The sequence below is a fragment of the Eubalaena glacialis genome, chromosome 18 (genome assembly GCF_028564815.1).
Source record: "Eubalaena glacialis isolate mEubGla1 chromosome 18, mEubGla1.1.hap2.+ XY, whole genome shotgun sequence".
Classification (NCBI taxonomy): Eukaryota; Metazoa; Chordata; class Mammalia; order Artiodactyla; family Balaenidae; genus Eubalaena; species Eubalaena glacialis.
In genome coordinates this window covers 63,699,980-63,769,243 of record NC_083733.1, presented here as the reverse complement: position 1 = coordinate 63,769,243, position 69,264 = coordinate 63,699,980, and the positions used below count along the sequence as shown (strand labels likewise).

The 69,264-nt window shown below is 56.2% G+C and overlaps 3 protein-coding genes across 3 annotated transcripts in view; 1 reads left to right on the top strand and 2 right to left on the bottom strand.

Annotated features, from left to right (window-relative positions):
- Positions 1–6,361: 6,361 nt before the first annotated feature.
- CLEC11A (C-type lectin domain containing 11A) lies at positions 6,362–8,680 on the bottom strand. Its single transcript, XM_061173885.1, has 4 exons — positions 8,368–8,680; positions 7,925–8,114; positions 7,414–7,605; positions 6,362–7,033 (listed from the first exon to the last, which is right to left on the bottom strand). The coding sequence occupies exons 1-4, from the start codon at positions 8,512–8,514 to the stop codon at positions 6,588–6,590; spliced, it is 975 nt and encodes a 324-aa protein (XP_061029868.1). The 5' UTR covers positions 8,515–8,680; the 3' UTR covers positions 6,362–6,587.
- A 6,488-nt stretch (positions 8,681–15,168) lies between these two features.
- On the top strand, positions 15,169–58,127 carry SHANK1 (SH3 and multiple ankyrin repeat domains 1). Its single transcript, XM_061173732.1, is given in 24 exon segments — positions 15,169–15,423; positions 15,620–15,823; positions 16,313–16,384; positions 17,469–17,577; positions 17,675–17,826; positions 19,529–19,696; positions 20,134–20,250; positions 25,275–25,352; positions 25,595–25,661; positions 25,933–26,263; positions 27,164–27,357; positions 31,161–31,274; positions 31,452–31,527; positions 31,993–32,019; positions 39,549–39,631; positions 39,842–39,966; positions 40,542–40,677; positions 40,958–41,038; positions 41,829–41,897; positions 42,351–42,469; positions 50,598–50,694; positions 52,363–52,690; positions 52,692–55,454; positions 57,410–58,127. Coding segments are annotated over 24 exon segments (6,483 nt in total).
- A 2,771-nt stretch (positions 58,128–60,898) lies between these two features.
- C18H19orf81 (chromosome 18 C19orf81 homolog) overlaps positions 60,899–69,264 on the bottom strand; it is an 8,750-nt gene continuing 384 nt past the window's right edge. The window contains exons 2-5 of the mRNA XM_061173955.1: positions 63,526–63,598; positions 63,302–63,422; positions 61,963–62,102; positions 60,899–61,094 (exon numbers count right to left, since the gene is read on the bottom strand). Of these exons, the coding sequence (XP_061029938.1) occupies positions 60,899–61,094; positions 61,963–62,102; positions 63,302–63,422; positions 63,526–63,598 (530 nt within the window). The remainder of the gene's footprint in view (positions 61,095–61,962; positions 62,103–63,301; positions 63,423–63,525; positions 63,599–69,264) is intronic.

The window sequence follows — 69,264 nt, the reverse complement described above, 5'->3', positions numbered from 1 at the left end:
TATATAATTATATCATGTTCAAATAATGACAGCTTTCTCTATTCCCTTTTAGTCTTTACACCTTTCTTTTTCTATTTGACTATAACTTCGTATACTTCAGTACTTATTGGTTTACTCAAGTTCTCTATTTTTGTGTAATTTTTAGCATTTTATATTTTTCTAGTAATTTAACCGTTTCACCTAGATTTTAAATGTTAGCCCATTGTTAGCCATAATCACTATTTTGTTCTTTTTTATATCTCTGCCTTGGTCAATATTATTTCCTCTTTTACAGTTTGTATTTTATCTGCAGCCTATCTCTTTTTTTCTTATTTGATTTTGCTAAAAGTCAGTTTATCTTAGTAACTTTTTCAAAAATTAAACTAGTTTTTGGTTTTGTTAATCTTCTTTTCTTCCCCCATTCATTTCATTGATTTCTGCCCATATTTTTAAAATCGTTTCTTTTGCATTTGTTTCTGTGGTTTTGCTTTATTGCTTATTTTCCCACTATTTGAGTTAGATGCTTAACCCATTGCAGAAAAATATATCTGTTGAATAAAATTTTTATCAAATGCTTTTTCTCCATCTATGAAGATTGTCATCTGTCCATTAATCTGTCAAAGTGGTGAATTAATTAATTAATAGATTTTTCTAATGCTAAACAACCTTGCACATCTGGTATAACCTCATCAAATATCACATTTTTAATACATTGATGAAATCAAATGGTAATATTTTTATTTAGGATTTTTTTGATTCATGTGAGAAATAGAAATAGATTTTCCTTATTCATGCTGTTCTTGACTTTTTTGTATTAACACTGTATCACCTTGGGGCAGGGAAGGATTTTTTAAATGATCCCCCCAAAGTACCAAGTGAAGGCACTTGGAAATTTGACTACATTAAAACTAAGAACTTCTAATCAATAGACGACACTATCAAGAAAGTAAAAGAACAGAACAAGTCACAGATTTTTGATTACAGGAGGCTAGGTAAGAGAATAGCTCTATTCTTAAGAAATACACACTGAAGTATTTAAAGGTAAAGGGCCATGATGTGTGTAACTAACCCTTACATGCTTTAGGAAAAAAAAAAAAAATATATATATATATATATATATATATATATATATATATATATACGGGGCTTCCCTAGTGGCGCAGCGGTTGAGAATCTGCCTGCTAATGCAGGGGACACGGGTTCGAGCCCTGCTCTGGGAAGATCCCACATGCCGCGGAGCAACTAGGCCCGTGAGCCACAACTACTGAGCCTGCGCGTCTGGAGCCTGTGCTCCGCAACAAGAGAGGCCACGATAGTGAGAGACCCGCGCGCACCGCGATGAAGAGTGGCCCCGGCTTGCCACAGCTAGAGGAAGCCCTCGCACAGAAACGAAGACCCAACACAGCCCTAAATAAATAAATAAATAATAATTTTTTTAAAAAAAAGAAAATATATGTATATTGAGAAATGAAAACCAGCTGGGATTAAAACTCTGCCCCACCATCCATCTATGGACACAGATAAAGCCAGCTGTAAAGTTAACAGGAAACATCTCTCCCAGGGATATGCTGCAGCTGTAGTGTTCTAATAACTCCCTTTATGGGTGACTAGGGCTATTTTACTCACTGAGAAGCTTAGTTCTCAAAAATCACAGGCTTTTGGAAACTTCGCTATTTGAAATTATATCCATAAGAATTCAACAGGGAATTCCCTGGCGGTCCAGTGGTTAGGACTTGGTGCTTTCATTGCCATGTCCTGGGTTCAATCCCTGGTTGGGGAACTAAGATCCTGAAAGCCAGTGCCACATGGCCCAAAAAAAAAAAAAATTAAACATCCTACTCTTGCCTGTAAGATGTAAGTCACTTTGACACAGACAAGAAGCCTGCATTTCCAGCCCTAATACAGAGCTTTAGATAGAGTTTCTAGACACAACATGCCACATTTGTCTTAACTTTGTAGTTTCCAAGGAAACAGGACCCTGAGTCCACTGTGCAGTCCAGACCTGATGTTGACTCATTTATACAAATCCCTGCTGTGCTCCCAAGCTATTAAAACACAGCTTCACTTAAATTTCATTCAAATTCCTCTCCTCCCCCAAATTCTATAGCTCGATCCAGCTCCTTTTTGGGGACGTGGTCTCTTTCATTGCAGTGAGTCAATAAACCTGACTTTGGTTTGTCCCTGGTGATTGGGTTAGGATGGAGCGGTGGGTGATGAGTGGATGGATGGATGGTTGAATGGATAGATAGATAGATAGAGTGAAAATAGAGGAAAACTTCATTTAAAATGAATTCAGAAAGCCCAGAAGAGAGAGCTCTCATGCATATACCACACATTGCAGCCTGCATAACCAGAAGGAAGAAGGAAGATAAAAATTATTTTAACAAGGTCTGCTCATATAGAATTCTTTGTACAAAATTCTCTTGGTCTCAACTTCTTATGCATGATGATAAGAATGTTACTTTTTTCCTTCTGGGACAGGAGAGTACATTTTTTCACATGGGAACTTCATCTCCTGGTTTTAAGAAAATGGAGGAGGATTCCTCCCTGCCCCAGCAAGAATCACTAACCACTGATTGCAGTCAACAAGAAATCGCCACAGGGACTTCCCTGGCAGTCCAGTGGTTAAGACTGTGCTTTCAATGCAGGGGGCGTGGGTTCGATCCTGGCTGGGGGACTAAGATCCCACATGCCCTGTGGCAGAGCCAAAAAAAGAAAAGAAAGAAACCACCACAACCTCAAAGTATTGTTCTTCTCCAATAAACTCTTATTCAAAACAACCCTCCCCAATTTCCTCCTGAAACCTAATAAAAGCTGACATGCTGTCCACCTCTTTGGACTTGCCTGTGGTTCACCACAGCTTTCTCCGCTCGAAATGTAATTCTTCTGCTATTCCTGAATAAATTCATTTTGCTGGTAAAATAACTTGCTACTTTATTTTTTCAGGTTGACAATAGATTGAGGATGATAAAGCTAAAGCAATGGGGTGAACTGTTAACAATAAATAAATCTGGGTAAAGGGCATATACAAAATATTATTTTTATTTGTGCAGGTTATTTGTAAGTTTGAAATTATTTCCAAATAAAAAGTTTTGGTTCTTTTAAAAGAGGCTAAATTGGTTTGGACTAGTTTTTAGCAAATCTTTTGCAGGCCAAGGAAGAATTTTTTTTTTAAAGTAATTTATTTATTTTATTTTTGGCTGCGTTGGGTCTTCGTTGCTGCGCGCGAGCTTTCTCTAGTTGCGGCGAGCGGGGTCTGCTCTTCGTTGTGGTGCATGGGCTTCTCATTGCAATGGCTTCTCTTGTTGCAGAGCACGGGCTCTAGACGCACAGGCGTCGTGGCGTGCGGGCTCAGTAGTTGTGGCTCGCGGGCTCTAGAGCGCAGGCGCAGTAGTTGTGGCACACGGGCTTAGTTGTCCGCGGCATGTGGGATCTTCCTGGACCAGGGCTCAAACCTGTGTCCCCTGAGTTGGCAGGTGGATTCTTAACCACTGCGCCACCAGGGAATCCCCCAAAGGAAGAATTTTTATGTTGTGTTTTATATTGTAATTCAGTACATACTCAAGAACTCAAATTATGAGAACTATTTCTTTCCACTTTTTCTTCATTCTGATATTTTCTATGATTTCACTTTTTAAAAAATGCTTATGATACACCCGTGGAAATTCACCCATATTTTGAAACACTCTCGTAGTAAGATCTGAGCACCCATTACACTCTAAGCCTAATGGAATGTTAGACTCCGCTGATTCATGTTTTCTCTCCTTTGACTCGGGACCGGACTACATTTCCCAAAGTACCTCGGGGTGAGACCTGGTGGGTGGGGAGCCAGGGTCTGAGCTCTGATTGGAGACTGGGTGTGGTCCTCCAATTTGCAGGGAAATATAGGCGATCCCCACGTGGGAAGAGGGGGCGGGGCTTGAGAGAGGCTCTGTATGGAGCCCCCGATGGCTGCTGGGAAATGTTGTTCTGGGCAGGAGGTGGAGGGCCTGCCGCTCAGCCTCCTGGGATTTGTAGTCCTGGCAGGCCGGTGGAGCCCTGGTTCTTTATCTTCCCGCTGGGTCATTTCAGGCTTTGCGCCCTTCCTCCATCACTTCCCTGGGATCCCTCAACTCATCGATCCCGACCAACTGCCGAGGCCTTCTCCGGTCCGCGGCTCGGAGCTCTCAAACGGCAGGTGCTCCACAGAGAGCCAAAGAGGTGGCATTGGCAAACGCTGGCCCTTGAGAGGCCTGGGAGGGCTTCTTGGAGAAGGCAGCAGGGTTCCCATATGCAGACCGGAATCAGCCCAGAAAGCAGCGTACAGGCGAGCTGATCTGATGCGTTAACAGTCCTTGCAAATGCCCTCCACTCCCCACCCCGGACGTCTCTGTGTCCACAACTCTTTGTCCCTGGGCTGGTATGACAGACACTGACCAAACAGTGGCACCTAGAGTGATGGAAGGCTTGATGAGGAAAGCCCCCGACCCAGTGGGAGCCCAGGTGAGTCGCCCGACTGAGGCCTGGGGGACGCCAGGGAGGAAGAGAAGCAGTTAGAAATCCAATTCATCTCAGGGTTCCCAACATGGCCCCACACAGGCATCTTCCTTCATTCAAAGAACTCCCACATGCCAGGGGATGCTGGCAACACGGAGTTGGTCATACCCAGCCCTGCCCCACAAGGGTCCTCAGTCTGGCTGATCAGGGTTAGCTAGGTCATGAGAGGAGTCAGGGGTTCTGGAGCACCAAAGGCAGCACCTAACCCTGCTGTGGGAGCTAGCGGGTAGGCAGGTTGTTCAGGGTGCCACATTAGCCAATTCTTGGAAGGACTTTTGCATATGCAAACACAGTGTCTGGAGAGAGCAAGCAGAGGTGAAGGTGAGGTTAAAATAGCCGAGTAAGGATCAGAGCTGATGTTACAGAGGCCCCTCTGTGTCTGGCACTATTCTAGGAGGCAGATGTTATCACCCCCATTATACAGATGGGGACACTGAGGAACAGCAAAGTTATGTCTCCCTCAAGTTGCACAGTAGGTTAAGTGGCTGAGGTAGGATTAGAACCTGGGCCATCTGGCTCCAGAATCTAGGCAGGTAACCACTGAACTGCTCCCATCCACTGACTTCCCAGAATGTCAGGTCTGTGAGGGTGGACCTCTCAATAGCAGATATTCATCAATGTCTGCCTAATCTGCCCTTTGATTTTCTATAAGACATCCTGCTGCCCCACTGCAACCCCGGGAAACAAGCTTAGAGGGGGGATGAATTTTGAGCAAAGTCTTCAGTCCCCTGATCGAAGCCTTCCTGACCAGAGGCCACCCCCCTCTTCTGTACCTCCTATGGGGCCTGTGGGGCTGAGAAATGACTCCTAAAGGGAGTGGGTGGCTTGTGCTCCCCCCTTCTGGAGATGACAGAGTGGCTCATTCCTCCCACTGGAAGATCCAATGGTGACACTTTAGGTGGGTGGTGCCATGGCTGATGAAGGGGAAGGGACAGAGATGTAAGGACAGACAGGGTCACACTCCGATTCCTGGGCTCTATGAGGATATCAGGGTCCCGACCCTGATGCCAGTATGTGGGGAGACACTGGGTGTTTGCAAAAGAGCTCTTCCCCCAGAGTGCTGTCCGCAGTGCTGAGCCCAAGATGGGTCTGGGTGTCCTCACTGCCCCAGGGGATTAAGGTATGAAGAATGGTGAGGAAGGAAATGTAGCGTGTGGCTTATGCTCCACCATTTCCCAAATGCTCACTTTCCTGGGCTCATGTGAACATCCCAAGAGCCATACAAGGTAGGGGTAATGTGCCCATGTTCAGATGAGGAAACGGAGCCTCAGAGGGAGGGAGGGACTGGCTCATGGCCTCACAGGCAGGGAGTGGAGGACGGATCAGGAGGGAGCCTAAGCTTCCAGGCTAGGTCGGTCCTCATGTTTGTGTCTAAACACATGCTCTGGAGTTGGGGGAAGGGGAAGGGAGTAGTCATGACCATAATGTCATGACTTTACATGACATTATGGTACCATCTGGTGAAACAAGTTTGAGACACACTAAAAAAAATTAAATGGGGGTCTTTCCTGCAGAACTTGTCAGAGCCTTTAGCTCCTTTGTGCCTCCCAGATCTCTTTGATCAGGACCAAGGCCAAGGCCTGGGACCATGACTGACAGGCCCCGTGTCCCAAAGGCCTTGAGTGGGGCACGATGGGGGTGGAGGCGTCAGCAGCGTGTGCACTCGTGTAGTCCAAACATGTGTGTGCAGTAGCGGACGATCGTGTGTACATATGCACGTGTTGTCCATCACTCTGATCTGGGGCTCAAATAATACCTGTAAAAGGGGGACGGGACCTTGCCCTTCCTGGCTTGCCCCGCAGAGAGATAAAGGCCAAAAGTGCCTCTACTGCCTGCTCAAGTCAGATTCCACAAGGCTTTATTGGCGCCGGACCTAGCCTGGTGCCCACCGCTTCCAGGAAAGACAGACAAGGAAGGGGTCCCCGCCCCGCAGGAGCCCCCCAGGGATCGGCCAGCCAGGGAGAACACACTTTCATCCGCGGGCAAGGAGAGAAGGGCGTCTTTGCGGGGTGCACAGCCCAGGCAAAGGGCGGGTGGTGGGATGGAGTGGAGAGGCGGGGGGCCGGGCCCGCTTAAAAGGGGAACTCGCAGACATAGTAGAGGCGCCGCTCGCAGTCGTGGTCCCACCAGGAGCCGTCGTCCGAGGCCTGCGCCACGCAGTTCTCGAGCGTGCCGCCGTTAGGCTGGTTGGGGCTGAGCGGGTGCGGCGCGGCGCTGGGCCCGGCGCCGGGCTCGGGGCTGGGGGCGCGGTGCCAGGCGAAGAAGGACACGCGCTGGCCGTTCTCGAAGAGGTAGAGGCCCTCGGCGCGCCGGTCGTGCACACCCAGCCACACGGGCCAGTTGTAGGGGGCAAGCGCCGCGCGCAGATAGCGAGTGAGCACTTCCATCTGCTGACGATCCGCCGGCTGCGCCAGGCTTCCGCCCCGCGCCACGCACCGCGCCTGCGCCGCTGCCTGAGCCTCGAAGTCGCGCGAGAGCAGGAAGCACTTGTGGCCAAGGCGCACCCCCTTCAGGCAGCCTGCGGGCGGGGCGGAGCGGAGGCGGGATTAGCGTCTCAGGGGCGGAGCGGAGGCGGGCTCAGAACAGCCAGGGGCTGGGAGATGGCGTCAGGGCCGCCAGGGGCGGGGCCAGACTGTTGGGGCGGGACTGTAGGGGGCGTGGTGCGGCCAGAGTAGTTTCGGCTCAACAGCACCGTGGGGAGCGTTTTTCCCCACAGCCCGTCTGCTCCCCGCATTCACCCTCCCCATCAGCCAACACACCCCAAATCTGCAAGAACCCCCTCGCCCCTGGCACCCAGGGTCCTCACGTCTGCTCAGACTTTTCCGGACCCCTTTTGCCACCAGTCCCCCACCTGACCCGGATCGTCCCTCTTTCCCCGCCCCGCACGGTGCGACTCACCCTCTAAGCGGCCATGCTCGCGTTCGGAGCGGCTCTGCGCCTCCTTCAGGGCTTGCAAGGTGTCGCGGTTGTCACCCGCCACCTCCCGCAGCTGCCGCAGCCCCCGGCTCAGCTCGGCCACGCGGGTGTCCAACGCGTGCAGACGGACGTGCACCTGGTGCAGGCCTGCGTCCAGGCCGGCCAGGCGACCCACTGCGTATGGACAGGGCGCACGCTGGACCGCGACCCTGGGGGCGGAGCCAGGGGACCAGAGGACCTGGGGCGACCGGGACCTAGGGCTTCTGGGGCGGAGTTGGGGGGGGGGGGGGTGTACTCAGGACCCCTGAAAGGTAGGGGCCGGTGGCTCCGGGCTCTTGGGAGGCAAGGCCGGGGACCCGGAGCTCCTGGGGGTATAGCGGCTCCGAGCTGGGCAGTGGGCAACTGAAAGACCCCGGGGCAGTGAAAGGACGGTTCGTTTTTGTGAAAATGACCACGGAGGCCTGGGAGCAGGGCGGAGCTAATGATTACTCACGGATATAAGTGAAGGTGTCTTCAGAGGTGGGAGAGGGGCTGGGGCTGAAGTAGGGAGTTGTGGTTGGTTCCTCCTCGCCTTCCTCCCGCTGACCGTCCTTCTCAGTCGCCCAGGCCCCTTTGCCTTCAGGGTTTCCCTCGGGATTTTCGTCCGCACTCCTAGCAGGCAGTCCCAGGGCTTCCTGTAAATGCTGAGGCAGGGGAGGGATGGTCAGGGCCAGCCTGGCAGCTGCATTCTGACCCCCCAGACACTCCAGCCACCCCTCTCCAGCTGTAAGCTGGCTCTCTGCCCCGAGCCCCTACTCTGAACCCATCACCCTCATCCTCTGAGCCTAACCCATCCCTCCCGTTGCCCATTTCCCTGGCCCTCAAATACGCCCCTCCCAAGCCCACAGTCACCCAGCCGGGTCCCCCCACTAGAGTCCCAGCACTCCCCTAACTCACCTTCAGCATCAGGGCCTCCCTCTCCCGCTCCTCCTCCTGGGAGCCACCCCACGCCCCCTCCCACTCCCTCTCGGCTCCCCAAGCTCCATGACTGAAGCCCAGGAGCTGGGGTACCACCAGAGCCCCAAGGAGCCAGGCTGCCTGCATCAGGCTGGGCTCGGAGCACCAAAGGCTGCAGAAGGATGTCTCTGAGGAGAGGGATGTTTCTGGGGACCGGAGTGTGTGCAGATCACCAGCCCCCTGGTCCGTGCCTCTCCCAGCTTCTCTCTGGTCCCTCTCCTCCCAACTCCCAGCTCCTGTCTCGGCCGTGGTCTGTTGGTCTCTGCTCCTCTGTGTGTGTCTCTCCCCGCCTCTCTTGGCTCCCCCGAGGCCCTGCCTCTGTGGCCGGAAACCTCCAACGTTCCAAAGCTTGGATCCCGCCTGCCTTGGGTCTCCACACACACCCTCCTCTTCCCACTTTCCAGAGCTTGCTTCCGTCCTGTCCTGCTCTTTCCTTCTGCCACAGCCAAAGCTCCAGAAGGTCAGGAAGAGGATGGAGCCGGCTCCCCAAGGGATCCTGGGGCAGAGCCTCTGCCCAGGGACCTCCTCAGGGAGTTGTCAGGGCTGGGCCCTGCTCCCCTCTCTTCCCCCTGGCCACTGCTCAGGACAGGGGAGACCTCAAGGTCTTGCTAAGGTTGTTATTATCCTGTGGCCACCGTCGCCCACACACCCTGCGGGAGGAGGCTTTCCCACCATTCGCAAGCTCTAGACCGCCTCCTGTCCCCAGATCTCCCATCCTGCCCTCCAAGCCCTTGCCCCAGATGCAAATGAGTGTCTGTGCCTGTCTGTGGGGACACATGCGAAGAGCACGCGTGTGGCTGTGTGTGTAGCCCTAGAAGGTGGGGCTTTTGGATCCATCTGCCTTGCTTTCCTGGAAACCTCCTGCAGGCCGGGTCCTGGGTGGGGCGACGCTGGGGATTCCAGCTGTTCACAGACCAGCAGACAGACCCACAGGGTGAAGGGCTGGGGCAGAGGGGAGGGGAGAGGCTGGGTGGGTGGGGTCAGGAAAGCTTTTTCCGGGAGGTGGAGTAGACAGATGGCCAGGCTGGGTGCACAGAGAGCTCTGAGCATTCAGCAAGGTACCTCATCTCCTGCCTGGACCACTGCAGTCGCCTCCTCCTGCCTCTCCTCCTCCTTCCTCCCAAGCCCCTCCAATCCACACAGCTTGCCGCAGCGAGAGCAATGCTTCCAAACCACCATAAATCAGATCACATCACGCCCCACTCCCCTGCTCCCCCCAGCTTCCCATCTTATGTGGGAGAGAAGCCAAGCCCTGTCCTCTGCACAGGCCTGGCCTGCCCAGCAGCGGGGGCTGGGAAAGATGGGTCCTTTACACCTCTGAAAGCTCATCACCCCCATTCCCCTGGTGCCCTAACTGCCCCCATCCCGCCCCCACCCTCCACAAGCTCCAGCCACACTGGCCTCTTCGCTATTTCCTGAACGCTAAGTTCCTTCCCACTTCAGAGCTTTTGCACTAGCCTTTTCCTCCTTCTAGAAGGCTCTTCCCCCAGCTCCTTCGCATCGTTGAGGTCTCAGCTCAGAGAGGCCTTCCCCAAGTTAGTTTATTCAAACACCTCATTTTATCTTTTTGGTTGAATCAAGACTGGCATTGCCTTGTTTGTTTGTTTACTTGTTCAGTGTCTGTCTCCCACCAATGAAGGCAGGCATCTGTGTTCATTGCTGTATCCCCAGAGGTAGAACAGGGCCAACTCCGCACGTAGTAGGTACTCAATCATTTGAGAGAGGAAGGAAGTAGTCTTTCCTGCGGGGTAAGAGCTCAGCCAAAAGACTGAACACTGGATGGTTGCGTTTAGGTGGCAACTCGAGCTCCCCGTGGCACTGGGGGTACGGGTGGCAGCCAGGGTAGAGGTGGTGAAGGCAGTGGAAGAGAGGCTGCAGAGGAAAGGGAAGCAGGAGGGTAGGCCATGCCCACTCTATGCCAGACCCGTGCGTCATGTAGGGCTTTCCCAGCCTCAGCCCGGCTGGTTGTGCAAGAAAACATGGAGCTCACGGGCCAGGATCACAGGGCCCACTCTTCAAGGGAGAAAACCGAGGCTCGGAGAGGGGCCAGCTCAGCCTGCTGGAGGTGACCAGTGTGGCGGCAGCTAGCCAAAGCTTCTGGCTCTAAGCAAAAGCAGGGCATCTGCCCTCAGCTGCCGGGAGCCCTAGGAGGGGCCTTGGAAATCAATGCATCCAGCCTTCCATTTTCCAAGAAAGCAGAGGGCAGTGTGACCTTGGGCAGGCTGCCCACCACCTCAGAGCTTGGGCCTGTCTCAGGCGCCCATGAAGGGCCTGGGGACCCCTCACTGAGAGAGAATACACAGGCCGGAAAGGCCTTGTAGGCCGTGGAAGGGTACACAGCCCCTCTCACAGGTGGTGCCAACACAGGCAGCTGTTCTCTCCCCAGGCCCAGCTGCTCACCACCTGGGCCAGTGGATGTGCGTCCAGAACCGGGCCTCCTGGGGCTGGGCCAGCACCTGCTCCAGCTCATACCGTGGTACCCACGAGCCTGCAGCTGGAGGTGCACCCACAGGCTGCTTAGAACTGCCCTCTGCAGGTGCCTGTGTTCTGGCTGGTGGCCCTGTTGGAGCTGGGAGAAGGGTAGGAGCCCGGGCTGTGGCGATGCTCTCACCGCTGCCCTACGGGATCTGCCCCGTCTCTGTGGGTGTGTCCCATGCACCAAGGAGCCGAGCTGCTGAGATGGTTGGGGGTATCCGTGTGAGGAAGAAGGACAGGCAGCTATGGAGGGCCCAGTGCTGGACCACAGAGGTCTGAAGACTTTGAGCCAGGCTACCTGCCTCTGATCCACCACCTCTTTCTGACTGGGTGACCTTGGGCAAGTTACTTAACCTCTCTGGGCCTCGGTTTCCCCCTCTGGTAAATGGGGATGGCGCAAGTCCGCAGCCCAGAGGACTGGTGTGAGACGCTGAAGAGTAAATCCAGAGCAGAGCCTGGCGCACAGGGAGTGCTCAGGAAATGTCAGCAATAATCCTCACGGAGGGGAGCGAAGGGTCGAAGGGTCGTGCCTCTAAATGGGTGTGTGCACACCTGTGTGACGGAGGGCGAGGTGGGTGAGTGTGATGGAGATGCAAGCACACATCTCTCTCCAGTTCTGTGTCTCTGTTTCAGGGTTGCGTGTGAGCTGGAGCTCTGAGCAAGCACAGCCGGCTGCGTGCCCGTGTGTGTGGGGTGGGTAAATGCGTGTGCTCTGCCGTGTGCATGCTCCGGCACGCGGGTGTGATATGTACATGATGTAGCTGGGTGTGTTCATGGTAATGTACACTCAGAGCCCTGCATGCCCTGGAGAGAATGTATATGTGGAGATGTCTGCAGGGGCAGGGCCAGCTAGTGACTCTCTGCACCTGTGCCTCGGAGGAAGGTGTGTGTGTGTGTGTGTGTGTGTGTGTGTGTGTGTGTGTGTGTTTGGGGGGACAGGAAATCTGTAGCTCTCACCATCCAATTTGGGCGGGGTAGAGTCTAGCAACAAATATTTAATTGTGCCCTACTGTGTGTAGAGGGGGTGGGGGCGATCTGGGAAGGGGCGGTCCTGGGGGGTGCGAGGAGAGGTACCCTTGGGGGGCGGGTCCCCATCGTCGGGGTACAGGGGCAAGCAGGGGTGGAGTCAGGGTTCGGGGATCCGGCGGCTGAGAGGAGTGGTGGGGGAGGGGGCGGAGCCGGCGGTGGGGGGGGATGGGCGAGGTTTGGGGGCGCGGGGAGGGGCGATGTCTCCTCCGCCGGCTCCCGGAGGGAGGGGAGAGGGCGGAGGGAGGGGAGGGAGGGAGAGAGGGAGGGAGAGAGAGAGAGACAGGGTGAGGGAGAGACAGCGAGAGCGAGAGAGCGAGAAGGGAGGCAGAGGAGGCGCGGAGCTGGCGGCGGCGGCGGCGGCGGCGGCGGTGGCGGCGGCGGCGGCCCGAGGAAGAGGAGGAGGAAGAGCAGGCGGAGACGCGGCGCCCGGAGCCGGCCGGACCGAGCCGGGGGCGGGCTAGCTAAGAGGGGCGCGGCGGCCGCGGCGGAAGGGGGGGCGCTCTGCGGATGGCCAGGCCCGGCCCGCGGGGGGGGTGAGGTCCTCGGGCCCCCCGCCCGCCCCCCCGGCCCCCGCCCGCCGCCTCCCCGGGCCCGCTCGCCCTCCGGGGCGGTGGGGCATGGCCTGAGGGTCCCCCGTCTCCGGGGGGGTGGGGGGGTGGGGGGAGGGGGGAGGGGCCGCGGGCGCCGCCGACCGGGACTCAGCAGCCCCGCCAGGCAGGTAAGGGGGCCGAAAACCGGGGGTCTGGGGGAACGGCGGGCGCGGGGCCGCGGGAGGGGGCGGGGGCGCCCCGGACGTCCTTGGCTGAGCGCCGGGCTCCCGGCCCGGGTGTGCGGTGGGGGGGCGCGGGGGGGTGAGGAGGGGAGCGTGGCCCCGGGCGACGTCAAATTAGGTTACGCCCCGGTCCCCCGTGCCCCGTCCCAGATGGCAGACTTGGTGGGAGGATGCAGCCCCCATCCGCCGCCGGCAGAGCCCCCTGCCCGAACCCGCCTCCCCGCGCTCCTGGGCCAAGGGCTCGGTCGCTGTACCCGCCTCTTGGCCCTGCCCGGCCACTCCCCCGCCTCGCCCATCCCGGCCCATCTCGGCCCCTCGACCCTTCCTGCGGCCCCACCCCTCGAGGCCCCTTCCCCGGGTCATCCCGGTGCCCGTCTCCTCCAGGGGGGTCTGGGCCTTGGCCTCCTCCGCCCCCTTCGACCCCCTGTAGCTCCTGCTTCTCCTTCGAGACTCCTGCAGTCCCCTCCCACCCCTTCACAAGCTCCCCCCCATCCCCCCCTGTCCCCTCTTCCTTCTCCGCCGGCCGGCGCGCCCCCTCGGCTCCTGCCCCCGAGTCCCGCTCCCGGGTGCCCCCGCCCCCTCTCCCCGGACCGGGGCTCTCCCCCACCAGCTTCTCGGCCCCAGCCCCGGCTCCCTCTCCCCGCCTCTCCCCGCCTCTCTCCGCCTCCATTCATTCTCCCGGGCCGGCTCTCGGCCAAGCCAGCCGCCCCCCGCCCCCCCGCAGCCTCCCAGGGCACCCCCCCTCCCCTTCTCCCCCCCCCCCACCCCGCCGATTCCTCAGCCCCGTCTCAGTACCAGCTGCGTGCCAGCTATTCTTAGCCGCGGAGCGTTTGATTCATGCCGCCCCGGCGGAGTGTGCCCGCTCCCTCCCTCTGGGCCTGAGGGGGAGGGGCCGGGGAGTCGGGGGCAGCCGCACGCGCGGGGGGACCCGGCTAGCTTTGCTTTCAGGCCACTGGCCACCCCATTAGTGTCCGGTTGAGGCTGAGGGTCAGCCAGGGTCAGCGGAGGGGGAGTGGCTGCCAGCCCCAGGTCCGGAGGTGGGATGTGGAGTCGAAGGGTAGGAGGAGGCCGGGGTCTCCGCAAGGGTAAAGCAGGGGCAGCTCTGCGGGGTACCTAGAGGGGGAGGGGGCTTCAATGCCGTGGCCACGCTTGGGGAAGGGGTTGGACTGCCCACGGTTAGATGCTGGCTCGCCCACAGCTCTTAGAACTCTCCTCCCGGCCACACATTTTGTCTTCCCTCCCCCAACCCCCCAGCCCATCCCCACTCCCCCAAAGTCAGCAGTACCCTCCACTGCTTCCCATCTCCATGGCAACGTGCAGGAGCCGGGCCTGGTGTGGGGGGGAGGGACAAGACCAGACATTCTGGTTTCCGGTGCTAGGATGGGAGGGGGGGAGAAAATGAGAGAAAAGGACCCCATCTGGGACTCACCCTTATAAGACTCCCTCAGGGGCAAAGAATAGTGGGGATCTGGAGAGGATCTCTCACCCCAGTCCCCCAGAGTCTCACCCCCCTTCTTAGCCTCCCTCCCAGCCCCCCAGTCTCCCTCACAGTGGGGCCACCAGTAGTACCAGGCAATGCCACTCCACCCACCCAGCAGCGCCAGGCCTCAAACACACAGGTCATCTGCAGCCACCCTGTACTGACAGGGTGACTGTCACCTGGACAGCCCTCCCAGGGCCAGCCTCCCCACCCCCACACACACCTTCTCAAGATGCCCCCAGAAACTTGCATAGGCAACCTCTTGTGGTTCCCCCGGCACACCCCTTGCATGGTACTCTGCCCCGTGACACCCCCGTCCCAGTGCCCCTGCCCCCTGGGACACCAGTTCCCCAGCAGCCCTCTGCACACATTGTCAGCCACGCTTCAGTGAAGTCGCCAGCTCCACCCTAGGCTCAAGGCACCTCCCTCTCCCCCTTACTACATCTCAGCGTCACCCCAGTTATCCAGGAGGAAGATGGGAGGACCTCAGGTGAGGGCCCTGGCTGGGGCCAGGAGGGCAGGATGCCGGTGGGTCGCCCACCTGTCTGTCCTCAGCTAATTTTAGCTGCCTTATCCGTGGCCTGGCAAAGTGGGCCAGTAGCTCCCGCGGTGATTCTGCGGTTTCTGGGACACCACCACGCTGGGTCAGCGGCAAAGTGGGGCGCAGGAGGGGCGGGGGGCTGCGAGCAAGGCCAAGGACAGGGAAGGAGACGTGCAGGCAGCATGGCAGGGTTGGGTGTGTGTGTGTGTGTGTGTGTGTGCGCACGCGTGCGAGAGAGAGCTTGGAGGCCGTAGGAGTGTCTGGGGGGTGTGTCCAGCCTCCTTCCTGCCTCCCTCGGGCAGGGTGGGGCGGCTGCCCTTGATCATTTGTCCACTGAGTGCGCCTGTGGCCTCCAGGGGGTCCGGGCTCCTAGTCTGACAGCCGCCCTTGGCCCCCCGCAGCCGCCTGTGATGCTGCCGTCCCCCGTCGCCCCGTGGCCCCATGATGACCCACAGCCCCGCGTCAAGCGAGGACGAGGAACGCCACAGTGCCAGCGAGTGTCCCGAGGGGGGCTCAGAATCCGACAGCTCCCCAGACGGGCCAGGGAGAGGCCCCCGGGGGACCCGGGGCCGGGGCAGCGGGGGACCTGGTAGCCTGGCCTCGGTTCGAGGCCTCCAGGGCCGCTCCATGTCTGTCCCAGACGACGCCCACTTCAGCATGATGGTCTTTAGGATTGGCATCCCTGACCTGCACCAAACAGTGAGCTGGCTGGCCGGAGTTGGGGGGGGAGGGACCCGAGCCTGCACGGGGAGGCCTCTGGTGCTGGGTGTCCTCACACTTGGCCCCCAATTTCCAGACCCCCACGTATTGCCCCCAACACCCACTCTGTCCCTGGAATCACCCACAGCCCCTTCCCACACCACCTCAGGCCCCTTCCTGTTGCCTCCCCCACCAGAAATGCCTGCGCTTCAACCCAGATGCCACCATCTGGACAGCCAAGCAGCAGGTGCTCTGTGCCCTGAGCGAGAGCCTGCAGGATGTCCTCAACTACGGCCTGTTCCAGCCGGCCACCTCGGGCCGCGACGCCAACTTCCTGGAGGAGGAGCGACTGCTGCGGGAGTACCCCCAGTCCTTCGAGAAGGGGGTGCCCTACCTGGAGGTGAGGCCCACAGCCTTCCTGGCCCCTTCACAGATGACAGAAGACGTGTCCTGAGACACATCTGCCCCCTCCCCATTTTTTCTCCCAGCCAAGACCTTGACAAGGGAAAACCCAGTGGGCTCTTCTGGATTCGGGGGGCACCTAAGAATCAGAGTCAGAGAGGCCTGAGTTCAAATTACCGTACGTTCTGCCTCTGACCAGTGGAGTGACCTTGGGCAAGTCATTTTCCAGCCCCAAGCTTCCCGTTATCTATCAAAGTGGGAAAGGATGCCCAATTACAGTAGGTATTCTAGGACATTCCCCATGGGGTCCAGACTCCTTAGGGGTTGCCGTCCACATGCCCCTAGTGGCCCAGCACCGCTCTGCCCACCCAGCCAAGGCTCTGGGGCTGTTTCCACCCTGACCCAGAGTTGACTCCTGGCTCAGAAGGGGGTCCAGACCCCTGATTTTGAGTCTCTGTCTCTCCCCTTACCCCACCCCTGACCTCAGTTCCGATACAAGACCCGAGTTTACAAACAGACCAACCTGGATGAGAAGCAGCTGGCCAAGTTGCACACGAAGGTGAGAGAACCCTGCTGACACTTGCCCTCCCACCTGGAGCTCCCTGCCCAACCATTTTCTCTCCTATCTCTTCCCAACAGCCCTCCAACCCTTCTCTGCCTCTGCCAGGGTGCCCCACTTAACTTGGGATGCTGTATCACATTTGGGACAACCACAAATGCCCCTGCTAACCCTATCATAGCCTTTTTAATCTTCTCTCTTTCCTCCTTGTGCCTCTGCCCAGGCTCACACCATTTCCACCTGGGTCCCACTTTCTTCATCTTCGGATTCTCCCCTCTCATCTCCTAGGTCCCCTATATCCACTCAGGACCCCCCCCTTCCTTGGCCTGTGACTCTGACATCTAGCATCCCTCTGCCTAGGGGCTGTTTCATAGACACCCTGCAGTTCCCACAATCCCAGAGCCTAAATCTCTACCAGATCCGAGGATGCTCTCCTCCCCAGCCACGTTTATCCTCCTGCTACCTTGCCCTCCAATCCTCAGACTATACGTCCCCTGCGTCTCCTCTGGTCCCCTAAAAGCTGGGAAGAAGCCAGGGGGCTGCTTTGGTCAGAAGTGAAGTGAAGGATCCTTGACACTTGGGAAGAAAGCTCCCAGGCGGCATCTTCTCATCCCCATCCCCACCCCACCATGCATTTGTCTCTGTCCTCCCCAAAATATTCCATCCGTCCAGACCTGTACCATCCACTGCAGGTGCTTCCAGACACATACGGCCCCCCGGGTACCTGCGGTGTGGCAGGTCCGAACTGAGCCTCGCTGGGAGTGTGAAATACACACTGGATTTCCAAGACTCAGTACCCCCAAAAGTAAAATATCTCATTAATCAATTTCATGTGGATTACCTGTTGAAACGGTAATATTGTAGATAGAGTAGATTAAAAAGAGATAGGTCATTAAAGTGAATTTCAATGTAATTGAAAGTTCCCCTTCCTTTTTCTTTAAGAAAAAAAAAGGCGGCTACTAGGGACTTTTCAATGACATGTGTGGCTTCCTGTGTATTTCCACTGGACAGCACTGCCCCAGAACCCAGCTTTGCTCCCTTCCTCCCTGACCGGCCTGTCTTCTCTCTCTTGTCTATGCCTCAGACGGGGTTGAAGAAGTTCCTGGAGTACGTGCAGCTCGGGACATCCGATAAGGTGGCACGGCTGCTGGACAAGGGGCTGGACCCCAATTATCATGACTCGGATTCAGGAGGTAGGGAGGGGGCCGGGCGCTTTGGGAGGGCTGGAGAGTCAAGAACAAGGCCTAGGGGCTGCATGTGACTGGGCTTTCCCGTCCCCCCCCCCACCAGAGACCCCCCTGACGCTGGCTGCCCAGACAGAAGGCTCTGTAGAGGTGATTCGAACCCTGTGCCTGGGCGGGGCCCACATCGACTTCCGGGCCCGGGATGGCATGACAGCGCTACACAAGGCCGCGTGTGCCCGTCACTGCCTCGCTCTCACGGTGAGGTGCCAGATCCTCCCGGGACCCTCCCCAGAGCTCAGAGGCACCCCCAAATTACCATGTTTCTCGCCCAGACTGCATTGGGCCAGTTGACCCAGACCCTTCCTCCACCTCTCCTCCATTGCTACTCCTCTGACTGAATCTGATACCCTCCTGGGACCTCCAGGAGCACCCACCCGCCCCAGCTCAAGGCTCATGACCAGCTGTAGTTGATGGTCACGTGGACCCTTGCCCTACACGCAGGTAGACCATGTTAATTTCCTGACACCCAGAACTTCTCCATTCCCTCTGACCCAGCTCTACACCAACACCTACCTCTGTCTCCCTGACGTGTAGACTCTCCTGGTGGCCTTTAAAATACAGAATGACCTCCCTGCTGTGCCCCCAGATACAGACCCTCCTCCATACACACCCTGCAGACACAGCCCCTTCATCTGCCTCCTCCAGACACTGGCCCTCAGCCCCTCCATCTACCCTTCCCAACCTAGCAGCTCACCCCCCAAACACACCCCCTTCTCTCACAGCCCCCTCCTCCAGTGCAGCATCTAGAATGTGCCTTCCCAAATTGACGAACCTCGTAGACCCTCAAAATACATACACGGAGTCAGCTCGCCCGGTCTAATTTTAAAACGGTCTTCTTTTCCCCCCACCCAAGGGCACTTGATCCCTCTTCATACACAGGTCAGGCTAGACCGCCCCCAAAGCTGTTGATAAACACCAGGATTCATAGATGCTCCAGCTTAACGGAGCCTCTTTTGCTTTCTCCAACCCTTTCTTGAAGATCCCTAAACACCAGCCACAAAGATCTGCCTTACAGCCCTGGAATCGACAGACCCTCTTTATGTACACCCCTCCCCCAGACCCCGCACCTGCTCTCACCCCACCCCTACCCCCCAGGCCTGCGCTGTCCAATCCAGCAGCCACCAACCATATGGGGCTGTGTAGATTTCAATGGATTCAAATGCACTAAAATGAAAACTTCCGTTTCTCAGGCTTACTAGCCACATTCAAGCACTCAGTAGCCCACACGTGGCTGCCATATTGGATCGTGCGGTTGTAGACTATTTCCATCACCACAAATGGTGCGAATGTTCTGTTGGACAGTGCCGCTGCAGACTCTCCTCACACAGGGCTGCCGCCAACAAACACTCTTTCCTAACGTGCTCGATGCTACCAGCCTTCCAGGCCCAGAGCTGTTACTTGAGTGGGACCACTCCCTGCCCCTGAGCCCCCAGCCCCTGTGAGGCTGGCCCAAGTGGCTTTAACCCAAGCTTGCCCCCTCCCAGACTTCCTTCTGTGCCTCATCCTCAGGATCCTGGTCCTAATAACACCTCCCACCCAGCCAGGGACCACCCTGCATCCAGACTCCATTCTCTCATTTGTCCCCCAAACCAGCCTGCTGAGTAGGTGGGCACTGAGGCATTAGGCTCCTTCAATGGCTCACCGGACGTCGCCCATGGGGAAGGTTGGGCAGGATTTCAGAGTGGGAGGGTGCTCTGGAGGCATCTTCCCAATCCCTTCATTGTTCACAGGGATGAGAGAGGCTCTGAGAGGGGAAGGACCAGTATCAAGGTCACTCAAGGGCATCATGGCAGAACCAGCTCTGGCACTGGCCAGTGTGGGTCACCCAGGACTCCCCTCCCCACTGGCCCTTCAGCATGAGCCAGTGCTTGTCTGACTGTCTTCGTTTTTCCCTTCCTAGGCGCTCCTGGATCTTGGGGGTTCCCCCAACTACAAGGACCGCCGGGGGCTGACTCCTCTGTTCCATACGGCTATGGTGGGGGGCGACCCCCGCTGCTGTGAGCTGCTTCTATACAGCAGGGCCCAGCTGGGCATAGCTGATGAGAACGGCTGGCAGGAGATCCACCAGGTGCTCCTGACTCGGCCAGGAGGGGCTGGGGGCGGCATGGGTGGTTGCTGGACCCGGAGCGGGCCAGGCATCAGGGACCCCGGTCCAAGGAGCTAGGGCTCCAGATGCTGGGGTCCTCACAGAGGGGAGGGTTGGGAGTAGCATGGTCCCCAAAGAGGAAAAGATGAGGGACCCTGAAGGGGATGGCGTGGGACCTGGAAACCTCGATCCCTGAGATGAGTGGGGATGGCCTCTCGACCCTCCCAAGGAGCCAGCCCAGAGCCCTGGGCCTTGCAATGACTTGTGAAGCTGGCAGCGTGAGTTCCTAAGCAGGAATGGGGGTTGAAAGGAGAAGGGGAGGTGGACGCAGAGCTTCCTGGCCTCGAGGTGAAGGAGACAGACAGATGCCACGGTCAGGTGGGTCTGTTCCAGCCTCCTCAGCTCCCAATCCTCTCCAGGCCTGCCAGAGGGGCCATTCTCAGCACCTGGAACACCTGCTCTTCTATGGGGCTGAGCCTGGAGCCCAGAACGCCTCGGGGAACACGGCCCTGCACATCTGCGCCCTCTACAATAAGGTCTGCCCTGCAGCGCCCGCCCCGGGCCCTCCTCCTGACTTCAGCCTCCCAGCCTCTCTGTGCCCTCTGTTCTTTCACTATTTCATTCATTCATTCAGCAGATATTTCCTGAACACCTTCCCTGTGTCAGGCTCAGACCTGGCTGCTGAGGACACAGTAGTGATTAAGACAGGCAGCCCCTCCATCAAGGGACACACCCCGCCGTTATGATCCCGAGTGTTCAGAGGGCGGTCACCGGGAATCCAGGTCCCTGTGGGAGCCCACACCTGGGCTTGGCCTTGGGGCTGGGGTGAAGGTGGCTCTCTGGAGGACGTGCCATCAGTGCTAAGATGAGGAGTTGGCCAAGTAGAAGAGGGCAGAAAGGGTGTTCCAGGCAGAGGGCATAGCCTGTGCCAGAAAACCAGAGGGGAGAGAGTCGGGATTGCTCCTGGAAATGCAGGAAACTCCAAGGGTCCTATTTCTTTTATTTTTAATTTCTATTTTATATCGGAGTAGAGCAGACGTTCAATGTTGTGTTAGTTTCAGGTGTACAGCAAAGTGATTCCGTTATCCGTAGACATGCGTCCCTTCTTTTTCAAATTCTTTTCCCGTATAGGTTATTACAGAATATTGAGCATAGTTCCTGTGCTATTCAGTAGGTCCTTGTTGATGACCTATTTTACATATAGTAGCGTGTATATGTTAACCCCTGAGGGTCCTATTTCTAATGGGTCTCCATTCAGCTGCCAGTGGAGCGCCGCCCACTGCAGGGGACAGGGGAAAGGCCAAACCGCAACCCCTGAAGGGGACAAGAGCCTGTCGCAAGTTGTAGCAATTCAGGGCTGGGTGGACCGTCCGCAGTTCAGGAGTTCTGAGTGGAGGTGAGCAGTAAAGAACTGGCGGGGGGGGCGGTCTCACGTACCCACTCCAGCTGTGATGTAGTGGCCAGTTGGGTTGGCAAGAGCCGAGGCTCTTAGCCGGCTGACCCCGGCCACTTTGCCACCTGTGCACCAGGCGATCCTGGGCAGGTCAGCCCCCACTCCGGTGCCTCAGTCTCCCCACCTGCTTCCCAAGGCTCCCTGCCCTTAGACGGTTGCTGCAAGGACTTCGGAGGCCAGGGCCTGGCATGCTGTGGCGGATGCATCAGCCTCTTCCCCCTCCTCCAGGAAGTCTTCCAGAACAGCCCCAGTCCCTTCTGCCTCATCAGAACTTGCAGTGCCAGGATGTGGCAGGTAGCCACGTGCTGCCTGGTGGCAGCAAGCAGTCTGCTCTGGCCCGCAGGGGGAGAACTCAGTGTTTGTCAGATTGCCGCCACTTCCCCGCCCCCACCCCCTCCCAGTGCATCTGTCTCTCCTGCTCCCTGACTCGGGCCTCGTGTCCGGATTTTCTGACTCAGTAGCCTGTGCACAGGCCAGGATGCCCCAAACAAGTCCCGTCCCCCCTCTGAGGTTCCATCCCGCTCTCCGAAATGGGAATAACGTCAGCTGATTGAAGGGAATGAAAGATCATGTGTATTAAGTGTTCATCCCTAGAAGGCAGCTATACAAATAATAATTATTATTACCATTACCATTACCATTATCAATCAGGATCAGGTCAGGAGACAGAAACCATACCAGTAATCTGAATAGGGAAAATGTAGCACGTATATAGTTATACAGAGGGAACAATTACTCTAAGTGGGTCAGATGAGCCAGCCATTTCCCACCTTGTGCTTCTCCTTTCTCATCTGTGAAATGGGTCAGTAACACCTACCTTGCAAAGGATCAAGGGTGTGAATGTTTTGCTTGCTCTTGGCATGGTGCTTAGCAAATAGATGCTTGACAAATGCAAGTTCTTTTCCGACTTTCTCTCCCCTTGTCTTCCCTCCCAGACTTTAAGCTTCCCAAGGCCCAGAGCTGGGTCTGAAAGATTTCCTCACTCTCTGCCCCTCTGGCCTCCTAGCATGCCTGTCTAGCCTCTGGTGGTGAAGATCAGGCCCATGTCCAGACTGTGAGCTCCTCAGGGGTAGGGCCTAAGTCTGATCAATCGCTCTGTCCCAAGGCCCCAGCATATAGTAGGCTTAGATGCATCTTTGTTGAATGAATGAGTGAGTGAATGAATGAATGAATGAATGATGGATCAGATGCCTTGAATTTCCCCCAAGACCACGCACAGCACCCAACTCAGAACATTCAACAGGTATTTGCTTCGAGGTAGATTGAATGACTCCATGAATGAATGAATGACTTGAACGAATTGAAGTTTGAATGACTCAACGCCACATCCTCCATCCTCATCCTTTCCGTGCACATTTCTTGAGCACCTACTGTGTGCCCGGTTGTGAGATGAATCAGACACGGCACGGCGCCTGTCCTCGGGAGGGTGGGGGGAGTTCACGGTCTGGTGAAGAGGCAGATGTGCAAACAAATAATTGCAATACAGTGAGATAAGTGCTAGCATACCAGTAAATACGAGGTTCTCTAGGAGTGTAGTGAATTGCTGGTTAAGCTGAAAGAGATGCTGTGGGCCTGTGCTAGGCAAGGTGGCAGTGGGGGCTGGCAGATATGCGAAAACACACATGGCACTAATTTACAGTCTAGTTGGGGAGACAGCATGTGCACACACAGACACACACACTCGCACTCACAAACACATCCACAAGACGAACCAGGCTAACTTTGCTGTCCACTCGGAGGACCACTGGACTTGGGCAATCGGAGTTGTGCTTTCACAGGAGATAGATGAGCACTAAGATTAGAAGGCTTGGTTTGAGTCCTAGCTGCCCCACTGCCTGGCTGTGTGACCTTGGCCATGGATTGGCCCTCTCTGAGCCTGTCCTGTAGGATGGACCCGTACAAGCATCCCTGATGGGTTTGTCACGTGAAGAGGGTGAGACCAAGCAGGTGTTTTGTGAATTCTGGTTAAATTAGCATCTTGGGTATCTGGAGTGGAGCTGAGCTGGGGGCCAGGTTGCGTTTGGCCAGGCCAAGACGAAGGGGGAGGACATTCCCTCATCCAGCAAGTGTTTATCGAACAGCTCTTACGGGCCAAGCACTATGCCAGGTGGTGGGTGCCACAGACAAAACCATGCCTCTCTGAAATGGACTGTGTAGTGGGGGAGAGATGCTAGAGATGAATAAAATAGAAATGTAATTTCAGGGAGGCAGTGTTATGAGGAAAATGAGTTAATTCTGGCTTAGAAGAATGCCCGGCACATAGCAGGTATCATGTAAATAAAAATAAAGCCGGGAACTGGACAAGGGGTTATTTTCAACAGGATAGTCAGAGGGACCTTTTCTGAAGAAGTGGCATCTGAGCAAAAACATGAATCAAGTGAGAAAGTGAGCTGTACAGAGATCTAGGGGCAGACAATTCCAAGCAGAGGAAGCAGCAGGTGCAAAGGCCCTGAGGCAAGAGCGTGCTTGTCGGAGGAAGAAGGAGACCAGTGTGGCTGGAGCATAGAGAGCAAGGAAAAGTGGTAGAAGATGAAGTTGGTGAGGCTGGGGGGTGGGGGGCAGGGCAGGCAGATCAGCAGGGTCCTCCTAGGCCAGGGCAAGGACATTGGGTCTGACCCAAAGAGTGAGAGAGAGTGACATGTTGTGATTGACATTGGTAAGGAATTGATCTGGATGTGGATGACATCCCTTCCCCCACTGCCCGACCCTGGCCCCACTGCCCCCTTCCTTCTGGGTCCAGCAGAGAGTGTGATTAGAGCAAAGGCTTGGGAGTCAGACAAAGCTGGGATCGAATCCGAGTGCTGATCGTCACCAGCCACATGACCTTGAGCTCCTTTTGAAGCCTTAGTTTCCTCATCTGTAAAATGGGGACAATAATTTCCATCTCTTGGAATTGTTGGGTGCTTCGGTGGCTACCTCCTCGAAAGTGCTGAGCACCAGACATGCAACATAGTAAGCCCTCCAAGAGGTTTGAACTGGTGGCTCTCAAACTGGATGCTTCTGCCTCCGAGGGGACATTTGGCAATGTCTGCAGACATTCTTGGTTGTCACGACTGGGGAGGGGAGTGCTACTGGCATCTAGTGGTAGAGCCCAGGGATGCTGCTCAAAGCCCTACAATGCGCAGGGTGACACACACCACCACCACCACCACCACCACCACCACCACCCCCGCTACAAAGACTTGTCTGGGCCCTAAATACCAGTAGTGCTGAAGATGAAAACCCCTGACTGGGAGGTTGGGGTTAGCAGATGCAAACGGCTATATATAAAATGGATAAACAACAAGGTCTTACTGTATAGCACAGAGAACTATAGTCAATCTCCTATGATAAACTATAATGGAAAAGAATAATTTTTAAAAAGGATATGTGTGTGTCTGTGTGTGTGTGTGTGTGTGTGTAACTGAATTGAATCACTTTGCTGTACAGCAGTAATTAACACAACATAGTAAATCAACTATACTTCAATAAAATAATAATAATAATAAAGAAAACCCCTGGTTAAGGTTAGTGCTGTCCGATAGGCTATAACCTGAGTCACACGTGTAATTTTAAATGTCTCAGGAGCCACTTTTAAAAAAAGGAAAAAACAAACAGGTGACATTAATTTTAGTAGCATATTTTATTTAACCCAGTGTATCCAAAATCTTATCCTTTCAATGTGTAATCAGTATAAAAATTATTAGAGGGACTTCCCTGGTGGTCCAGTGGTTGAGACTTCACCTTCCAGTGAAGGGGGTGTGGGTTCGATCCCTGGTCTGGGAGCTAAGATCCCTCATGCCTTGTGGCCAAGGAACCAAAACATAAAACAGAAGCAATATTGTAACAAATTCAATAAGGACTTTTAAAAAAATGAAAAAAAAATATTAGAGATGTTTAAATTACGTTTTTCATGCCAAGTCCTTGAAATCCAGTGTGTAGTTTGTATGCACGGCACCTCTCAGTTTGGACTGGCCACATTTAAAGGGCAAGTGGCTGCTGTCCGGGGCAGGACGGGTTTCCATCAGATGGTTCTGGAAGTTCTTAGCACCGTGTCTGTGTCCACTCATGGTGACCTTAACTGTTTGTTTGTTTTTTTTCCTTTCACCCTGTGCCACTGACCATCAGGAGACGTGTGCTAGGATCCTCCTCTATCGAGGGGCCAACAAGGACGTGAAGAATAACAGCGGACAGACCCCCTTCCAGGTCTGGGGCTGTCGGGGCTGGTTGGGAGGGGGCATGAAGAACACAGAGTGGGTAAGGAAGGTGGGAGACTTTGGGGTGCTGGGAGGGAGGCACTTGGTCTGGGAGAGGAGGAAGGACAAAGTTACCGGGGTGAAGGTTTGGGGGGGCAGCTGGCCAGAGACCTCACAGTGTTTCCTGCTTCCTCTCTCTCTCTCTGTCTCTTTCTCTCTCCTCCCTGGGCTCCCTGTACCCCCTCCTGCCAGGTGGCAGTGATTGCTGGGAATTTTGAACTTGGGGAGCTGATCCGAAACCATCGAGAACAGGACGTGGGTGAGTGAGCTAAGAGGAGAAGCTGGGGGCCTGGGGGGGTGCGTGGTGGGATTGGGGAGTCAGCAAACCTGATCTGGGGGCCAGGATGGGATCAAATACACCTTAGAGGAGCACAAACCACTGAGCAGCGGCGGGGGTGGGGTTCCAGGCACCCCACTCTTTCTTATCTCTGTCTTTCTCCCCTCACGCTTCTCCCCCACCATCTCTCGCCCCTATGCCCTCCGCACCTGCCTCTGCCTCCCTCTGCCCTCCTGCCACCATGCCCCCCCAGTGCCCTTCCAGGAGTCCCCCAAGTACGCAGCCCGGCGACGGGGACCCCCCGGCGTGGGGCTGACGGTGCCCCCCGCGCTGCTGCGGGCCAACAGTGATACCAGCATGGCCCTGCCTGATTGGATGGTGTTCGCCGCCCCGGGGACCTCGTCCGCCGGGGCCCCCGGCCCTACCTCAGGGCCCCAGGGCCAGTCGCAGCCCTCGGCCCCCAGCACCAAGCTCAGCAGTGGGACCCTCCGAAGTGCCAGCAGCCCCCGGGGCGCCCGGGCCCGCTCCCCATCCCGAGGGAGGCACCCCGAGGAGGCGAAGAGGCAGCCCCGTGGACGGCCCAGGTAGGGGAGGGCTCAGCCCTGATCCCACAGACCCCATCCCAGCCAGATCCCCTCCTCAGAGCCACAGCTCCGCGCCCCACCCCGGGCCAGCCCAGCTGCCTTCCTCCTGTGCCACATGCGGCTGGTCCCCCATCCATCCACCTCACTGGTCCCAACCTCAGACCACCAAGTCCCTCTCCTCACCCTTGAGGAAGTGAGGGTATCGTGAGCCACAGTCTTGCATCCGTGTCCAAGTGCACCAGCGTTTAGCTGAGCACCTACTCCGTGGGCCTCGGGGGGAGGCGCCCAAAAGAAATGTTGGACAGACAGACAGACTGGGCAAGGTGAGAGGAAGCCAAACAGAGCGGGGGTGGGCGAGGGAGTCGGGGAGGGGTTTCCAGGCTTGGAGATGAGACCAGAGGTGGGGAGGATGGGCAGAGAGCATTCTGGGGTAAAGAGGCCAGGCTGGCTAGAGGAGGACGGGAAGGGGGTGCTGTGGCTGGCTGGCCTGTCCTGAGGACGTGGGCGGGAGGAGGATCACGGCGGGTTGGGGATGGCAGGCAGAGGAGTTGGACTCAACCCAGGAGGAAGCTGGGAGTCGCTGAAGGCTCGTGAGCCAGGGATGACACAGTCAGAGCTCAGCTTCAGGAAGCTGAATCAGGCAGGGCATGCAGGACCGTGGGAGGGGACAGAGCCGGAAGCCAGGAGGCAAGAAAGAGGGCTGGAGCGGGGCCAGCAACCGTCCAGCAGGGGGACCCCCCAAGTGCCCTCTTTCCCTGAGGACGCCAGAGCTGGAAAACGCACTCAAACCCCCTCCCCGACCCTGATGTTCCATCTCCCCCCGACCCAAGGACCCCTGTTCTCCCAGAGGTGCCCCCTCCCTCCACTCTCCCCTGCCTCTCACACCCTCTGTGTACGCAGCTCCAGCGGGACACCCCGGGAAGGGCCAGCTGGGGGCACAGGGGGCTCCGGGGGCCCCGGGGGCTCCCTGGGCAGCCGCGGGAGACGCCGGAAGCTCTACTCAGCGGTCCCCGGACGCTCCTTCATGGCTGTGAAGTCCTACCAGGCCCAAGCCGAGGGGGAGATCTCCCTGAGCAAGGGCGAGAAGATCAAAGGTAAAGGGGCAGGGCCCGGCTGGGCTGTGGACAAGGGTCGGGCTGGTGAACTAACCCTTCAGGAAGGGGCCGGTCAATGACAAACTTCTCCAGCACCTAGCATGTCCAGTGAACGCCAGAGACCTCAGAGAGACCTAAATGCCCCTTCCACCTCGGAGGGGCATAAAGCATAGCTGGGATGAGGCCATCAGGAGGTGGTGTCCAGGCAAAAGAGGGGCGATGAGCATTTGTGGGAAGCTGACGCCAGTGGGCACGGCCGGAGCGCTTCCCCTGCGAGGTCCCATCTCACTCACGATCGCCCTTCCAGGCAGCTGTCAGGAGCCCATCGTACAGTTGAAGGAGCAGAGCCTCACATGGGTGAAATGACTTGCCTGAGGTCCCCAATCTGAGCCCAGGGTCTTTCCCGCTCTTGTGTTTGGAGAGTGAGGCCACGCCACCTTGACTTCACCTCCTGCCTCTGCCAGGAGTTCTCATCTGAGACACGGGGTGGTGCCTACTTCCCCGGGCTCTGATAAGACGGCCAGTGTGCGAAGCCCGGTCCATGCTGAGGGCTCCCTAAATAGAGGCTGCTGTCATGGGGGTTTGCCTCTCTTCGGTTTTCCTGTCTTCATCTGGAAAACCATGCCAGTATCCCCTATGTGCAGACTTCGCACCTCGCAGGGCTGTGGATGCGTGTTCTTGGACAGAATGGTGCTTTGGAGACAGGAAGTACCCTGCAGTAGTTAATTCGAGATGGGGGAGCAATTCTTTGCCCGACTCTAGGCTTGCAGAGGAGCCGAGTAGCGTAGTGGTTGAGAGCCAGGCTGATTGGGTTCAAATCCCAGCTCCACCACTTCTTAGCGGGGCGACCTCAGGTGAGTGACTTCTCTGGGCCTCAGTTTCCTTGTCTGTACAATGGGACCCTTGCGAGGATTAGAGTCAGTTCTTGTAAAGCCCTTAGAACAATGATTCTCACATAATAAGCGCCAGCTGTCATTACCATAAACGACCCCCACTATGGGCACTTAGAAGAGAGAGACCCTGGGCACCGAGGAAGCTGGGGGAGGGGGGTGTCCTCCCAAAGGAGACAGAGTTTAAGTGGGCCTTGAAGCATGTGCAGGGATCAGAGTATCAGGCAGGTTGTGTAACTGCATCTCTTTTGTAGTCTGTCTCCCTATCGCCTGAGTTCCTGAAGACAAGGTCACCTGTCACCAGGGGCTGGGTCACCAGGGCCCAGTTTAATGACCCAGCACACAGGAAGCCTCAGTGCACACCTGCTGAGTGAAGGGATGAATTGATGAATGACCCAATGCCCAAGTTAACTGTGGGGGGCAGAGGCAGTGCCTCTGGAGGCACCGTGCCTGGGGAGCAAGTGTATGGGTGTGTATGTTTGTGTGTGTATGTGTGTGGGTCTGGGGGTGGGGTCAGGTCTGTGCTTTGAAGGATGCAAAAGAAGAAAGGGAAGCTGAGGCCAAGTGTGAGGGACCTTCGCACAGGCAGAGGGCCATGGGCTGTATCTTCCATGTGTCTTTCTGAATGTCAAGCCCAGCAATTCTATGCACTGCCCTGTTTTCATATCCTTTCCTTTCATTAAAAGATGCTTAATTGCCTCAAAGCACAGCCACATCCACAATGTCACTGACCTTTGCCACAGCCCGATGAGGTAGCAGGCTCCCTCTGCTCTCAGGACCCAAGCCTAGTGCCTTAGCCTGGTCTGCAAGCCCCTCCTCTGCCCGCCCACCAACCTCATCTCATGCTACCCTTTCCTTCACCCACAGGGTTCCAGGGACCTCATCCTCCTCTCCATTCCTCAAATGCCCCAAGTCCTTTTTTTTTTTTTTTAATTTATTTATTTTATTTATTATTTATTTTTGGCTGTGTTGGGTCTTTGTTGCTGCACACAGGCTTTCTCTAGTTGCGGCGAGCGGGGGACACTCTTCGCTGAGGTGCGCGGGCTTCTCACTGCGGTGGCCTCTCTTGTTGTGGAGCACGGGCTCTAGGCGCGCGGGCTTCAGTAGTTGTGGCACACAGGCTCAGTAGTTGTGGCTCGCGGGCTCTAGAGTGCAGGCTCAGTAGTTGTGGTGCACGGGCTTAGCTGCTCCGAGGCTTGTGGGATCTTCCCAGACCAGGGTTCGAAACCGTGTCCCCTGCATTGGCAGGCGGACTCTCAACCACTGCGCCACCAGGGAAGTCCCCCAAGTCCTTTTCCACAACAAACCCTTTGCACATGAAGTTCCTTCTGCCTGGAAAACCTTTCCTTCCTCTCTTTGCCTCCTCCACTCCTAGCATCCTTCAGGTCTCAGCCTATATGTCACATCCTCCGAGACACCTTTGTGGTCCCCCTTTGCCATCGGATTTACATACTCCCATCCGGCCTTTCTCCAAATACCCTTTCCTTTGTCCCTCAAGCATTGACCTCAATTTCCAATCATGGGGTCACTTGGAGAGTTATACCTCTAATGGCTGCCAGTCTGGAAGCTCTGTGAGGGCAGGAACCACATTTAGTGTGTCCAACAGCTCTACCCAGTTCCTAGCCTGATGTCTGACTCATGACTGGCACTAAATACATATTTGTTCAGTGAACAAATGATTGATTCCAAGACCACCCAGCCAGACATGGCGGAGCCAGCCAAGAACCCAGACACCTTGACACACATCTCCTGCTCTCTTCCATGACCTTGAGCATCTCCTCCATTTGGTTTCCCCAGACCCTCTCAGAGAAGGTGGTTTGTGCAGGGAAAAGCATCAGATGGCCCCAACCCCAATCTTAGCATGGCTTGAGCCATCCCTGGGCAAGAGATTGTTCTGCTCTAGCTTCAACTTCATCTTTGAAATGGGAAATCAGTTGTTACCTACCAGGTAGGTGTAAGGATGGAGTGAGCAAAGGATGTGAAGGGCCGAGTGGGAACAGAGCTGTGAAAGGTGCTGGAGAGATGGATGACTTTGGGCTTGCCCTCATCATCATCAGGAACAGCAGCAGCAAAGTGCTGGAACAGAGAGGTAGCAAAAATAAATGACTAAAAGTATCTGCTCTGGAACTAGCGCCATGTTCAAATCCAGGCTCTGTCGACTGCAAGCTGCAAAACCTTGAGCAGTTGACCGCAGCTCTCTGAGCCTCAGTTTCTCCACCAGTAAAACGGGGTGAATGAAAGTGCCCCCCCCCACACTTAGGGTCCTGGCCCCGAGTGAGAGCTGGATAAACATTAGCTGCCCCTGCTGCCCATCTTTGCTGTCGGTCAATGTGTGCTTGATGGTTAAGGGGTGAGGGTGGCAGGAAGTGGCCTCCAGTAACGAGCGGTGGAGAGAAGGAAAGAGGTGATTCTACTGTCCCTTCTAGAGCCAGGGGAAGCAAAGAGAAATGGAAGGAGGGGTCTGGGAACAGATGACAAAAGATTAAGTGGCAAGGAGACTGCAGGAGGCGGCAGGGGCAGTGATGGGGGTGTAGAACTTGACCTAGGAGCCTAGGAGGGTTTAGGGAAATTTTGGAATAACTGAGTTGTGACTGGTTACCAGGGGAGATGAGAACCAGTTGTGGGCGTGTCCCTAACCTCCAAGGACCACGTCATGGGGCACAGCCCTTTTCCCCAGTGCCGTTTTAATGCCGCCACTGGGTCCAGGAAGCTAGTATGCAGAAGCGACATGATTTGTATCTCCCCCTTCCCCCTTGCCCCTTCCTTGGACATTTATTAAGGATGCCCTTGGGCCAGGTTCTGTGCTAGGTGCTGAGAATTCTGGAAAGGCTGTGCATCAAGTGTTGGGAGCGGGTGGGGGTGTGGGCAGCACAGAAATGTAGAAATGTTTCTATGTCCCTGCTCCCCATCTAGTGCTTAGCATCGGGGAAGGAGGCTTCTGGGAAGGCCAGGTCAAAGGTCGCATCGGCTGGTTCCCCTCTGACTGCCTGGAAGAGGTGGCCAACCGCTCCCAGGAGGCAAAGCAAGGTAACGAGGAACCCCCAATTGTCCCCGATTTACTCTAGGTTCTCATGTCCCTTCCCTACCCCTCCTGATGGGGGTGGGGTGCTGGGAGGTAGATGGGAAGGCTTGGGCCAGGACCCCAGGGGGTGGGCCCATGGTTTCCAGAGTGAAGGTCCAAGGTCATCCTTTGTCTCCCTGCAGAAAGCCGAAGTGACAAGGCAAAGAGACTCTTCCGGCATTATACCGTGGGCTCTTACGACAGCTTTGATGCCCCAAGGTAAATGTCCTTACACCCTCGGGCGCCCCCCCACCCCAACTCCCTTACACTCCACCTTTTAAATATTTCCACCGCCTCTAAGCCCCCTTTCTCATCTGCTCCCTCTAAAGTTTGATCCAGGGGTGGGGGAAGGCAGAGTTAGCTTCAGACTGCATAGCCCAATCCCAAACCGTCCCTGGCAGCCACTGAGACTGCCCAGCTCTGGGGTAGCCAGAGACCAATGAAATGGATTGGGGCCAGGTGGGGATGCCTTGGGGGCTGGGGAGCTCATGTGTATGGCTGGCTGGAGGCTCTGGTCTCCTTCATGGGCCACATCTCTGTGCAGTCCTGTGCAGCAGAAGTGCATGCATCCCGTGGTGGCGTAGGGAGGGGGGCGGGCAGAGCTGGGCCAGGCGGGGTGGGGGCGGGGAGAAGGCACACTGACACCTTTCCCCTCCCTGGCTGCTGGCTGACTTGCTTCTGAAGCTTGATGGATGGGATTGGCCCAGGGAGGTGAGAGGGGAGGGGAAGGGAGCGGATGGGGTTAGGAATGGGAAGGAAGGGGTGCCTGGGGGTTGTATGGATGTGTGTGTGTACCACCAGAGCTGAAGGTTCCCTGTGCGTGAACATCTTACACAGGCGAGCATCCTTGTACGGATTCCCCGAGTGTGTTCTTGCCCGTGTGTCTCTGTAGGTGCGCATGGCACGTGTCTGTGTGCATGTGTGGCTGGAGGCCCCTAGATGTCTAGCCTTGCACATGTGCCCGTGACAGCGAGAGGGTCTGTCCTGCTCTGTATAGATGGGCGCATTTGTGGCTGTCATTTATGGGTGCACGATTGTGGCTAATCGTGCAGCTGGCTCTGCACATTTCCCTGAATCTGTGTGTCTGAGAATGAGGGCCAGTGTTTCCAGAGATGTCCTGCTTACCACATGTGGACAGCTGGGTCTCTGCACATGCCCGTCCCTCTTAATGCATGTCACTGTGTGTGCGCATTAACAGATAAAGTTGTGTGCATGCATTTGCACCTGTCTGATCTGGAATTCAGGACCTGGGGTGTTGGGGGAAGGGAGGGCAGAAGAGGGGAGAACTCCAGGGCTTGAGCTTCCAGAAGGGCAAGGCTGTCGGGGAGGGATGGTCGTAACTGGGCGTCTGAAAGATGAATCCTCCCCTCCCCCACCGCTCCCCCTAATCCAGGAAAGGGTCTCCTTGTTCATAGCATCCTTCCATTAAATGTGTCCAAACCTATGTGTCTGTGTTCTGGCCAGTGGGGATGGATGGGGGGGATGGGGGGGGAGAAAGGACAATATGAGAAGAGAGGGCGGGACTGGGGTCCCACCCTGCGCCCCAAGTGTCCGAGGCGCTTGACCATTGTGCGTGTTTGCCTGGCACGTCTCCGGCTCTGGGCACTGGGTGAGTATCGAGGTCCCCCCACCACCACCCGGAGTCTCCCCATCAGCCTCTGCTTCTTGTCTCTGTCAGTGTCTCTCTGGGTCTCCTCTCGGCTTTGGTTTGGGGGTCACTTGCTCTACAGCTGGATGGGGGTGGTCCCTCTTGCCCTCAGCTACTTCCTTCTCCTCTCTCTAGCTCTGTCTCGTCTTGTGCATTTTCTTCCCTCTCCTCCACGCCTTGTGCCCGCTGGCATGTGCTGCTGTGTTTGCGGCGTGTCTGAGCTTCTCCTTCTCCTGCCTCCCCCCCTGCTCTCCGCCCCCTGGCTGGGGTGCCCTGGCCTGTGTTGTGACCCCGCATCCCAGCTGGAGCTGTACAGTCCTCCTAGCCTGTGCTGCCCTCTCTCCTCTCCCTGGGGGTCTGCGGCTCTCGTGTGAGCCGTGGAGAGTGGATGTCCCTCCGCCTGGACTTCTTTGGGGGGAGGGGTGTCTCTCACTGCTCTGGCGCCCAGTCTGAACGTCCTGGCCTTCCCTTTCCGGCCCTTCCAGACTGTGTTGGGGTGCACTGTGTCTGTCTGCGGGGGGCGGGGGCTGTGTGTCCCCTCCTGGGGTCTCTCTCACCGTGTTGTCCCTGCTTGGGAAGTGGGGCTTGGTCCGCGCGTCCCTGCACGCGGTTGCGAGGCATCTTGTGTGATGTTGTGCGTCCCTCTCCCCCCTCTCCCTCGCTCTGCACCTGCGCGGGAGGGCTCTGGAGGGGGGAGGGGGGGTTAAGGGGGAGGGCCAGACCGGAAGTGCCTCCCCCTTCTCCTCCCCCCCGCGCCTCGCCCCTCCCCCTTCTCCCGCCAAGGGGGCCCCCACGTTCCCCTCCCCCCTGCCCGGCCCCCTCCACCGCCCGGCGCAGGACGGCAAGGGGTTAAGCCTCGCGCCCGCCGCCCGCCTCCGGAGCTGTCCGCGGTGCTGAAGCCGGCGCCGTCCGCGGTCCTCTCGCTCCCGCCGCGGCCCGACCCCGCGCCCCGCGCCCCCGCGCCCCCCGGCATGTGAGCCCCCGGCCCTGCCCTCCCTCCCGCGGGAGGGTGCGCGCCCCCTCCCCCTCCCCCCTCCCGGCGCGGGTCAGCATGAGGCGGGGCCTGGGGGCCCGGACACGGGGGTTCGGCCGAGCGGGGACGGGGACGCGGCGGCGGCGGCGGCGGCGGCGGGGGCGGCCGGCACCGGGACCGGGGCCGGGGCCGGGGCCGCGGCGGCGATGGCTTTGTCTGCGGGCGGCGGCGCCGGGGGTCTCGGGGGCCGCCCCGGTGGGGGCTCCCTGCCGCAGCCGCCCCCCGCGCTCTCCTCCAGCTGGCCGGCCCTGGGGCCCCGGCGGCGCAGCGTCTGGTATATCTACAGGTAACGGAGCGCGCCGCCCCTTTTCTCCGCGGTCCGACCAGGAGGCCCCGGCCCGCTGTGACGACCCTCCCCCAGCCGCTAATCCCCCATCCCTGGGACTCCTCCCCGGCCCCCAAGCCGCCGCCTCCGCCCTTCTGCCCTAACCGCTCAGCACTAAAGCCTTTCCGGACCCCTCGTCTCTACCCTTCTTTTTCTCATCCGCCTCCCTGGGCCTCTCTCCCCGAGCACCCCGCAACACACGCACACACACACACGCACACACACACACGCACTCGCCAGGCCCCTCGCAGGCCCTTCCAGGCCCCCTTCAGCTCTTCCTCCAAGACCTCCCTCCAAGGGAGGCCCTCCAAACGGACTCCACTCCGGGTTTCGGGCCCCACTTGTCCTTTCTGCCACCCTTAGCTCCCCCATTCTGGAGCCCTCCGCTCAGGCACCTACACCCCAGGCCCGCGTTCCTCTGATTCCTGTATCCCCACACCCCTTCAAGGAGTTGGCAAGTCCCCCCATTCATACCCCTCTCTCCCATTCACAGTCATTTCCCCCCCCATCACACACGCATCCCGCCCCCGGCCTCCCCTCCCCTCCCTTCCTCTTTTTCCGCTGCGTGTCACTGTGAGACTGTGCGTGTGTCCCTGTGGCTGTGTTGGTGTGCGTGCGTGTGTGGCTGCCTGCAGCCCTGTGTGTGTGTGTGTGTGTGTGTGCGTGTGTGTGTGTGTGAGAGAGAGAGAGAGAGGGATGGAGAGATGGTGGGCTCCCAGCCCACCCCCCAACTGTGTCCATCTGGGTGTCCCTGTTTGACGGCGTCTGTCTCTGTGTGTGACTTGGAGCGATAGCGAGGCTCTCTAGGGACTCGTGTGTGTTTGTGTGTGTTTGGGGGGGGGTCTGTCCCAGGGACTGCGGCTATGTTTCCCAACACCCACCCTCCTTTGCCAGGCCTGTCCTCTCCCCGACAGCTCCCCCCCTTCACCAGTGACTCCGTGTGTCTCCATCCCCATGCGCCCCTCTCCCTGCCCCCTGGGGGTCTATGCCTGTGTGGGGCACGTGTGCTGAGACACGGCTGAGCTTCTGCACGGGGAGCTGCATCTGCCTGTGTGTGCCGCTTCTCAGCATGGGAGGGGGCTGGCTTCCCCGCGTGGGGGCCTGTGTGCAGGCCCTGGAGAGGCCGGTGGAGATGGGTACGCGGGGAGGGGCTGAGTACCAGAAGGGGGCGCTATGTACAGCAGCAGGCTCTGAGCTGTGGGATGCTGGGTGTGTGAGAGGGACCTTCAGGGTGGGGGTGGAGGGAGTCGATGCTGCTGCAGTCTCTGTGTGTGGGATCTGGTGAACAAGAGCTGGCCGCTGAGCTCCAGAGGCCGCTCAGGGTCGCCGAGGCATGGCTTGGGGGAGAGCATTGTGCGCGCTCCTGCAGGGCAGGTGGTCAGCAGTACGGAGCATGAATGGGGTTCTGCGTGGGTAGCGAACACTAGGGCAGGGGTGGGGTTAGAGGGTCTGGGTAGGAGGGTGACAGGATGAGAAAGGAACGGCGGGGCGGGGGGACACTGAAGTGGGGGGAAATGGGGAACACTAGAGCATAGAGCGTGTGTGGAGTGTGCGGAGAAACGGGGTAAGGAGGGGATGCAGGAAATGTGAAGAGAATTTGGGGGTGGGGATTTAGGCAGTTTAGGGAGAGCACAGACAGAGGATGCAGGGAATGTAAATGAAATGCAGCTGCAAGCAAAAGGAGGCGGAAGGAAGGGTGTGTGATGAAGTGAATTGAGGATGCAAAAGTAGGAGGAGGCTTCCACGGATGAGAATGGAATGGGGGGGGGGACTGGGGAGTATGAAAGACACCTAGGATGCTGTAGGGGACACAGTGCAGGTTCTGTACACAGGCTCGAGAGGATGTGGGAGGGAGGAGGGCAAAGGAGGGGGAGAGGTGGCCTGAGAGGGGTGAGGAGGTCACAGAAATCAATGGACGACACTTTGGGAAAGAGGATGTGGGGTGTGTGAGGGCAAAATGGGAGGTGGAAGGAGGGCCCCGTGGGGTGTGATGAGGGCTTGCGGAAGTGAGGGCTGATGGGGGGTGGGTTAGGGTCCTGTGGAGCTTTCAGATGATTTGGAGGAGGGGGGATCGGGGTGCAGAGCGAGGAGGGGGCATACACAGGAGTGGGGGAGAAGGAGTACAGAGTTGCAGGAAGCTGTGAGGGCAAGAGAGCCATTAGGCAGCTCAAGAAGAACGTGGTGGATGAGAGAGACGCCACACAGAGCTGGGATTTGTGTGAGAAATTCGTGGGAAGGAGAGAGGCATATGCCCAGGATGGGGAGACTTGAGAGGGAGGGACAGAGGGGGTGCTTCGATGGTCCGGGGGTGTTTGGATATTATTGGGGTATATGGGTGGCCTGCGGGGAATTAAAATCTTGGCTTTGACATTTTTCTGGCAGTGTGATCTTGAGCAAGTTATTTCTCGGTGCCTCAGTTTCCTCATCTATAAAACGCGAATGATAGCAGTCAACCCCTCCCAGGGGTGTTGTAAGGAATGAGTGAATAAATAAATGTAAAGTGCTTGGAACGCCATCTGGCATTCAGCAATGGTTCAATAGATGTTACTCTTTGTTGTGTTACTGGCATAGCCTGGGAGAAATTTCAGGCACCAGGGGGGCACGTGCATGGTGAATTTGGGACCGATGTCTTTGTGCTGGGGTATTTGGGTGCAGTGGAGTGGAGGGTATTACTACTGAGTTACCCAGGTATTTTCTGGGGAATTGTTGAAGACTTTTGTTCGCTGTGTGAGCTCAGGCAAGGTGCTTAACCTTTCTGTGCTTCTGTTTCCTCACTTGTAAAGTGGAAATGGTACCCACACCTACCTAGAGGCTGACTGTGGGAGACAATTAAGTCATTTACCCACGAGGGGTTTCAAATACTGCCTCGCACATAGCAAGTGCTTCTTCTTGGCATCTAAAGGATATGGGAGTTTTGTTGAATTGTATCGGGGGATGGGATGTTTGGGGAAGGCTTATGCATGAAGAGTGAGGAGAATGTGTGGGTGAGAGATTCCAGGGGCAGGGGGAAATTGGGGGAAAAGTAGGGGTTTGTGGCATGCATGAAGGCAAGTGAAACTGCTGTAAATGAGGAATAAAGGGGATCTGAATAGCATTACTGGCCACTGGGGGGGGGGCCCTGGAGATCTGGAAGGGCTATGAGGGTAGCAAGGATATGAGGGCTCAAAGGAGCATGTCAGGTTACGCCGTGGGCCCAGAGGTGGGGACAAGGATGCCACAGAGTTCATGGTCAGGAGCCAGCAGCTCTGACTTCTCAACCAATTTCTGTCAGCCCTGTCCACTCGCTCTTGGAGCCTTCTTTGCCTCTTTCCTCCCCTCCCCTCCCCTCCCCCATCCCTTTCAACCCCTTCCGTCCTTCTCTTCCAACATCCCCTCTACCCAGCTACAAAGGTGGCCGGTCCCTGGGTTGAATATAAGGTCAGGAAGACATAGCGGGCATGGTGTAGACGTGTTTACGGGCCCATCGTGAACTTTGAGCAAGGGCCGTGGCGGGCTGCGTCTACATGCGCATGCCTGCTGTTGGGCCCACCAGATTATAATAAGGAGGGTGGGAGCAGGGACGTGCAGAGCACTGTCCCTACGGTACAAATGTATGGATTTGACAGTGGACGTCCTGGGGGGTCGTGGGCGTATCCGGCGTGCTTGTGTGTGTGGAGGGAGGGTGGCACCGAAATACAGCAGGAGCACCTTAAGTATTATTGGCGTGTGCTGGTTTGTGCTCAGGGGCGTGTTATGGGAATAGACTGAGATCAAAGTGAAGGGGAGTTATTACTGGAGCATACTGGGATGTGTCGGGGTGTTACTGAAATATACTGGCGTATTCGCGGAGGGCTGTTCTGCCAGATCTCTGGGGGCAGGTAATTGGAGTGCGCAGGGAGCATGCTTGGCTATTATTGGAGTGTGCTAGGGCCCGTGGATATTACTGGGGTATGATGAGGGGGTCTGTGTGTGTGCTGGGCCGGGTTTCTGACCTGACTGCAGGATGCTCTGGATGCAGCAAGGCACGTGTTCTGGTGGCTCTGGGGTGGGGTGATTGTGGGTATTCTGAGGAGCCTGGAGCCAGGGTGTCTGGGTATTCCTGCTGTATACTGGGGTGCCTGGAATGGAACGGATGTGTAATCCTGATGTACACAGTGGTAACGTCTAGGCTTTGGGGCTGTTATCTGAGTGAGCCCCGGGCGGCTGTTGAGATACACGGAATAGGTTTGAGTTTAACTGAACTTTGCCGGGTATGTGAGCCTTGCCTAAATGTGCTGGTGGGCTTTGGTGGCCTTACTGGGGACCATCCACATATTCACACGCAGTTTGCATTTTGCTAGAATCTACCGACTGCATGAAGGAGGTACATTTGAGATATACCGGGAAATAGATGTCAGCGCTGTCCGCTAGAATTTTCTGCGGCGATGGAGATGTTATGTATCTGTGCTGTCCAGCGTGGTAGCCACTAGCCGCATGTGGCTGCCAGGCACTTGGAAACGTGGCTAGTGAGACTGAGGAACTGAATTTTTCGATTTAATTTTTAATTAGTTTGCATATAAATAGACACAGGCCGCTAGTGGCCACCATATTGGACAATGCTGAATAAGCAATGTTACAATATGTGTGGGGACCTGGGGAGTAGTTACTGTAGCATATATATAGTCAAGGAGTTGGGAGAGGTATTATCCAAGTGCATGTGTCCTCTAGACCGAAAGACTTGACCGAAGACAGCGAATGAATTCTATTGCGCATGTGCTACGGTACCCAGCACTGTGCCGAATACTATACATACTATATATAGGGAACTCCCACAGCGACCCCATCAGGTGCAGCCTGTTATTGTTCCGCATTACAGATGAGGAAACTGAGGCGCCAAAGGTTAAAGTCGTGGGCTCAAGGTCACAGACAGAAAGTGGCTAGCAGGGACTCCAGCCAGGCTGTCTGGTGATCTGGCAGTTTCTCTCTCCATTCCTCACACTGTGCTTTGCTGAATGGATGGGTGGATGGATGCACCGATGGATGAATGAGGAAAGACTGAGTGGGAGAGCGAGCTCTCTGGGCTCTGAGGGGGAGGCTTGTCAGGGCTGCTGCGAGCATACACACGTGGAGTGGGTGAGGAAGCTCCTCGGAGGGCGGATGACTCGTTCTGGAGCTTGGGCTCAGGTCACCAGGTGGCTGGTGGGGCACGGGCTCTGGGTCTCATGAGCCCTTTTCCACCCGCCCCACCCCTGCCCCTCCCCCCCCCTCCCCGCCAGTGATTACATCATCAAGGAGAAGACAGTTCTGCTGCAGAAGAAGGACAGTGAGGGGTTTGGGTTCGTGCTCCGGGGGGCCAAGGGTGAGTGCCGGCCGGGGAGGGGACGGGAGAAGGGCCCTCTGACCCAGGGGGAAGGACAGGGAAAGGGACCCCAGCCTGCCCACCACCCCACGCCAGGGTGCTGGTCCCTCAGCTACGGTGAGGCCTCCGTGACTTGGGTCTGAGCCCCATCCCCTGCTCGGCCTCTCCACCCCCTCCCCTCCGACCCCGCCGGCTCCTCCCCATCTGCAGCGCAGACCCCCATCGAGGAGTTCACCCCCACCCCGGCCTTCCCGGCGCTGCAGTATCTGGAGTCGGTGGACGAGGGTGGCGTGGCATGGCGAGCCGGACTGCGAATGGGAGACTTCCTCATTGAGGTGAGTCCCGGCCCCCGGCCCCAAAGGCCTCTCCGAAGACCCTACCCCTGGCCCACCTTCCACAGACACCGCGCTCTCCTCTGGGCCCCTAGCAACAAATCCTCAGACCCCTCGCGATCTATGCCAGGATGCGGCTGCCCAAATCCAGATTCTCCTTTGGCACCAAAGCTTCCCAAACCCCGCCCCTCCCCCCCCCGCCCCCCGCAGCCAGCCTCTGCTTCTTCAGTGATTCCATCTGAAAGCCCTTCTGAAGTATCTCAGATGACAGAGCTGCCCCCCGGGGCACGCGCTTGCACACATACACACACACACACACACACACAGTGCTGGAGGGCAAAGAGGGAGAGAGAGGCAAATAGGGTGGGCCCAGCCCCTTCCCCAACCCTGAGGCCAGGAGAGTTACAGAAACAGAGTTGGGGGCTTGCAAGGCAGAGGAGGGTCAAGGGGAGAGAAGAGTGACCGCCAGTGCCACATACAGGGCAAGGCAGGAGGAGGCCACTTCGATGGGGACCCTGAAGTGGAAAGCATCCCTCCCCTCACCTACTGGGTGTGCTCTGGGGGTGTCTGTGCCGCAGGTGAACGGGCAGAATGTGGTGAAGGTCGGCCACCGGCAGGTGGTGAACATGATCCGCCAAGGGGGCAACACGCTGATGGTCAAGGTGGTGATGGTCACCCGGCACCCGGACATGGATGAGGCTCTTCATAAGAAAGGTGCTCCTCTCCCCACTTGTGTGGCCGGGCCCGCGTCCCCCACTGCTGCTAGACTACAATCCTCAGGAGCCCGAATGGCCCAATGGTCCCTACCACCCCCAGCAGCCTTCCCTCCCCCAAGGCTGCTTGTGCATGACCCTCTGGAGAGGAACTGAGTGAGGGCTCAACATGCGGATGGCATCTCTCCTCCGAGCTCTGGGAGCGCCGCGGTGGTGAACGGGGGGAAGGTCATGGGCTTTCTTTCCATGGTACTGATGCCTGACCCCGCTCATTTTTGCAGCACCGCCGCAGGCTAAGCGGCTCCCGCCCCCAACAATCTCCCTGCGTTCCAAGTCTATGACCTCAGAGCTGGAGGAGATGGGTGAGCTTGCGGGGCTGCTGGGGCCCAGGTGCCGCGGAGGGAAAGGGGCAGAGGGAGGCGGGACCATCCCTGGAGTTTGTTAGTGTTGTTAGTGACCAGGGGTCCTCGTCCCGATCCTGTCCCCCGGTCCATGGGTCAGACTCTCTCTGGCCTGCGTGTGTGTCGCTGGGAAAGGGCGTCTGAGAGTCGACTTTCCTTCGTCCTCTTACATCTGTTTCTCTGTCGGGGTCTCTCTCTGCGTCCGTACGTTCCTCTCTGCGGGTCCCTGTTTCCTTTCTAGCCCCTCTCCCTCTGTTCCACCTCAACCCCACCGCCATTCTCCATCTCTCCCTCCACCAGCTCCCCTCACTCCCACTAACAGAAAGGAAGGCGAGCCCCTCCCTCCAGACGGGGCCGAGTGGACCTGGGGGGTCCTGTTTCCCCTGCCGGGGGCGCATCAGGCAGCTAGCTGACCGCCCTCACCCCGGGGCCCTGAGGGAGGCGGGCGTTCCAGAAAGGGGGCCCCTCGCCTCCCCCTGAAGTCCTAACTCTTGGCTCCTCTACTGCCTCTCCCCCGGGCTAGTCTCGCCCTGGAAGAAGAAGAGTGGTGAGTGGGCACAGGACTGGCGGGAGGGCCCCCGTCCCCACCCCGCCGGCGGACTCGCCCCTCCCCCGTCCCGGCCCCTCACTGCCCCACTCGCGCTTGCGCACGCCTGCTGGCCACGCCCGCTGGCCACGCCCGCTGGCCGAGCCCGCTCCGCCCCGCCCTCCGGGGGCGCCCCTGGGCTTCATCCGCACCCTTTGCCCACAGAGTACGAGCAGCAAGCTGCGCCGGTGCCCAGCATGGAGAAAAAGCGGACCGTGTATCAGATGGCTCTCAGTAAGATGGCCCAGCCCTGCTCCCTGGGCTGCCCGGGGCCCCGACCCCACACCCCCTGGGGTGCCGCATCCGCTCCATCCCTCTCCAGGCCCGCGCCCCCTTCAGCCACCCCCGCCCTGATCACCTTCACGCCTCAACTTGGCCCCAGCCATCAAGTCTGAGTTCCCACCTCTGTTTTGAGCCTCTCCCCACTACCTTCTGCCTCCCTTCCACCCTCCCTCACACGATGGCTGTCCTATTCACCGCCCTCACCCCTTCCCATCGCTGGGTCCTGCCTGCCGGGCTGGGGACTGTGTCTCCAAGCAGGGCCGTCGGGCCACCGGGAGGGAGACAAGGGTGCCCTTTGCTGGTTCACACAAGACACTGAATGGGCTCCCGGCAGCTCTGTCTCTGCGCCAGGCCAAAGCAAACTTCATTTCTCTGGCTCTCCGTCCCTCTTCCGCCTCCCCCTAGACAAACTGGATGAAATTTTGGCGGCAGCTCAGCAGACCATCAGTGCAAGTGAGAGTCCTGGGCCTGGTGGCCTCGCGTCCCTGGGCAAACACCGACCCAAAGGCTTCTTTGCCACTGAGGTAGGCAGCCTGGTCTGGGGAACTGGGCCCTTGGGGGGAAGGAAGCTTGAGGGATGCACAGGGCAACTTGGAGCCTTTACCTCTCTCCTTGCGAATCCTTCCTGACTCCCCCGTGTTTAATGCCCATCCTACGGGGCACCGCGCTTCCTGGGGTTCCCTCCTTTCTCCCCACTCTGGGCGTCCCCTTTCCTCTCGGCCCATCCTCTTCCTCCTTGTTGTCCCCCCAGATCCCATCTCTCTCACCTCCCTCCACTCTCCATCCTCACTCCTCATGTGCTGCCTCTCTTGCCCAACTCTCTGTTCATCTCCATCCCACCTCAAGGGTCTCAGGGAAGGTAAAACGATGTCATGGATGGCGCTCCCTGGCCCAGGCACAGCACATAATAATAGGTGCTCAACAAGTGGTACTTATCAAAATATTAATTATCATTTCTGTCTGCGCTCTGCCTGCTAACCTATAGTGGGTGTTGATCACATTTCTGACACTACGTTTTTACGTGGCTTATCTCATTCGTTCCTTGAAATCATCCTGTGAGGTACACTCGGTTGTGATACAGAAGGGAAACTGAGGCACAGAGAGGGAGCCAGGATTTCAACCCCAGGCAGTCAGGCAACTGGATCCGTGATCCAGCCACGGCCCTGGCTCTTCGGGTGGTGACCTGCTGGTCCCTTCCTGGCTGCCCTCCTCACTGGACTGTGCCCCTTCATGGGGACACATCCCCCACCAGCCCTGCCAGCGCTTCCCCCGCTCCACCCTCCAGAGGCCACACGGGGCCCTACCTGTGTCTCAGCACTTCCTTCTTCTCTGCCCAGGCCCTGCCCTCTGACCCCACGCTCTGACTCCCTCTTTTTACAGGCCACACCCACCACTGGTGACCAAGGGACCACTGACTCTAAAACTGGGTGCTTTGACTTTTGCGGGACCATGGACCCTTTTGGCAGGCTGGCATAGTCCTCATAATAATGCTTATAAATGCATAAAATAAAACATAATCAGTAAGGGTCAAGAACAGTACATAACCATGGGGAGTGACAATGGAAGGGTGTAGCCTCACGAGGGCAGTGCAAGCCAGAGCAAAGAGTTCAGCTCTTGTGAGTGGATGAAGTTAGCTTACAAGTCCCTTGAACCAAAAATAAAATTTAAAAAACTACATAAGGTAACAAGTCAGTTACGCCGAAATACAGTTATCAAAATATTTTTTGAAAGCAAAATTTGCGATATAGTAATGTCGGTGCCTTTTCTTCGCCGTGGTAGCCAGAAAGATCTGGTGGTGGATCTTGACTACTCTAATTTCGAAGTCCTAAGAAGCATAAACACTCTTTAGAGAAATCTGCAGCCTCTGCAATGAAGGATACAGAAATACCTGTGATTTCTGTTGGGGATACAGTCACAGGTTTTGCTGAGACTGACGTGGGCTGTTGCCTACATCCTTAATTGAGAAAATGTTGTGTTTTAGTTGGAGAATAATGAAAATAAAGATGTAGGGTTTTTCTCCCCATCCAGGTAAGCGTGCAGGGCCCCCCTTAAATCTATCCATAGCCCTCTTAAGGGCTCAACCACCTATTCTAGAAGGCCTACTACTTTTTTTTAAATTAATTAATTAATTAATTTATTTATTTATTGGCTGCGTTGGGTCTTTGTTGCTGCACGCAGGCTTTCTTTGGTTCCGTCGAGTGGGGGCTACTCTTCGTTGTGGTGTGCGGGCTTCTCGTTGCGGTGGCTTCTCTTGTTGCGGAGCGCGGGCTCTAAGCATGCAGGCTTCAGTAGTTGTGGCACGCGGGCTCAGTAGCTGTGGCATGCGGGCTCTAGAGCGCAGGCTCAGTAGTTGTGGCGCACGGGCTTAGTTGCTCCGCGGCATGTGGGATCTTCCCGGACCAGGGCTCGAACCCACGTCCCTTGCATTGGCAGGTGGATTCTTAACCACTGCGCCGCCAGGGAAGCCTCCTAGTACTTTTACAAGAGCCCAATGCAGGTGGCAAATTTTGTATCGAGACTCCTAGAATTTCTCCCAGATTTAGCAGAGAGTCCTTGGCCACTTCTCAGGGCTCGGCAGAGGGCCCTGCATGCAGGAGCCCTCACTTCACACTCGTCCTTGGCTTTGCGAGGAATTTGAAATCTCTGGGCCTATTAGGGTCATCTTCCGTGCCCACCTCCTCCCAGGGTCAGTGTAAGGATCAAAAGTCCGTAGGTAAGGGGGAGGGATAAATTCAGAGTTTGGGATTAACAGATACACACTACTGTATATAAAATAGATAAACAACAAGGATCTACTGTATAGCACAGGGAACTATATTCAATATCTTGTAATAACCTATGATGTAAAAGAACCAGAAAAACTGAATCACTTTGCTGTACACCTTAAACTAACGCAACATTGTAAATCAACTATACTCCAATATATTAAAAAAAAAAAGTCCTGTCCAAAAAAAGAAGGTACATGGGCAGTAGACCCAGGCAAACCTGCCTTCATAGCCTGACCGCCTCTAACTTACTATGTCACTTGGCCCACGCTTTTTAATTTCTCTTTGCCTCAGTTTCCTGCTCTGTAAAATAGGGGTAAAGCCAATCTTGCTGCTTCTTAGGAGGACTGAATGAGATCAGCTTCTAGCACAGAGGCTCTCAAGGGATGGTGAGCCTCCCCAAGCCATAAAATAACAAACTGCAGACCCTACTGTGACCCCCGCATGCGCCCCAGAGACCCCACAACAACATTCCAGGCTCGGTACGGAGTCTCTAGTAACAGATTAGGGCCAGTCCTGTTTTCATTTATTCAACAAATGCATGGAGTACCCACCAAGTGCCAGGTTGCCAGGGTGCCAGCCTCTCCCTGCGTGAACCTCCATTACAGGACAGACAAGATCCTGGCTCCAAAGACACCCCTAGGTGGACCCAGACACTGGCCAACAATATAACCAGCTGCCCGCCTGCCCCCATCTCCTAGAAATGAAACACCTGAGGTCTTCATGGGGCCTCCCTTTCCTCTGGATCCTGGAGGCCAGTGGTCATTTCCCCTTTTCTTCTCCCTCCTGGGGTCTGTCCCTGGGCCTCCCCCAAGCCCTCCCTCTCATGTTGCGGGCTCTCTCTGCCCCCATCTCTGCCCCCACCTCCCACCAGCCACCCTGATCTTTCTCAACCCCTGAGTCAACACAGGGACCCCTCTGCGACCTTCCTGCATCTCCGTGCCTCTCTCAGTGGGTGGTCTTGTTCTCATCGGGGTCTCCATCTCCCATCTGTTTCGGCTTCTCTCCCCTCTTCACTCTCCCACTTGGACTCCGCTGCACCTAAACCAGGGGGGCAAGCAGGCAGTGTGGAAGCCCAATGTGGCCTCCCAGGCTCCTTTTAACGGGCCGGTACCACAGTGGACAGAGCAAAAGATTGTGCAAGACGCCACTGTTTAAAAACTTAAGGATGGAGAGATTTCAACCCTCCCTGAAAAACACACCTCTGCGTAAAACCTAAGGGGGGCGAGGAGGACCCACTGCACCAACAGTGGGTATGCAGACCCCAGGCAGATCCGCTGAAGGTCAAGGCCCCTCTTGGGCTCTGTCTCCTCCTAGGGCTCTGCAGTTCATCTGTCTGTCCTCCCCTCTGCGTGGCTTTGGTTTTCTTGGCTACTGTCTGTTACCTGGTGACTGACCGCCCTTGGCGGGGGGGGGGTCCCCTGATCCCCACCTCCCACATCTTGGTCTGGGTGGTCTGGGTTCCGGTTTCAGCCATTCTCTGGACTCAGTTTCTCCCTCTGGTTATTTTTACCATATCATCTTGGTTGCATCCTCTGCCTCTTCCCCTCCCGGGGCATGTCTGGACCTCCTGGCTGCATGTCTTTCCCTCCTAGGGTAGCTCTGGCCCTCTCCATGGCAGAATCTCTCAGGACTGCCTTTTTTTCCCTGCCTTGCTGGGTCCCTCTTTCTTCCCATGGCTGTCTCATGTCCCCTCCTGTCTCTCCCCGACACCTCTGGAGCCCCATCTCTGCCTCTGTCTCCCCACCTCTGTCTTTGTCTTGCTCTGTCTCTCCATCTGTCTCCCCCTCCGATCTCTTCCCCCTCACCCCTTTCAGGGGCTGTCTCCCTAACGCGAATTTCCCAGCCCATCTTCAGCCTCTAGCCTGTGCACAGCACCAGGGCACACTCTGCCATGGAGGCACCCGACCCACGAGGTGGCACAGGAGAAGGGCGGGACCTCTGGTCAACTCGCTGGGGAGGAGTCTGCCCGGCAGTCGGTGACATCACACGCACCTGGCACACTCTGATTGGCTGCCCCCTCTGTGCGGGAGAGCGCTCCCCGTTTGTTGAGGGAGGTCAACCTGTCTCACCTTGAGTCCGTCCACCCCTCAGGCAGTCACTCCTAGCCTCCTCAGACGCTATTATGGCTCCTCTGTCAGTCAGACATCTCCTCTGCCGCTATGATCCCTCTTGTGCCAAGCTAACCCATTATTTGATCCCTCTTTTTCCACTTAGAAGGTCTTCTGCCAGTGTGCCAATCTGATGCCTCTCCCTTGAGTCTGGACCCTCTTCAGCTAGGGGAACCCTTCCTCTATCACTCTAACCCTTCCCCCGTTATTCTGTCCCCTCCCCTGTCACTCTGACCCCTCCCCTGTCACTGTGATCCTTCCCCATCACTCTCTCAAAGGAACAGGACTAGGGTTACATCATCGGGGTGCTCCCCCCATTTTGTCAAGGTGTCCTTCATTCTACAAATATTTATTGAGCAACTACTATGTGCTGGACCTGCTGCTCGGCCCTGGGAGTATAGGAGGGAACCAGCCAAACAAAGTTACCTCCCTTAGAGAATTGACACTGGTGGGGGAGTGGGGGTATTTTGCAGAATTGGGTTCTGCTGTATATAAGAGAAACCCCCAAATAACAGTGGCTTGAACAAACAAATGCTTGTATCTCTGTCGTCTTGAACAAGTCTGGAGTAGGGAGTCTGAGGCAGGTATGGTAGCCTCCATGGTCTTGAAGACCTAGGATCCTTCTCACCCTAGCCACAAAGTCACCTCATGGTCCAAGAGGCTGCTGGAGCTCCAGCTATTGCACCAGCATTCCAGGCAGTAGGAACGAGGAAGAGTGAAAAGGCAGAAGTGCAAAGGAGGGCACATTGTTGCTTCTTGGGTTCCCTCTGATGAGACTTCCCAGAAGTAACACACAACACTTCCACTTATGCATCTGGGCCGGCCTTAGTCCCATGACCACACCTAGCCACAAGGGAGGCTGGGAAATGTAGTCTCTCAATAGGTGCCAAATAAGATTGGGGTTTTCTTATCAAAGAAGAAGAGTAGAATGGGTACTGGGTAGGCTACATGCCCAGGGGGACAGACAATAAACAAGTAAGCAAATAATTATAATAACTCTAACCTAGGATAGGTGGAGGAAATTATGATGCAGAGTAATAGAAGGAAGGCTTTCCAGGGAGGAGACATCTGAAACTACCAGACCCCACCCAATGTCACCCTGCTACCACCTGTCTGATGTCATCTCCCACCCGTCAGCCCTTGGCTCACCCACTCCAGACACACTGGCTTCCTAACTATTCCTTGAACACAGCAGGCTCACTCCCACCTCAGGACCTTTGCACTTCTCCTTCTGCCTGGAATACTCTTCCCCTGGATACATCCCTGGCTCCTTCCTTCAGGAGTTTGCTCAGGTTGTACCCTCTCAGCGGGGTCTTCTTGACTGCCTTATTTTAAATTATAATCTCCCTCTCTTCTGTCGCTTACCTCCATCTGACCCACGTCGTATTTTACTAATTTATTTTGTTTATGGTCTGCCTGCCCTTCATGTGGGCAGGGGCTTCTGTCTGTTTTGTTTACGGCTGCATCTGCAGCATCTAGAACAGTCCCTGGCATAAATCAGGTGCTCCATAAATATCTGTGGAATGAATGAATGAATGAATGAATGATGCAAACACAGAAATAGTCCCAGTCCAAGGTGAGGGCAGTGAGAGGGGTGGCACAGGTGCATTCTATGAAAGTCTAGAGCATCACTGCCCGGTAGAGCTCTCTGTGATGATGGAGATGTTCTCCATCTGCACTGTCCAATATGGCAGCCACCAGCCATGAGTGACAATGGAACACTTGAAATGTGGCCAGTGTGATGGAGGAAGGGAATTTTCAACTTCAGTTTATTTAAATTTATTCAAATTAATTGAAATTTACATCTGAATGGCTAGTGGCCACTGGATTAGGAAGTGCAGGGCTAGAGGAAGGGGGTGGCCAGGCCAGGGTGGGGGCCAGGATGACAAGGAGTTTTCCCCTAGCAGAGAGTGGGGAAGGGATTTTCCAGGCAGAGGGAACAGCGGATGCTGAGGCTGTGAGGTGAGAAACAGCACAGGAAATTCAGAGAACGGGGAGTGGTTAGAGCAGGGGGACAGGAGGGGGCACGGTGGGGAGGTGAGGGCAGTTAGGGCCACACCCCAAAAGTGGGGACCCCATCCAAAGAGGCCTTCCTTTCTATGAACTTCTGGTCTCAGAGATGGAGAAGGAAGACACATGGGGCCACCTGGCAGAAGCAGGGGAGTCGGGGCCCCAGGGTGCCTGACATTGGCTTGTACATTTGACACAAGCTTATAGAACATCAGGCCTGTTTGGGGACTGGGGACCTAGCAGTGAACCAGACTGATAAAGTCACTACCCTCAGGAAGGTTGCATTATGACTTCTGTGGGCCTTTGGCACTTTTGCCTTCATGAGCCCCTCCTTCCTAAAAAAAAAACAGTTAAAAATCAATGTTTTATGACTGTGTTGATGCAAAGCTGAATATTATCCAGGCTGAATTATAATTATTTTTCCTTCCGATTTGAAAAGAAATTAAAACATTTCCCCTAAAAGTATTGTGGGCCCTTGACCCTGTACCCATGGTGCCTGGGATAATGTCTGGTGCCTTCAGGGAGCTGACATTCTCGCCAGGGAGACAGACAGACAGTAAGCAAGAAGTGAGAGAAGTGTCATGAAGAAAACAGGACAGGGAAATGCAGTAGGCAGTGACTGGGAGGGATATTTGAGCAGAGGACATAAAGATGGAAAGGAATCTGTGATGATTGGGAGGAAACCATTGCAGAGAGAAGATCCAGGACTTGTCAGTGTCCTAAAGCAGGGATGAACCTTGGGGCACTGCAGGAGCAAGAAAAGGTGGGCGTGGTGGGACCAGAGTGGGAGATATAGGCAAGGGCTAGATCATACACAGTGTCTTAATCACCGTGATTCTTAATCTAAAATCAGAGCCTGAGATAAGGATGCTTGAGACAATTTCCTAAGGGGGAACCTGTAAGGGCATGGGGGAGACAGGATGGGCTGCAGAGAAAGTCAGCAACCCTGGTCCCCGCTGGAGTTTGCCTTCAGCCTGATCCCTAGGGGAGCTCGGGAGTGTGAATTGCAGTATGGAGATAATCCCTCCTTAGACCTTCCTGTCAGTTGGCTGCAGGCTGCTCCCAGAAGTGGGGGCACGTAACAGCTTGGGCACGTCAACTCCTTTGGAGGGGGAGTGATTCTTCAGAGCAAGGGGCAGCCAAGTGTTGCAGGCAGGTGACACAGTGGCTGGGGATGGGCACAGCATCCTGGCTGAGGAGATCTGGGTGGGCACAGGCAGTGTCTACCGCAGTGGGCTCTGAAGACCAGACTTGGGAATTCGGATCCCCTCCTAACTGATGTGAGATGCTACTGTAGGATTTTAAGCAGGGCAACAGCATGACCAGAATTTCTTTTAGAAAGATCCCTCTGACTCTTGCGTGGAAAGCAGACCAGAAAGGGGTGGCGGGACAGGGGTGGCAGCCAGGAGACAAGGAAAAGGCTACTGCAGTCATCCAGGCAGACAATGGTGGTAACTTGGCCCTGGGCAGTGACAGCAGGGGTGGAGAAAAGTGCCCAGATTAGTGATCGGCTTGGGAAGCAGAGCAGACAGGCTGTTGATAATCTGACTTTTTTTCCCTCTCTTTCTCCCCGCTGCTGCTGTCAGGACTCAGAAACCTTTCCCTACCCCAGAATTCCCTTCCATCTCCTTCACACCCCTCTCCCTTCCTGCAGAGGCTGGGGAAGGAATGGAGGATGGCTGTGTGGGGAATCCATGGATTTTCATGCCCTGACTGATTTTTCTCTGCTCTCTTTTCTCTCGCCTCCTCTGACTGCCAACCCAAAGTCGAGCTTTGATCCCCACCACCGCTCCCAGCCAAGTTATGAACGTCCTTCCTACCTGCCTCCAGGACCTGGGCTCATGCTCCGGCAAAAGTCTATTGGTATGTCACCTGCAAGGGTGGGTGTAAGGGATGCCAGTGGGGAAAGGGGAGGCTGGGAGGGTGACAGTTTACGGGGAAAACAAGGGAGCCTGGGAGTGTTCTTTCCTTCTTCCATATGTGACCATCAAGTTGGGCAAAGAGCTCAGGCTTTGTTGCTGGGCAAACCTGGGTTTGAATCCTGGCTCTTGTCCATCCTGGCTGTGTGACCCAGGGCAGGCAGCTTCACTTCTCTGGGCCTAGGGCTCTGCATCTAGAAAATGGGGACATCATTGCCCCTGCCTGGATGCAGTTAAGTCGAACCCACCACAGACTCTGGTTCATTCTCTCTTATACCAGACTCCATTCATTCATTCATTCATTCATTCTACAAATGTTTATTGAGCACTACCATATGCCAGGCTAAACTGCTGGGGATTTGTCAGGGAACAAAACAGGCTAAAGGGTCCTGCCCTCATGGAGCTTACCTTCTAGCTGGGGAAGACAGACAACAGATTATAAGGATAAGAAATAAGAAAATGATATAGTATGTTAGCTGTGTTAAGTGCTATGGAAAAATATAGGAAAAGAGTAGAATGAGAGAGGTCAGGAGTGCTGAGGGGCAGGTTTGAGCCGAAACTTGGAGATGAAGTGGGGAGTCATGGGGCTATCTGGAAGTAAGGCATTCCACACAGCAGGAACAGCCAGTGCAAAGGTCCTGAGGTAGGTAGGACTGAGCTGCCATTTGCTAAGAGAGCAGCTTGGGAAGATCGTGGGAGGAGATCGGGAGCTCAATTTGGGGCCTGCTGAGTTTGAGATGCCAGTGAGACATCCAAGTGGATGCAGCATTTGGATATAGAAGCCCGGAGCTCAGGGGCAAGGATTGGGTCCGAGACAAGCATGGGAGTCTTCAGCAGGGAAGCAGTGAATGAAGCCGTGACACTGGTTGAGATAGTCAATGGAGAGCGAGTAGTCAGAGGGGAAAAGGGAATCAAGGACTGAGCCCTGGCAGTTGATAAGTAGGCAAAAGATTCCACTCCTCCAGTTTCCTCCAAGTTGTTTTGCTCTTTGGATCTAGCTTTTCCCCAGCTTCAGTGTCCATAGTCCACCAGTGTGTGTCATTTGCCTAATATCAGTTACCTATACATCTACCTGACATTGCTTACCTATGAATTGGCTCCCTCTTTTAAATATTAGCCTCATCCTAAGCAGTGCTGTGAAATCACAGATTTGATGTGCTACTTCCATTTCTTTTCTGCATGTACATGAAAAGAAATCTATAAGTATGCCCAGAAACACGATATCTCTTCCTGGCTCAAGCCATTTTTGCTCATCCCAAGCGACCGCCAGCATATATCGTGCCTTTGGGCGAATTAGAAAAGGCGCCCCCTCCTGGCCCTGGAAGGAAGTTCAGCTGAATTCCCCCCCCCCACACACACACACACAGACACACGCACACACCTCTCTTGCTCCCTCTGCCGTTTGTTGTTGTGCAGTGCACAACCTGTATTACTGTATCAAGCGGATTTGGATTTATCACAGCTGGGTGAGCTCTAGACTAACCCACGTTCTTCTTAACATCTACTGGTGTCATTATTATCATTGTAATATTGAAGTTCTGTGGGACAGGGGAACAGAGAGGCCACCCCCTCCCATCCCCACCCTGCTTCTGGATCCTCTGTGTCTTCCCAGGGGCTACAGAAGATGAGAGACCCTACCTAGCACCCCCAGCCATGAAGTTCAGCCGCAGCCTGTCTGTGCCTGGTTCGGAGGACATCCCGCCGCCGCCCACCACGTCCCCACCAGAGCCCCCCTACAGCACACCTCCAGCCCCCTCTTCCTCCGGCCGCCTCACTCCCTCTCCCCGGGGAGCGCCCTTCAACCCCGGCTCAGGTGGCCCCCACCCCGCCTCGTCGCCGTCGTCCTTCGATGGGCCCTGCCCTCCTGACACCCGTGTAGGGAGCCGTGAGAAGAGCTTGTACCACGGCGGGGCCCTGCCCCCTGCGCACCACCCGCCGCCCCCCCCACCTGCCGCACGCTCCGCCCCCCCAGCCACACCACCACCACGCCCACCCGCCGCATCCCCCGGAGATGGAGACAGGCGGCTCCCCCGATGACCCCCCTCCCCGACTGGCTCTGGGGCCCCAGCCCAGCCTGCGAGGCTGGCGGGGCGGCGGGCCCAGCGCGACCCCGGGGGCCCTGTCCCCGTCGCACCACGGCAGCGGGGGCGGGGTTAGCGGCTCCTCCCAGGCCCCGGCCCTGCGCTACTTCCAGCTGCCTCCCCGGGCGGCCAGCGCGGCCATGTACGTGCCGGCCCGTTCGGGCCGCGGGCGCAAGGGCCCGCTCGTCAAGCAGACCAAAGTCGAAGGCGAGCCCCAGAAGGGCGGCGGCCTCCCGCCCACGCCCTCGCCCACGTCTCCGGCGTCCCCGCAGCCGCCGCCGGCCGCGGCCGCCCCGTCGGAAAAGAACTCCATCCCCATCCCCACCATCATCATCAAGGCTCCATCCACCAGTAGCAGCGGCCGCAGCAGTCAGGGCAGCAGCACCGAGGCGGAGCCCCCGACCCAGCCCGAGACCGCGGGCGGCGGAGGGGGCGGCGGCGGCGGCGCCTCCGTGCCGAGCCCCGCCCCGGCCATGTCGCCAGTGCCACCGCCCCCCTCGCCCGTGCCCGCCCCCGCCTCGCCCAGCGGCCCGGCCACCCTCGATTTCACCAGCCAGTTCGGAGCGGCCCTGGTCGGGGCGGCTCGGAGAGAAGGGGGCTGGCAGAACGAAGCCCGCCGGCGGTCTACGCTCTTCCTCTCCACCGACACGGGGGACGAGGATGGCGGCGAGAGCTCGCTGGGCCCGGGGGCGCCCCCGGGCCCCCGGCTACGCCACTCCAAATCCATCGATGAAGGCATGTTTTCGGCCGAGCCCTACCTCCGGCTGGAGTCCGCAGGCGCCGGGAGTGGCGGCGGCTACGGGGGCTACGGAGCCGGCAGCCGAGCCTACGGAAGCAGCGGAGGCAGCAGCGCCTTCACCAGCTTCCTGCCGCCGCGGCCCCTGGTCCACCCGCTGACCGGCAAGGCCCTGGACCCAGCCTCCCCGCTCGGGCTGGCCCTGGCCGCCCGAGAGCGGGCGCTGAAGGAGTCCGCGGAGGGCGCTGGGGCCCCCCAGCCCCCTCCGAGGCCCCCGTCGCCCCGCTACGAGGCTCCGCCGCCCACGCCGCACCACCACTCGCCCCACGCCCACCACGAGCCAGTGCTGCGTCTCTGGGGAGCCCCGCCGCCGGACCCGGCCCGCCGGGAGCTGGGCTACCGGGCCGGGCTGGGCAGCCAGGAGAAGTCCCTTCCGGCCAGCCCGCCAGCTGCCCGACGCTCCCTGCTGCACCGCCTGCCCCCCACCGCCCCCGGGGTCGGGCCCCTCCTGCTGCAGCTGGGGTCCGAGCCCCCCGCCCCGCACCCCGGGGTGAGCAAGGCCTGGAGGTCCGCGGCCCCGGAGGAGCCCGAGCGGCTGCCCCTCCACGTGCGGTTCCTCGAGAACTGCCAGCCTCGGGCCAGTGGGGCGGGGGGAAGGGGCCCCCCCTCGGAGGACGGGCCGGGGATCCCACCGCCCAGCCCACGCCGGTCCGTGCCCCCCTCGCCGACCTCCCCGCGGGGCAGTGACGAGAACGGGCTCCCCCTGCTGGTCCTGCCGCCCCCCGCCCCCTCGGTGGACGTGGAAGACGGTGAATTTCTCTTTGTGGAACCGCTGCCCCCGCCCCTGGAGTTCTCCAACAGCTTTGAGAAACCCGAGTCCCCCCTCACGCCTGGGCCTCCCCACCCGCTGCCGGACCCACCCACCCCGACCAGCCCAGCGCCCCCTGCCCCGCCCCCTGCCGTGGCCGCCGCCCCTCCCACGCTGGACTCCACCGCATCCAGCCTGACTTCCTATGACAGCGAGGTGGCCACGCTGACCCAGGCGGGCCCCGCAGCTGCTGGGGACGCGCCTCCGCCGGGCCCAGCAGCCCCAGCCGCCCCGCCTGCCCCTGCCCCACAGCCTGGCCCGGACCCTCCAGCTGGCACAGATTCTGGTATCGAGGAGGTGGACAGCCGGAGCAGCAGCGACCACCCGCTGGAGACCATCAGCAGCGCGTCCACGCTGAGCAGCCTGTCTGCCGAAGGCGGGGCTGGGGGCGGGGTGGCCAGTGTGGCCAGTGGGCCGGAGCTTCTGGACACGTATGTGGCCTACCTGGACGGCCAGGCCTTCGGGGGCAGCGGTCCTCCTGGCCCACCATACCCACCGCAGCTCATGACTCCCTCTAAGCTCCGGGGCCGGGCGCTTGGGGCCAGTGGAGGCCTGCGGCCTGGCCCCGGTGGGGGACTCCGAGACCCTGTCACTCCCACCAGCCCCACCGTCTCGGTGACGGGGGCTGGAACCGATGGGCTGCTGGCCCTGAGTGCTTGCTCAGGACCTTCGACGGCAGGTGTGGCCGGCGGTCCAGGGGCTGTAGAGCCAGAAGGCCCACCGGTGCCCTTGCCATCCGCCTCCTCCCTGCCTCGGAAGCTGCTGCCCTGGGAGGAGGGCCCGGGTCCACCGCCACCACCCCTGCCTGGGCCCTTAGCCCAGCCTCAGGCCTCAGCCTTGGCCACAGTAAAAGCCAGCATCATCAGTGAACTCAGCTCCAAGCTTCAGCAGTTTGGGGGCTCCTCGGCAGCTGGTGGCGCTCTGCCCTGGGCCCGGGGAGGCGGCGGGGGAAGCGGGGACGGCCACCACGGGGGAGCCAGCTACGTCCCCGAGAGGACTTCCTCCCTGCAGCGGCAGAGGTGAGCCGGGGGCTGGAGGTTGGCAGTGGAGGCCAGAGGGGCTGGCTGTGGGTAGCAGAGACCGTCTTCCACATAGCTGTGTCCCTTTAGGGTCCCAGGTGGTAGAAAGGAAACAGAAGCCGGGCTGGCTTGGAGAAGTTTGCCCTCAAAGAAGCATGCTTTCCCAGCCACTTTAAATTTCCCTTTATCTCAGTAGCTTCTGTGGTCTCCTCCCGTCACCATGACAACCCACATTCCATGATGAACAAAAAGAGTGATCAACCAAGGAGATTGGAGCACAACTTGCCGGATGTCTGTTTCCTTGGTGGGTTGTCAGTTCTGACAATCCCTGAAATCTTCAAGTCCCCTGAGCCCCGCGTTGGTCAAGACAAGATGCTTTAGGGCATGGTCGGTGGTTACAAGTGTGGTTCTGGAGCCAGGCTTTTTTGGAACCTGGTTCCAGCCCCGCACTTTCTAACTGGGTGACCTTAGGCAAAGGAATCCACCTCTCTGTAGAAGAGGGACAGCATAGAACCCTTCTAAAAGGGTCTTTGAGGCCATTGTTGTACCATGAGATGGGGGAGGGGAGGGGTCTCTTACGAGAGCCCAGCAAGTATAGATGGAGAAATCCAGGAAGACGCAGAAGTTTTCTAAAGCAGCTAGCAAGTTGGAATTGCCACAGAGTTCAAGCTCATTCAAGACCTTCTAATCTTAGGGAAAGTATAGAGTCACATTCCTGATTCAGACACACAGAGCGAGTGGGGAGAGGTTTTTTTTTTAATCCTCTTGTTCTTCTGCAGAACTCACTCTAATTCTCCTCGAGGGTTTGATATCCACACGGTGATATTCTGAGGTGGTTTTTGAGGTCTTTGAGATCTTAAGGCATCTCATTGACGATTCTTAAGTCTTCTGGGTAGAGGAAAGGACGCTCAATTTAGTTAACAGATCCACCAATAATTGATCTGCCATCTGTTCTGTACCGGGTGCCCTTCAGGGTGAGAGGGACCCCACAATGGACAAAACAAGCAAAGCATTTCCCTCATAGACCTCACAGCCTAATGAGGCAGAGGTGGGGGCCAGGCAATAAACAAAATCATTGTCATCATCCTAGGGAAAAAATGCAATGATGCGATGGTTAGAGAAAGTCTCTCAAATGACAGGCGAGCTGAGCAGAGACTGGAGGAGGGAAGGGAGCAAATCGTTTGGCTCCCTGGGGGAAGAGAGAGCTAGGCAGAGGGAACTGTTCAAAGGCCCTGAGGCAGGGACTGTTCTGGAGGGAGCTAAAGGGATGAGGGGAACCTTTTCCTCCCCTTGTTTCTTCTCTCTTTCATCTCCCTCTCCTCACCTCTCTCTCTCTCTCTCTCTCTGTCCCCTGTCCCCTTCCATCTCTCTCCCTTGAATGCTCATCCTCTTTTTGTTCCTCTCTCACTGTCTCCCTGTCTTCCACTCTGCTGTGACTGGCCATACCCGGAAAGGCAGTATAGGGTAGTGGTTAAGAGCTCAGACTTTGGTGCCATATAACCGGGCTCTGCCACTTCCTGGCTGTGTGTCCTTAGGCAAGTTACTTAACCTCTCTGTGCTGCTGATAATAATAGTAACCTGCATCAGGGCTGTCACGGGGATTCCATTGAGATGGCGATATGTAAAAGCACTTAGAACAATGCCTGGCACACGTGAGCATCAGTAAGTGGTGGTGATTATTATTATTATCACTTAATGTCTCTTTTTCTTTCATCTCTCTTGACTGTCACCCTCTCCCTGTCCTCTCATTTTTCTCTCCCTTCATTTTCTGTCCTGACATCCATCTTACCCCCTCGCTTGCTCCTTCGATCTCTCCCCATCTCTCTCCTCCAACTCTCTACCCCTGCCCCATGTCTCTCTTCCTCTCCCTATATCTTGACCTCTGCCTCCTTCTCACCCGCCTTTGCCCCCCCCCAACCCTTCTCCTCCACCCCTGCCCCGTTGTCACATTCCAGACTCTCTGAAGACTCCCAGTCCTCGCTTCTCTCCAAACCTGTCAGCAGCCTGTTTCAGAACTGGTCCAAACCACCTCTGCCGCCACTCCCCACAGGAACCGGGGTGTCCGCTTCAGCCGCTGCAGCCCCGGGGGCCACCTCGCCGTCGGCCTCCTCCTCCTCCACATCCGCCCGCCACCTCCAGGGCGTGGAGTTCGAGATGCGGCCACCTTTGCTCCGCCGGGCCCCTAGCCCGTCACTGCTGCCCGCCTCGGAGCACAAGGTCAGCCCTGCACCCCGGCCCTCCTCCCTGCCCATCCTGCCTTCTGGACCCCTCTACCCGGGCCTCTTTGACATCCGCGGCTCCCCCACCGGAGGGGCAGGAGGCTCGGCTGACCCCTTCGCCCCTGTCTTCGTGCCACCGCACCCCGGGATTTCCGGGGGGCTCGGTGGGGCCTTGTCAGGGGCCTCCCGCTCCCTCTCACCGACCCGCCTGCTTTCCCTGCCCCCGGACAAGCCGTTCAGCGCTAAACCTCTGGGGTTCTGGACCAAGTTCGACGTGGCTGATTGGCTTGAGTGGCTGGGCTTGGCTGAGCACCGAGCCCGGTTCCTGGACCACGAGATCGATGGCTCCCACCTGCCCGCCTTGACCAAGGAGGACTACGTCGATCTGGGGGTGACCAGGGTGGGCCACCGCATGAACATCGACCGGGCTCTCAAATTTTTCCTGGAGAGGTGATGGCTGGCCCGGACGGACCAGCCCGTCCACGGAACCCTTGAGCCTGCTGGCCTCTTGACCTCTGAACCCTGACCTTCATTCTCTCCCCGGGCCAGGGACTCTGCTAAAACTGCACCCTGACTCTTGTCTCCCAAGGCCGGAGGTCACCAGGTGGCCTGATCTGGCCAGACATTGGCACCTCACAGGAGGGGGCAGCTGACACAAGACTGTGTGTGTGTGTGTGAAGCGGGGAGTGGAGTTGGGGGGGGGGGGCGATGGAAGAAATCACAGAGGGGGATGAAGAAGGAGGGAAGGGTCAATTCTGGGGAGGAGGGGACAGACAGAGCCATAGAGGGTCAGCCCTGAGCCTGACCGGATGGGGGTCGTCCCCCAGGCCGCAGGGGAAGGGGATGCCCTCAGATTCCACCACCTGCCACCCTCTAACAACCCTTCCCCCCGTCTCTAGGCCCCTCGGCTCTCCCCACCCTCCCCTCTCCCCAGCACACACAGCAGCCCCCCAGGCTCTTGCACGCTCCTTTGCACGCCTGCTCACCTCTCCCCTGTCCCTGGGCTACAATTTTGCACAAACTTGCCCTCTCACTGTCTTGCACACTGCGCCTTCGCTTCCGGCTTGCGAGGCCCCCTCAGCTCTCCAGCTCATGCTGTTTCCCTGGCACACCATGCGTCTCTTTCCCCACGCTCCACACCCCCTGCTCTCTCAGACTCTTGCTTGCACACGCTTCCTCCGGGGCGCCCTCCCTTCCACCCCTCACTCCCGAAAAATCTCTGGGCCCTTGCTGCAGACACACTTGGGACACCCTTTTCCTCACCCTCTCACAGACTGTGCGCCTCTCCCGACACTCTCACCTCCATTTTCTTGAAGCACTTTCCCCTCTTATTCTTGCACCACCGCATTCTCACTCTACTCACCCCTCCCTCACAGGGACACTGACGCCCCTCCTTGCCCCTCCCCCTCTGCCACTGTTGCTTGCACCCGTGCCTCCCAGGAACCCCCAGGAACCGAATCTCTCGCAAGTGCTCATGCCTCTCCGCTTTGCCACGCTCCCGACTCCCTTGCACCTTTCTTTCCCAAATCCTTGTCCGTCTCCATTGTCAACTCTTGGGTGAACCTTCTTGCACGCTCGCTCTTGCGCACTCACCCTCCCCAGCACGTCCACTGCTCTCCTGAAGCTTTCTTCTCTTCCTTGAACAATGTTCTTGCCTTCCGTGGCCCTGCTGGCACACTCATTCTTGAATTTCTGCTTGTTCTTGTCAGCTCCTGGGTGACTTTTTCCATCTCCCTTGGGGAACTCTACTACCTCTTTCTTTTTGCACACTCACCTCATTGCACACGCGCTCTTGGGCTGTATTGTTGTTTCTTTTCCTGGCACTTTTTTTTTTTTTTGGTCCCGAAAGACCAGCTCTTCCGGTCATTCACACTCTGCCTATTCTCTCAGCTCTTTCCGCTCTTTTTCTCCTTCTGGCAAGAGAAGACCCTACGCACACTCACTTCTTGCCCACTTTGCTTCCATACTTCCTCCTCTCCCTGCCCCGGGCTTGGCCCTCTCCCCTCCTCCCTCCTCTCGCTCTCCCAGCCTTCCGGTCCGTCCATTTTGCACGAAGACACCGCTCCCTCATCTCCTAACCTTTCTGGCTCTTCAAGAAACCCCTCCCTCCAGCATGGCTGTTCCTTCCTGCACGCCTCCCCCCCCCCCCCTTTATTCCTGGGGCTTGGGAATTTTAAGCCACCCCTTCCCCTGGAAAACCCCCTCCCCTACTGTGGGCAAAGGGGGGAGGGCATCGCCCTCAGGTTCCCCCCCCCATGTTCAGCTGCCAAAGAAGAGAGCTCCCCCTCCTCCCCCCAATCCCATTCCCCCTCTGCTGCCCTCTACCCCCGAGGCGGGGGCGCTCCGTCCACGGGGGGAGGGTGCTTGCAGCCCTCTCCCCTCACCACGTCAGGGATCTGCGGGGAACCTTGTGGGAGGGTCGTGGGAGGGGGGAGGGGTGGCGAGGAGGGGGGCGGAGGTCGCGCTGGGCCCCTACCCGCCCCCTCCCCCTTGTCCGCAGGATGCCCCCCGTCCGCAGGGGGCCTGCGCGGCGCCCGTCTATCAAGGGCTTGTTCATTCTGGATGGGTGCCGCGGGGTTGGGGAGGGTATGGGGGGTGGGGAGGGGGGAGGGGAGGTTGGGGTGGGGAGGGGGAAGGGACTGGACGGGGGGGCAGCGCGGGGCGAAGAGAAGAGACAAAGCAAAAAGAGGAACGATAACAAAGGAAAATACAAAAAAAAAAAAAAAAAAACTAGAACACACAAAAAAATCCAGAAAAAAACCTGAAATAAAAGCCCGAGAATTGTCTTCCAAGGGGGGTGGGAGGAGGAAGAGGAGGGGGGCGGATGAGGACGTCTGGTTCTCGCTGGGACAAGGACCGCACGCGTTCAAAGCCCCGGCGCCCGGGTCTTCCCTCTCTCGGGCCTCAGAGTTCATCCCTCAAGGGATTGGGACCCAGGCGTCCATTTCCAGGGACGGGGGGAAGATTAGGGAGACGGGATTATATCATGGGGGTTCGTCCCTACCCCCCATCACCTCCCACCCCCTGACTCCCCACCAAGATTTTGCAGAGAGAAACGGCTTTTGTACCAGGTCATTCTTTATAATTAAACTCACAGTATCCACCCCCTCGAGCCGACCCCGCCTCCTTCCTGGGAAGGCAACGCCCCTTTCCTTCGGGGTTCCGGGTGGGTCGCCTGCGCCCGCTGGGCGGTGCGCAGGCGCAGCCGGGGCCCGCCCCCAAACGTCAGTCTTCCTCGGTCGGCTCCGCCCCCAGAGCCTCGAGCATGCGCCGTCGGACCAGGGAGCGGCGCAGGTGCAGGCGGTAATCGCCCAGCAGCAGTTCGTCGTGGCGCACGAGAGGGTGCTGGAGCCCGCGGAGGCGGAGCCCCGAGCGCAGTAGGCGCGAGCGAGTCTGGAAGTCCGTGACCGTGATGAGCCACCTGCAAGGGGGCAAGGCCAAGAGGAGAGGGGCGGGGCGGAGACGGAAGGGGAATCGCTGGCTTTGATTGTCCCAGAGTCCCTGCCTGGTCCCTGTTCATTTACCAACTCCAGTCCCTCAACCCGTCACTACATCCCTAAACTCTCCAACCCTGCACTCTCGCCGAGGTCAATCTGTACTTCGACCCTCACCTCGGTCAGTCTAGGTCCCGTCTTCTCTCTCAGCCTGGCTCTGTCGAGGCTCCATCTTTTTAAACCGCCGCTCCAGGGCCCTATCCTCATCCAGCAACTCCAGGTCCCGCCCCTTCAGTGTGGCTTTCAGGCCCGGCCCCGCCCCCAACTAGACACTCCAGGCCCACCCGATCACTCTGGCCCCGCCCCTGCAAAGCGCCCAGTCCCGGCTACGCTCCCGCTCAGAGCTGTTTCCCATGCTCCGACCACACACCTCGCTCTTGCGCATCCCCGTCACCACCCGGGTCACTGAAAGTCCGGTTCCTCACTCCAAATCCCACCTTCTTTTCCGATCTCACCTGACCCTGCCCCTTCACTGCGCCCACTCTCGCCTTAGCCCCTTCTCGGCTCTCACTCTCAGCGAGGTCTGGATCCTTATACCCACCACGCCATTCTCCGGGCGCTCCTGGCCCCGCCCCCTCACTGCCCTCACTTCTCCGCCCCGCCCCTCACGGAGCTTACTGTTGGCCCACATCGCCTATTAGCTCCCGGCCACGCCCACTCAGAGCCTCCGCCCCGCCCCACCTCTCACCGCCCTCACTCCCCTCCCGGCTCCCCCACCGCGTTCACCGCGGTCCTGCCAGCTGCGGTCCTGCCCCTCCCGGTCGCTCCAGGACGTGCCCCCCGCCAAAGGCTCACCGGTCCCGGCGCCCGGCAGTCCCACAGATGACGTTCATGTTCTCAAAGCGGATGCTGCTCACACGCCCGCTCTCCATGGCCCCGGGTAACTCGGCCTCCAGCGCCTCCAGCACCTCCAGGTGGGTAAGGTCCTCTTCGGGCTGGGGATGTCAGAGAGAGAACCTCAGTCAGTGACACCCGGAGTTCAGTCCGGGTGCAGAAGTCCCCACCCGAGACCCCACCTGCAGAGCCTGCCAGAGCGGGGAGGATAGGAATCTTTCAGGTAGAAAGGCATCTACTGCCATTCTAGGTCATTCTCCAAAAAAAAATCAGTTCTCACCAAACCGATTTGCCAAAAGTCAATGAACAGTTGACTGAATGATTCACCAATTTGGCCAACTTTGCCAATCTACTGAAAACTTTTCCAGCAACCTGCGTTGGATGGCGAGATTTTGGCAGACCTTGAAGATTTCCGCAAGGATTTAAGCCGTATATTTTTCCTTTTATAGTCTTATTAGCATCTTAAGAACTATTCAGTTCTCAAAAAATAAGGATCGTAGGAGGATTTGACATCTTGTCAATCTACTTTACATTCAGAAACATATATTGATCATTAACCACGTCTTCAGTCTGAGATCACCATGTCGAAGGCGATACCATATGTCATGACATATAAAATTGCTGAGAAACCACAGTGAAATCATGAAATTGGTCACCTCCAGGAAGGCAAGCCTTGGATGTGTATGTTGGGGGTGTGTGTGTGTGTGTGTGTCTCATGTTCAAAAACACAAAGAAGAGGAGCAATAGGGTGGGCACTGGTCCCATAAACAAGAACAGCAATCCCTGTGTTGAGGTCAAGTCACACAGATCAGCTGAGGGAACACTTCCGAGGCTTGTGCCTGGCAAGCCTTGTTTAATTCTCAAATGGGTGAGACCTTAATAGATACCTCCTCTGAGGCAGGAATGCCCAAAGGATCCATACACCGAATAACCACGTCACTGAATTTGTCAAAAAACGGGCTTTTTGAAATGAATTTTTGCGATATCTGTAAATTTTACAGAATTTCGTAATAGGTGGATTAGCGGGAGCCCCTCTGTCCTCAGCGTCTCCTCCCCTCTGTCCTCAGCGTCCCCTCTCTCTGCCTCTCGGTCTCCCCTCTGGGATCAGTAGTGATAAATTTGATGATGAACCCTTTGACAAATTCGCAATCAATTTTCAGCCACTTATCCTGGTGCCAAGCCCACAGCCGATAAGCTGCAGAGCCTGGATTCAAACCCCGTCCACCTCACTTCTGAGCCTGTGTCCTTCCCACCACGCCACCAGGGACCTGGGATCATGGGGGTGGGGGGGGACACTCACTGAGGTCTCCATGCACAGACAGAGAGGCTGGGCGGCAGGTGGCATGGGGAACTTGCGGATGCATGGGAGCTCTCGGTCCAGCGCCTCGTATTCTGCAATGACCTGGCGCAGATACTGCTTCCTGGGAAGACAGCCAGCGGACAGGGACCTCCCAAAGTCAGGGGTCCATGCCATCGCACTCAGAGGAGCTGAGATCAGAAATCATGGGGCCAGGGACCACTCACGAGGATTTGACAGGCCTGCCCAGGCTCCGAGCCTGCGTCTCCTCTAGGGTCTCTAGGTCCACAAGAAGTGCTCCTGCGGATGGAAAACCCAGTATCAGCTGCCTTGAGCACTCCTCGCACATCATTCCACTTAAATAGCATCACCAAATGACTGTCCGTGCCACCCCCAGGATAGCTCTTCTGCCAGTTATTAAGCTGTTGTCTCTCAGCCCCAAACTCCAACCTATACCACCCAGCTGTCTGATACCCCAGGGCTGGGACTCTACCAACCCCATTTCCACTCGGACAGTTGGGGTCCTGTTAGGCTCTGCCTAAAGGGGGTGCTAGCGGGAGACTGCAAGGCAGGAGGAAAAGGGAAGGACTTGCTCCTTTCTGCTTCCTATTCCTATCACCCCAGCCTAGCTTCTTCCCTGCAGCAGCATTTGAATCCAGTTTGTGGTTTTTCCAACATTCTCAGAACTGGCCTCCTGATTGGAACTTGATTCATAACAGCTCTCAAATCTGGGCTCTTCTACACAACCCCTCCATCAACTAATTGGTCTCTTTTATGGCCAACTGCTAGTTGTCCCACATAATCCATTTCCCCTTCCTCTACAATCCTAGAATTTTATCCAGCTGGAAACAACAGTTCCCAGCCTCCCTTGCAGCTAGGTGTGGCCACATGACCAAGTTTTTGCCAACACTGTTAGCAGAAGGGAAGGGTGCAACTTTGGAATCATTTGCTTAAGAGAAATTTTCTTGGCTTAGACTCAGTGCCCCTTCCCTTGGACTGGAACGTGGGTGAAGCAATTAGCCAGCTTTATTCTTGCTAGAGATGATGGAGCACCATGGGTCCCTGTATTCTCGTGGGGCTGAGATATCCCACCCATCCAGACCACCTTCCTCCTCTTACATGAGAGAGAAACCAACTGTTTTCTTAACGCCATTGAGTTTGAGGGTCTCTTTGTTACAGCAGCTGAAAAAAGCAGAAAGCAACCCCTGACAGCCAGGAGCTGGCCTGGCACTCCCAGAGAGACCCTGGTGACCTCCCTTCGGACATAAGGAATTTCACAGAATACCAACAGCAGCCAAGGTCACTCTGTGACCATGATGGACCAAGATAAAAATAAGACCCCTCTGGAGTCATGTCTCAACACAACACAACATCGACGCTGCCCAAACTACAAAACTGACCAAATATCCCCCTCTTGGCTCAGGGCTGATGCTGCTTTTTTCCCAACCAGTGTTAGTGCCATTCTGATTGCTCTCATGTCATGGACTTGCCTCTGCTTCCTGCCAGCATCCGATCCAGAGCAAAGCCTGTTTTCCTTATTCCTCCCCAAGTCACCTAACTCAGCCCAGGTGTCTAAAAACCTCTTACTCAGACATTGATGTGTTACTATCTCCCTCATTCAGTAAATTCAGTGGCGTGCTGGTAAATGTCCTCCCTCTCTCTCTCCCTCTCCCTCTCTCTCTCTCTCTCTCTCTCTCAGCATCTGCCAGTTTCCTGACCAATTTTATGCTACCCATGGTTTTCACAACCAGCTTGCAAAATTCACCACTCGGCTCTTGTGAGCTGGGACAGGCTCTCTCCAGCACAGGGCTATGTCCCAGCTATGCTCCTAGCGGTCTTTGGCTTCAGCACATCAGCACAGCTCAGCTTGTACCATAGTAAGCCCCCCTCTCTGGTCCCTGTTCTTCCACCTCCCATCTGTTTTGGCAGGGCAGCTAGGGTGATCTTTTCCTCTCAGCACCACCAGAGGCTTACAAACCACCAGAGGCTTCCTCTTGCCTTCAGGATAAAGTTCTCCCTGTGATGGGGACTCATTCCTCAATGTGTGGTCTGGGGAGCATTTCAGGGTCCACCCCAGACCTATTGGGTGAGAGTCTGATTTTAGCAAGATCCCCTTTGAGAAGCACCTGCCCTGCGTGTGGTCACTCTGATGACCTCTCTGATCATTTTTCTCCAGCCATACTGGCCTCCCTTCCATCCCTCCAACATAGTAATCTCCTTCTCAAATTGTCCACTTAACAATAATAATAACTACGTGTTTACAGCCCCCTTTAAAAAGCCAAGCACCTTTTCAGGTTTTTTCCACTGAATCTTCAAAACAGCCTTCTGAGATAGTGTAGTTTAACAAATGATGAAACGGAGGCACAGAGAACTTAAGTGACTTGCCCAAGGTCACACAGGCCAAGTGATAGAATCAGGATAAAAATCTAGGCACTGGATCCAGAATCTGTGTTCTCAATCCCCCAGTCTGCTGCTTCTCACCCCACTATTGTCTAGACAACAGCTTCCTAACTTCTCAATATATATCTCTCTCCCTCTTCATTCACCCCATCAGAAGCATTTTGAAATGTAGATCTGACCACATAGCCGTCTCCATTTCCTCAAAACCCTCCCAGGACTTCTCATTGTCATTGGGATAAATTAAGACCAAGATCACACATGACCAGACCCTGCTGATGTCTTAAGCCTGATCAGACACTATCGTCCTCCTCACTTGCTGCATTCCAGAAACATTGCCCTTCTGTGACTTGAACTCTCCATGCTCCCTCCTGCCACAGGACCTTGGCACATGCTCTGACTCCACGTGGAACTCTCTTCCCCCTCACTTAGCTCATCAAGTCTCCCTAAGTGTGTGAACAGTTCCTGTCATGAACTCATGACACCATGTATTTGCTCTCATCACAGTTGCAATTTTACATTTACTTCTCTGAGTCTCTAATTATAATGTGAGCAACATGAGGTCAGGGACTTGTCTTCCGCACTTGGCATCTAGCAAAGCGCCAGGCACCTAGTTGTAAGTATTTATTGAATAAAGACTGAAAGAATATAAGCATCAAATGCAATATGTCAACTTTGGGTCTTAATTAAAACAAACCAACTGTGAAAAATAAAATTTTTAAATAATTAGGGAAATTTTAAATACGTACTAGGTATGAGATGATATTCAAGAAAAATTGTGAATTTGTTAGGTGGAATTAATGGCATGGTAGGTCTGTTTTCTAAAAATCCTTAGCAGTTAGAAACACATGCTTAAGTATTTATGGGTGAAAAGGAATTATGTCTGGGATTTTCTTTAAAACAAATTTGTCCTATAGAATGTCCCCCCAGAAAGTGTGTGTGGGGGGGTTGCTTAGATGAAACAAGATTAGCAAAATGTACATTGTCTCTATTTTTGTGTGTGTTTGAAATTTTCCATAGTAGAAAAAATCTTTTAAATGTCTATCACAAGTAACTTAGAAATAAAATTATATGCCCTGGAACTGTGTGTGAAATGGCTAAAAAACTGACTCTAGCAGCATCAAAGGTGTATGTTTAAAATGTGAATAAAACTGTTTCTCATGAAATGTGGCATTAGAAATAAAGATTTCTAAATTACAACCGTGATTTTAATATATTTGTTTCAATGTATATGTGTAACTTAGTAAAGGTATAAATTTAAAAATAAATACTTACTGAATAATTGAGGAAACACAACACTTTCAAACTTCAACAGGCATCTCCAAGGCCTCCTGTGTGCCTTGGAGAATGCTGCAGACCAAGAGATTAATGAGACCCCAGCCTGCCCTCCAAGAGCTTCCAGTCTGGTGGGGGAAGTGTTCACTGTAAAGGGCAATACTTGCTACAATGGACGTGTCACGAGGTGGAGAGGAAGCCCAGTCTGGGGGCAATCAGGGAAGGCTCCTTAGAGGAGGTGATGTCTACAGCAAGACTTAAGGGATAGGAGTGGGATAGGGAGGATGGGAGGGAGGCTCAAGAGGGAGGGGATATGGGGACATATGTATGCATATGGCTGATTCACTTTGATGTACAACAGAAACTAACACAGTGTTGTGAAGCAATTATACTCCAATAAAGATCTATTTTAAAAATAGTGCCAAAAAAAAAAAAAGTCTTAAGGGATAAAGGAGGAGTTTGCCAAATAAAGAAATGGCAGGGAAAGGGATGTTTTATGCAGAGGGTCCACGGGGTGGGGGCGGGGGGTGGGTGCTAAGGTCTTTAAGCAAAAGAGAATATTCCCAGAATTCTCTTCAGGTCCAAGGCTAAGGAGTGCTTATTGCAATTGTAGGTTATAATTATTTGTGAGATGGTGTGTTTCATGTCTGTCCTCCTTGCATGAGAACCAGCTGGGTCATTTCATTCATTACTATAGGCAAAACACTTGGGACCCATAGGCTTTCTAATGGCCTAAGCCAAAGTTTGCAACCTGACAAGCTAAAAATGTTATTGGTTCCAAAACACCACAAAGAAAACAGCAAAACTGAAATGAACAAATATCGATCTGCAAAACGAGCCAACTGGTCAACTCAATTTCACTCATCTTTTCTGGAGCTACACATAAAGTATACTTATCAGATGGGTGCCTCAGTCTAGGTTAGAGATGATGTGGGGTGGGGCGTCTCCAAATGAAAGAGGTCTTCAAAGACACTAAAAGAGACCTGAGGACAGAGAAACTGTCTGTTTTGCCACTAGAGCATTTGCTATGCCTAGCCTATCACCTGGCACAGAAGAGGTGCTTATAGCCGACACCTAGAAAGGAGACCCTGTCAGCCATTGCCATCCTTCTTCCTCCATTTGAGGAGTGTCCATTCCCCACCCATGCAACCCGGTGAGGCTGACCAAGCCCCAGTATCCTCAGGGATATCCCATCCAGTGTAAACCAGTGCCTTCTGACCCTTACTGCTCATCATAATTACATGGCAAGCATTCAAAAACTATAGTTGCTAGGCCCCCCAGCGCTAGAGATTCTGGTTAATTGGGACCTGAAGTAGGATTAGGTATAGGTTTTTTTAAAAAGTTTCTCCCACCTGATGCGTAGCCCCACCGACTAAAATAATCATGATAATCTCGTTCCTTTTGCCAGGGATTGAGACAAGAGTGAGTGGATGACTTAGTGCTGGCCAATGAGATGTGAGGAGAGATTATTGGGGGTTCTTAAAGTGAAGACCTCTGGAAGTGATGCCTGAAACTGTGGCAGCCATTTTGTAACCATGAGGTATGCAAGCTGGTGTGCAAAGGGGATATATCCCAGACCAAAAAGCAGGGACATAGAAACTGGCTTCTCAGTGACATTCACTGAGCTGCTGACCTAACCAAACACAAACCCTGATCCACCTCTGGGCTTCTTTTTGAGTGAGACAATGACTTTCCTATTTTTATACTGCATTAAGTCCAATTTTCTATTGGAGCCCAGCCAAATAAATCCTCACCGATATATTACTTGAGAAATGTTGAATGAGTGAATGAATGAATGAGCTGCGCTAAAGTAGAGTGGAAGTAGGGAACCCTGGAATATGAGCCTGTCAGCTAGTGTCAGGCCACAAAGGGCCTCAAACACCAGCTTGAGGGGCTAAGACTCTATCCTGGGAGTGATGGGCAACGTGGGAGAGCTGTGAGCAAGGGAGAGACAGGGTTAGTGCTGGGTGTCAGAAAGGCTCCTCTGGAGCTATGTGGGGGATGGGCTGGAGGGGAGAAACTGGAGACCAGGGAGTTAGGTGGAGAAAGGGTCCAGTGGAAGAGGACAAGACCTGAGCTGGGGCTGTGGGGAAAGAGAAGTAGGGACAGGGCAGAGAGAGTAAGCAGGAAGATGGGGCTGGGACTGATGGCTGTGGAGGTAATGGGAGTGGGGGAACAATGCCTGGGGTCTAGACTGGGTTAGCACCATTCAAACATGGGAAGCAGGGAGGAGGAGTGGCTTTGGGAGAAGATGCTGAGGTCAGTGTGGGAGACAAGGAGAGTGTGAGGGACCA

Coding starts and splice junctions, on each gene's coding strand:
- CLEC11A (XM_061173885.1), bottom strand. CDS start 8,514: ATGCAGGCAGCCTGGCTCCTTGGGGCTCTGGTGGTACCCCAGCTCCTG. Junction 8,115..8,367: donor GGGAGGCCCTGATGCTGAAG/GTGAGTTAGGGG, acceptor CCCCTGCCTCAG/CATTTACAGGAAGCCCTGGG. Junction 7,606..7,924: donor AGACACCTTCACTTATATCC/GTGAGTAATCAT, acceptor GTCCATACGCAG/TGGGTCGCCTGGCCGGCCTG.